Genomic DNA, 72,089 nt, shown 5'->3' on the forward strand with positions numbered 1-72,089 from the left:
CTGCAAAATTACAAAGAAAATGCAATTTTGTGCTTCAAAATGTCAATTTGTAAGAAACAAAATGCCATATTTCTTGATTCAATATTTATCAAGGAGGAGGGGGCTGTCTTTCACAGCAATATGGCTGGACCAAAAGCACCTCCTCTGTGGCCTGCTGGGAGCAGCCATAGTATTCAGGGATGTATTGTTGAGCGCACACCATCTTAGATGGAACAATGACAGGGGGCCTCGTTGCTCCTCGTTTCTCCGCAGCCATGCCAAGAAGGCATAGTGGGGGTAAGGTGGGTAGGTGCGATTGGTTGTAAATGGGAATGGTGGTCAATGGGAGCTGATGGAAGGTGACAGGGTGAAAGGTGAAGGAGTGGAGGTAATAGAAAGGGGAGAGCAAATGGGAAGGGAAGGTAGGTAGATTGATATTGCCACCCTTTTTTCTGCTTCTCTTTTGCTTCTCTGTACTGTTTTTTTATAGCTCAGTTATAGCATTATGTTGAAAAAAAGTACAAAACATTTATTTTATGGACATGATTAATTGGGATTAATCTGTCAGACTCTTGTTAAGGGTTCTGCATTATACAGCTTTCTTTTTTCATGCTTTGACAATAGTTTTCCTTATGGAGATGGGCAAGCATGTGGAAGATGAAGTGAGTAAGTAGTAGGGAGCTTATGGAAGGAACAAAGGAGCAAATGGACGAAGAGAGCAGAAGACTTAACAAGGGATACTGGAGAACTTGTGATATTGGAAGGGATGAACAGGTGGAAGGCAATAGCAGATTTCCCATTTGAGCAAATTGAGTAAACCTTGGCAAATCACTTTATGTCAGCAAAACCTGGTGAGGTGAACAGGCTGTTTCCAGCCAGGGTCATAGCCTTAAACACACAGTTGAAGTAGTAGAAAAAGACAAATGAAAAAAACATGTAACATTTGTTGCATTTGTGACAGCCATTAGCTACTCTCACCATAAGCTCCAAACCCATGCCCCACCTACCTGGGACCATGGGTTAGCCTTGCCCAACAATCATTTTGCCCTAAATCTGCCACACAGCATCTTTATCAGACATTGAAGTAGTCTTGCGGTTAAATGTGTCAACCCTGGCCCTAACAACCAGGGTTTGAATCCAGGCTTCTGCACCTTACAAAGCAGTCCAACAGACTAAACCAATTTTATGGCACAAATGTATTTCTCCAGATCCATGAAGATATTTTTTGCTGGATCACCGATCGGAGAAATCTGGCTTAATGGAAGCACTTTTTTAGGGTACTCCTACACCCACACATAATGGAAGTTGGGTCCCCTTCATCACAAACCGGGCTCACCCAGATATATATTCCTAGTTCACAGCAATAAGATGTGCATGGGACAGGGAAGTCCTAACTCTAGGACCTCATCTTTTCAGTAGTACTTTATATGATACAGTGATAACTGATGTTTCTATTTTCACCTCATTTGGCCAGCCTGGCCAACTTGTGCCGAGTATTAGCACCAGAGGTGCGTTAACACTTGGCGCAGGGTAACACAGCTTTACTGGAGAGGAACCTCATAACACAGTGTGTCATTACTTCACACTTTCCACCACACTAACAGGGTAATTCATAGAATTTCGCAGAAAAGTGTCGCAAGCGGCTGGCGCAGAGTGTCCGCGTGCGATTGTCTGCGCCAGGCGCGTGCGCCAAAACCGATTTCCGCGCACAGTGTATTCATGGATTTTAGGCTCCCAAACCAGCCGTGGCGCAGAGTATCGCAGCGACCCTGCAGCAGCGCCAGTAACGCCCCCAAGAACACCCTTGCGCAAGGAAAAGCCATCAAAATCGCTAAATCATCGCAAAGGGCTGCGCTAACCCTGGACCAGTTTACAGGGCTGCCAAACAAGGAACGCAAAGCGGGTAATGTTCATATCAGGGGTACGCGGGAAGTTTTACATGCAATTAGCCAGGGTACGTGTATGACAGGGGTACGCGTGAAGTTAAACACGCGATTAGCCAGGGTACGTGTATTACAGGGGTGCGCGGGAATAATCACACGCGATTAGGCTGGGTAGGTCCTCACAGGTGTTCCCTGTACACCCTCCACGGCCCCTGCAGGCAGCCCACGAAACAGGGAACTACCCTGCACACCTGCTCATGTCTCCCACCTCCCACCCTCCCCCAGCAGTGTGGGGCACCCTCCACCAGGCCCCCACTCATGTCTCCCACCCACCCCCCTCCAGAGCCACCATGGGCAGCCCCCACCAGGCTCCCACCCATCTCTACCACCCCCCCACCCCCCAGCCACCATGGGCAGCCCCAACCAGGCCCCCACTAATGTCTCCCACCCACCCCCACCCCCCAGCCACCATGGGCAGCCTCCACCAGGCCCCCAACCATGTCTCCCACCACCCCCACCCACCCTGCAGTGTGGGGCACCCTCCACCAGGCCCCCACCCATGTCTCCCACCACCCCCACCCCCCAGCCACCATGGGCATCCCCCACCAGGCCCCCACTCATGTCCCCTATCACCCCCACCCCCCAGCAGTGCAGGGGCAGCCTCCACCAGGCCCCCACTCATGTCTCCCACCACCCCCACCCCCCACCCCCCAGCCACCATGGGCAGCCTCCACCAGGCCCCCACTCATGTCCCCTATCACCTCCACCCCCCAGCCACCATGGGCAGCCCCCACCAGGCCCCTACTCATGTCTCCCACCCACCCCACCCCCCAGCCACCATGGGCAGCCTCCACCAGGCCCCCACTGATGTCTCCCACCCCCCCCACCCCCCCAGCAGTGTGGGGCACCCTCCACCAGGCCCCCACCCATGTCTCCCACCACCCCCACCCCCCAGCCACCATGGGCAGCCCCCACCAGGCCCCCACTCATGTCTCCCACCCACCCCCACCCCCCAGCCACCATGGGCAGCCCCACCAGGCCCCCACTCATGTCTCCCACCCACCCCCCCCAGCCACCATGGGCAGCCCCCACCAGGTTCCCACCCATGTCTAACACCACCCCACCCCCAGCCACCATGGGCAGCCCCCACCCGGCCCCCACTCATGTCCCCTATCACCCCCACCCCACAGCCACCATGGGCAGCCTCCACCAGGCCCCCACTCATGTCTCCAACCACCCCCACCCCCCCAGCAGTGTGGGGCACCCTCCACCAGGCCCCCACCCATGTCTCCCACCACCCCCACCCCCCAGCCACCATGGGCAGCCCTCACCAGGCCCCCACTCATGTCTCCCACCCACCCCACCCCCAGCCACCATGGGCAGCCCCCACCAGGCCCCCACTCATGTCCCCTATCACCCCCACCCCCCAGCCACCATGGGCAGCCCCCACCAGGCTCCCACCCATGTCTACCACCCCCCAGCCACCATGGGCAGCCCCCACCAGGCCACCACACATGTCTCCCACCACCCCCATCCCCCCAGCATTGTGGGGCACCCTCCACCAGGCCCCCACCCATGTCTCCCACAACCCCCACCCCCCAGCCACCATGGGCATCCCCCACCAGGCCCCCACTCATGTCCCCTATCACCCCCACCCCCCATCAGTGCAGGGGCAGCCTCCACCAGGCACCCACTCATGTCTCCCACCGCCCCCAGCCACCATGGGCAGCCTCCACCAGGCCCCCAGTCATGTCTCCCACCCACCCCCACCCCCCTGCCACCATGGGCAGCCCCCACCAGGCCCCCACTCATGTCGCCCACCCACCCCCACCCCCCAGCCACCATGGGCAGCCTCCACCAGGCCCCCACTCATGTCTCCCACCACCCCCACCCCCCCAGCAGTGTGGGGCACCCTCCACCAGGCCCCCACCCATGTCTCCCACCACCCCCACCCCCCAGCCACCATGTGCAGCCCCCACCAGGATCCCACCCATGTCTACCACCCCCCAGCCACCATGGGCAGCCTCCACCAGGCCTCCACTCATGTCTCCCACCACCTCCACCCCCCAGCAGTGTGGGGCACCCTCCACCAGGCCCCCACCCATGTCTCCCACCACCCCCAACCCCCAGCCACCATGGGCATCCCCCACCAGGCCCCCACTCATGTCCCCTATCACCCCCACCCCCCAGCAGTGCAGGGGCAGCTTCCACCAGGCCCCCACTCATGTCTCCCACCACCCCCACCCCCCAGCCACCATGGGCAGCCTCCACCAGGCCCCGACTCATGTCTCCCAACCACCCCCACCCCCCAGCCACCATGGGCAGCCCCCACCAGGCCCTCACTCATGTCTCCCACCCACCCCCACCCCCCAGCCACCATGGGCAGCCTCCACCAGGCCCCCACTCATGTCTTCCACCACCCCCACCCCCCCAGCAGTGTGGGGCAACCTCCACCAGGCCCCCACCCATGTCTCCCACCACCCCCACCCCCCAGCCACCATGGGCAGCCCCCACCAGGCCCCCACTCATGTCTCCCACCCACCCCCACCCCCCAGCCACCATGGGCAGCCCCCACCAGGCCCCCACTCATGTCTCCCACCCAGCCCCCCAGCCACCATGGGCAGCCCCCACCAGGCTCCCACCCATGTCTACCACCCCCCCACCCCCCAGCCACCATGGGCAGCCCCCAGCAGGCCCCCACTCATGTCCCCTATCACCCCCACCCCCCAGCCACCATGGGAAGCCCCCACCAGGCTCCCACCCATGTCTACCACCACCCCACCCCCCAGCAGTGCAGGGGCAGCCTCCACCAGGCCCCCACTCATGTCTCCCACCACCCTCACCCCCCAGCCACCATGGGCAGCCCCCACCAGGCCCCCACTCATGACTTCCACCCACCCCCCCAGCCACCATGGGCAGCCCCCACCAGGTTCCCACCCATGTCTACCACCCCCCCACCTCCCAGCCACCATGGGCAGCCCCCACGAGGCCCCCACTCATGTCCCCTATCACCCCCACCCCCCCAGCCACCATGGGCAGCCTCCACCAGGCCCCCACTCATGTCTCCCACCACCCCCACCCCCCCAGCAGTGTGGGGCACCCTCCACCAGTCCCCCACCCATGTCTCCCACCACCCCCACCCCCCAGCCACCATGGGCAGCCCCCACCAGGCCCCCACTCATGTCTCCCACCCACCCCCACCCCCCAGCCACCATGGGCAGCCCCCACCAGGCCCCCACTCATGTCCCCTATCACCCCAGCCACCATGGGAAGCCCCCACCAGGCTCCCACCCATGTCTACCACCACCCCCACCCCCCAGCAGTGCAGGGGCAGACTCCACCAGGCCCCCACTCATGTCTCCCACCACTCCCATCCCCCAGCCACCATGGGCAGCCTCCACCAGGCCCCCACTCATGTCCCCCTGCCCACAGGCCCTGACAATCCTCAAGCATGGGCCTCATGGCCAGCCACCACAGCCCAAAGACACAACCAAGTATTACATGCGCCCATGATACTACTCCAATGGAAACAATGTAAATCAACACATGTGTCTCACACACATACAATGGTTGCAAGTGAACCTGAAAACCCATATCATGACATGCATGAAAACAATGAGATGAAATCACACATTGAAGAATGAAACCATCCAAATAATGTATTAATAACAACAGTAATGGCAATCAAAATTAAACAAAATACACAAGTAAAAAAAAAAAAAAAATTAAGCTGCCTGTCCCTTTTCAAATTAAAATCAAAAATGTCTTCCAACGTTCAACTCCATAAAAAGGAAATGAAGGGAAAAAAGAAATAGAAAACCATTGCTTCATGGGAAAAAATATTCATAGTAAAAAAAATGTCCAAATCCAAAGTCCAACTATTACAAAGTATTCAGGGTCCATCATCCCAACAGAAGAAATGAAACCTACCAAAAACCAAAAAACCTATCTAAAATGGAACTATATACAAAAGGTGGAGCAGTTTCCGTCGACTCCAAATAAAAATAAACTATAAAGGAAACCTATCACTAAATAACTATATACAATGGCGGCAGGCCAGTCCAGCGGCTCACTTAGTGGTGTTCCGGGCCAGGGCATCATCGAACTCCTCGTCTATGTCCCGGAGGCGGTCCTGTTCCATGGCCCCGAGGGTCCGCAGGGACGCCGACATGTTCACCTCCAACTCCCTGCGGATTGCCTCGATGCACTCGGCCCGCCTCAGGGCCCTCCGCATGGAGTTCTCAGACCTGACCATCGTGAGCCCCCCCCCTTCTGCCCGCCGCCGCTCCGCATCTATGGCGTGGCCCAACCGCTGCCACACAGAAGACACTTCCCGTCCAGGGTCCTCCTGCCCTCCGGCCGATGCCTGCCCCTCCGATGTTGAAGGCCCCGAGCTATCGTGGCTCCCACCTACAGCCTCCTGCTGCTGCAGCTGCTGCTGTCCATGTGCCCTGTCCGATGGTGCCTGCACATCCTCCTCCAACTGGGGTGCAGTCATTGATGTGGCCACCCCTGCTGGACGTCCGACTCCCGACTGTGGCAGGGATCTGTTGTCCACCAGCCTGGTCGCACGGTTGGAGGCAGCTCCACAAGGCACCCAGGTGACACATGGGTGGGAAGATGGCATGGAGGACGACTGGGGCATAAGGGATTCCGTGGAGGAGGGGGTCGGAACAAGGTCCAGGAAACGGAGGAATCCAGCCCTGGTGAGCTGTCCCAGTGGGTCAACGCAGTCAATGAGCCATGCGAGAAGACGTGCAGACTCATCATGAAAAGACTGCAGGTCAGCTCGCATGGCCCGTTGACGCAACGCCACCCCACCCTGGACAGGCTCAACCTGGTGCAGGATAGCCACATCCGCAGGGAGAGGAAGGCCATGTGTTGTAAGCCAATCCCCTCCCTGAGAACAGGTCTGGAGGTAGGCATCCGCGCTGGTGCAAGATGATGCAGTGACAGGAGCAGGGACAGGATTGCACACAGGCACCTCCGCGGCAGCCTGTGCGGCCTCCTGTCCCAGATCCTGCACTGCACCACTAGCACCAGTGGAATCCCCACCTCCAGACCCCGCCTCTGTCGCTTGCACAGCCTCCTCCTCCTCCAAACCCCCCACCAACCTGGATGACTCCGTGCCATCTTCCTCCATTGGGCCCTGTGGGGTCCCAGCTGCCCCTTCTGCTGCCGAGGAGTCCAACTCCAACCTCTGCCTCTTGGACCTCCCCTCGGCAGCTGCGGCCAGGGCCACGGCACCGGACTCCTCACTCCCCGACGAGATCAGAACCTGGGAGGGGATCCGGGCCTTGTGTCTCCGGCTGGTGGTGCGACCCCTGCCGCTGTGCTCCACAGCACCTTCTCTGCAGACAGGGAGAAAGAAAACACAGGCATCAGGGCACTGTCCAATGGACTCATACAAACATGACAGTCATACATGAGTGGCATTGGTAAACCTCAGACATGGCATCACAATCCCCAACACACATGTCATTTCAACTTGCACACATGAGCCATACCACAGCCATATTGCAACAGCCAGCACCATCCATTCACATACAACAGCATGAGCAGCCAAAGGTCATCCACACATCACATGCAACATAGGGAGTACACTACACATGCACACACATCACCAAACTTGCATGCATGTGTACACCTCCGCCAACTGTCACAGTGTTATGATCGACATCCATGTCACACCTGACAATCATTCCTCCACATCCTGTGCCATGCAAGCCCACACACACACAAGCACCATCCATGTGTCACACATGAGACCCCTCGCATGTGTCACCCTCACGGCCCTGTACACCCCCCCTACTTGCCCACATAAAAATACATGTTCAACCTGCACACTCCTGGCACACCACACGCACAGCTTACAATCAGTATGTATGTACACTTACCGCTCGACTACAGACGGGTCTGCCTCTCAAGGACATGGACGTGGAGCGCTGGGAATATGCGTTCCAGGACCCTCATCTGATCTTCCGACAAGTGGCCCCGGCGCCCCTTAGCATCCGCTGCCTTCAGGAGGCGCCGGGCCTTGTTGAGGGTCCTGGACCTGAAGTCCTCCCAGCGCTTCCTGACACGTCCGTAGTCGCGGACTGCCACCTCCTCCGCGTTGATGGCAGTCACGATGTCCATCCAGATCCGAGTCCGTCCTTCCTTGTCTGCGCACAACCTTCCGAAGAGGGCATCATACTGGCCCCGGACATGCTCCACCAGGACACCAACTTTGGTGGCAGTGAAGCTGGTGCCCCTCTGCCTCCTTGGCCGGGGGTTGCCACTGGTGCCAGATGTTGCAGTGCCCGACATGGCAACCCCAGAGGCAGGAGTGGGTGGGCAACTGGGTCCTGGGGCTGGGCTGTGGGGCGATGGAAAAGCAGTCGGGAGTCTTCGGTTCCAGCAGGGGTGGTCACAGCAACAGCACCCCTGGCTGATGTGCAGGCAGCAAATGGCAGGGCACGTGGGCAGCAGGCAGTCAGGCAGCAGCAGATGGCAGGTGGGAGCGTGCTCAGGTCTCTGGGGGGCAGTAATTCGGCCTTCTGGGCAGGAGCGTGGTCTTCCGTGTGTGAACGCGTGGCCAGCTTGATACAGAGTGATTTTGCACGTGAAAATCCAGCACGTCTGCGTGTAATTCGAGGAAAGGCCCTTAGCGCGTAAGCGCGTCAGCACACGTCTGTACATTCATTGGCCCAAAGGCCACCAGCGTATGCGCGTCTATGAAGTCACGTGCACGTTGAATATGGCACACGTTTGAAATGTTGCGTGTTAAAAAAATGAAAGACACGTCCGAGTGTCAAAGCGTGTAATTGGTGGAAATGGCCTTAGCGCGTACACGCGGAAGTGACAAAGCGTGTAATTGGTGGAAATGGCCCTACACGCGGAAGTGACAAAGCGTGTAATTGGTGGAAATGGCCCTAGCGCGTACACGCGGAAGTGACGCTGGACGTGTGGGCCTGCATAAAAGGTACGTGTAGAACACCATTTCCTTGTACGTGCTTTTCGTGGAGAGCGAGTGGGTGAAATCTGTACTTCTTTTCGTTTCACACGCGATTTACTTCACGGCGTTTCAAGTTCGTACTCCCTGTTACCTCTGACAGCTTTTTCTCTTTTTTCTCTTTTTCTGGTTGTCCTGAGCCTGTTCCCTCAAACAGCGTTCCCTTCTACTATTGTCCTGTCTCCTCAGACAGCGTACAATTCTTCTTTTGGCGGGGGTGTTGCCAACGCGCACACGCGCTTCTTTTTCATGCTCTTTTTCCTGGCAGACGGTGAGTCACGCACGTATCTAACATCTGTGCTTGCCCCGTGTGTAGCCTACCCCTTCAGAGGTCATTCTAGGCTGCGTGTGACACGCATACATTCATTCTTGTGTTACTGGGTGCCACAGCGTAGTGCAGGTTTTTTTTTCCGCACACGTGGTCTAGGAGGGGTTGCGTGCATGTCATCTCCCTTTTTTGGGCTTCCTGTGCGTTGCGTGACCCGTCATCTTTCCCCAGGGGTCACATTCAGCCTTGCTAGAGCACTAGGGTACAATTACCATCTGGTACCCAACCCCTTTGACCCCCAATTGCCCAGGACAATAGTTTACAGCCACTCCCATACGCACATTAACATCAGTGCCATGGTTGGGAGGTGAGGAATCCGTAAGGGTGGCAAAGGTGGACGAGCCACAAGTGGTGGCCGTGGTGGATCCGGTAGGGGACGTGGTCGTTACTTGCAGGGTGACCTTGTCCCCCCATGTGTGGAGGACCAGTCAAGGGCACCCATAATACCCCCTCCACCCCCCCTGGTTGAGGCTGATGTGGCTGACACCATCCATGCTCAGCCCTTGTTGGACCAGCCCATTGTGGCACCAGACCTGGCTGACTCCATGGCTGACTTCCAGGTCAGCAGGCCTATGACACGTGAGCTGGTGCACGTTGATGTCATCAGGCCACGTGGATCAGGGGCTGCAAGGTCATCTGCTGCCCCAAGTAGGCAGGGTGGAGAGGCTGCAGGGGATCCAAGACCACACCTGCACAACGCCAGGCACATGGTAGACCGTTGCGGACATCGTAAGTGCCCTTGGAATCGTGAGGTGCACAGCCAATGATTGCTATAAGCGCTGTAATGACCTAAAGCGCAGGGCAAAGAATAAGCTGGCCTCAAGTCATGCCGCAACTCTAGTGACTGGAGGTGGGTCTCCAGTAGAAGACATGGAACTCACTCCACATGAGTCAGTCGCTGGGACCTACGTCACGGAGGAACAGATCCAAGGCGTGGGAGATCTGCCTGATTATGAGGCATTGTCCGGTGAGTGCACATGCATGTGTGTGTCATCCATGTGCATGGTGTGTGTGTGAGGGCTTCTGTTTGTGTGCCAGGTGAGGGTGTGTGCGCCTGAGTCATTTGGGTCACCCATGTGCTTCATGCAATACATTCTGCGCAGCAGCATTTGGCCATAGCAGTATCCCTTCTGCCAACAGTAGACATCTAGCCCAACAGCACGCCAGTTGCCCTTGAAGTGTCACCTTGCCACAACATTGTTGCTTATTTTTCTCTGTTCATTCAGGCAGATTGTTTGCATTCCACCACTTTTACTAGGCATTTCTCAGTCCTCTAGTCACATGTCTGACATGGCTATGGTAAAGTGGAGTGACTTTGTTACCTGGATATCATTTGTTTAGACATGTCCCTGTGCAATCGGACCATTTTGGACTGGCAGCTCCATGTGAAAAATCAGACCTGTTTGAATTAGAAAAGCTATTACATGAGGGAACTGGACTGAATGAATAAGTGCTGCCCTCCTCTACATCTTCACTCAATAGCAATGGTACATGCCATCTGTGTGATGGCATGTGTATTTCACCTGGCAATCACAGGCCAATGTGTGATGCCACTGCCAGGCAGCATGCAGAAAATGTGTTCATCTTCCATCTTGGTGTCATCAGTGTGTGCCATTTGCCTACCCTTCATACGCAGTGAGGGTGCATGCATGGGAGGGTTTTAGTCATGTGGGACATGTGTCAATCAAGTACTGGTTCTGTTGCTTCTCAGCCCTCATTGTGTGCCATGGTGCTAATGCATGTTTCCATTTGTTTACTTTTATGTCTTTGCAGGGGAAGACGCACCTGATACTGCTGGGGTTGTGGAGATGGTGCAGACCCAGGAGGGGTCTGAGGGCCGACCGACCACCAGTGAGGGACGTGGTGTGGTGGTGGGTGAGAACCCACAACTGCTGCAGGTCGTGCTCTCAAGGGGTGTCTCTGGCTGCACCTCCCCCGAGCTCTACTCAGGTGTTGATTCGGATGATGAGACCTACGTGCCGTCGCAGGTGAGTGTTCCTGGGAGGGATTCTGTTCTGTCCCACCCACCTGCACCAGGGTCAGAACCCTCAATGGGGATGTCAGTGTTGGCAGCTACGCCTTTGGTGGTTACGGATGCAGGGTCACACTCCGCGACATCTGATCCTGTTCCTGGGCCAGCAGATCAGAGGGGGAATGCAGTCCTGCAGCCTCAGGCAGTGCCGGCACAGCAAGGCGCAGTTCGCCTTGCCCCAGACAGGTGTGGTGCCCGCCGACGTGGTGGCCGTACGCCACCTGGCAATACCTCATGGGAGCAATCCATTTACGGTATGGCAACCCAACAGGCAGCATCATCAGAGATGATGGCTCAGGCTGTGGGATGTTTTTATCCATGCATCCAAGCCCTACCACCAAAACTGTGCATTACTGGCATTGAAAACATCATAATGGCCAGAGCTCCCCAGAAAATGCACAGGAAAATCCCATTTCGCCTATATTGTGAGCTCAGAGAGGCAATGCTGATTGCCAAAAGCAAACCCATAACTGTTGGGAATTCCTTTTTCTTGAATGTCAAATATGGCAAAATCATGGGCACAGAATTACTTTACTGCAGAAACACACCAATGCCATGTCCTGAACATGGACAATATACTCCATGTAATATCACTTGCTGAAATGAATCAATCTAAAAAAAATCCCAAGGATGGATGCAGTAACCACAAAATCCTGAGGGTGGCGCTAGCGGTCTAAACTCTGACAGGAGAGCTGTCTTGCAAAACTGTCTAGTGCAAAGAAAGGGGTCTTATTTCATTAAAAGTTCAAAGGGGTTGCCTGTCCTGAGAACTCTTGACACTTCAGAACTCAACACAAGAAGCCAGGAAATCACAGGGTTCTGTTAATTAAATGCAAAGTGGCTCCCTGGCCTCCTGATCTCAGCTTCCCAGAGACCACACAATGGCCCCTCTCCTCTGAAAGGAATATGTTGATTTTTACTGTTTCCTGTCAACAAAGGCCTGCCTGCCCAGAGGACACATGTGACTGAACCACACAAGTCTTGGAGGCGGACTCCAACACTCTGAGAACTGACTTGAAAGCAAAATATATATTTTACAAAAACACTGATAACTCTTTGTAATCAAATGACAGAAATGTATAACCTTGAGAGCCTTAATTTAGAAAATGTACCTTCAATTCAAGCCCAAACTCCAATTTGTGTGATGTTCTGGGGCAAAACCCCGCTAATTGTTAATATTACAGACACTGTGTTTAAGTTAGACAAATGAAAATTTACTGGAGGATGTATGGACAGGCCGTGTACATGTGTACAAATCTGGAGAAAAATCTGATGTTGCAAAACCACTAAAAAGGTGCAAATATTGCCATTTCTGAATGCAAGCCCCCAGGAAGAGCAAAGTTTGAACAGGGGATACCTCCTGTGATATGTGATGGGTGCATGTAATTTTAAACAAATGTTTACCTGTGCAAATATGTCTTTTTTTTATCAAATATAGATTGTGTGCAATTTGAAAGGGGAGTGTCCTCTCTGCAAGCCATAAAATGACATCGCTCTGACTCACAGTTCCTTCCCCAATCAAGTGAGAAATGGAAATTTGACCAATGGCAAGGGGAGAGGGGTAGAGTCTAGTGATGCTGCATACACACCCACATTCTAAACAGATAAAAGCAGATAGTGCACGCCAAATAGGGATTCAAATCCATTTGCAGCTGGAAGCTCTGCCGGAAATTCCATACTTTACCTCCATCAACATCCAGAGATCCAGACTTCAAATCCCTCAATCTCCAGAATCCAGAAGCAGTGCTGTACCCAGAGAGAGAGCAGAGCTGACCCAGGCCAATGTTAGCAGAACCAAAGAGCTAGACCGAAGTCCAGTCCAAAACCTGACCAGATCCGTGGCGAGGCCCAGCTATTTCAAAAATAGATTGTGAGTACCTAGCAGACTGTGCAGAACCAATCTCTTAGTTAAAATAATATAATTCAATCCTATTTTAATCTAAGTAGAACTGTCTCCTAACTGTCACCTGTCATTTGTAAAGCTGTCACTTGTCATTTTCTAGTTGCAAGCTGCACTTGTCTTTGTGAACTTTAAAATTTCAATCTGAAAAACGACCTTTATTTAATCGCTCATATCTCATATATCTAAAAATTCGTTTAACCTACCAATTACTCCTAGATCCTTGCTAAAGTGAGCCTGGACTAATATTAACTAGATACCACTCACCCTAAACCTCTTGAGGGAATTAAAAGCATTTTAGCATATTTTTTTTCTACATTACCAGCACATTTAAAAGCATTTGGGCCTGTGTTTTCAACTTCTGTAGTCTAAGTTGCTGGGTGAACTGAATTACATTTGAATTGCATTTCTGAGAATTGTGTGCCTTTCTTCCATTTCCCTGCATTGCATAAAAGGGGGGGGTGAATTGTCCAAGAAAGTGATTACATTGCCTTTTGCTGAAATCCTATCAAGTTATTTTCTGTACTGCATTTCATTCCACATTGCATCCATTTGAAACCATAAAAGTATTGTTGCTATCTTATCCATTTCATGTCAACTCCTTAGTGATTATCAAGAAGTGTGTTAGTGCCAGATTCTCCGTTGTTAATCTTTATCATATTAGATTAAGTGTGCTATTCAATTATTAATTTATTATAAAGTGTGATATATATATCTATATGGTTTAAATTCTCAAATAAACCTTTTAACTTGCAAAACAGAACTACTTCTTGGCTCAGTGGGGTCAGGAGGATTCCAACAGAGGGGTGTTATATAGGGGTAGTCATCCAGAACGCATGAACTGGACATAAAGATATATCAATAAGGGTTTTCATTCAGTATTCTAGACTAGGCGTTGACTTGGCTGTAGTGCTGAATTGAATCCTCTTACAAGGCCATGGATAGGGTTGCCACTTCCATTGTCCCCCCCGAAAGGCTGATGGAGCGACTACAGAAGGCAACCGACTCCATCTGCCAGTCACACAGGGAGGACATGTTGGCGTCCAACAGGGACAGGCGGGCGGCACTGGCGACTCTGCAGGAAGCCATCTCCATAGAGTCCCAGGGCCACAGGGAAGCCCTGAGGCTGGAACTCCTTCACCTCAGGACGACTCTTGTTGAGCTTGAGGCTTCAACAAACCGAAGGACAGAACAGCAGCTGGAGCGTCTCACCCGTACGCTCTCAGCTTAGATGCAGGCAACTAGGGCGGAGGTCCGGGCATCCTGTGAGTTGTTGCATGGGGACCTCCGCACACTCATCCTCCAGAACGGGACCCACCACACCCGCATGCTTGCAGCCATGGAGGAACAGACTAGGGCCTTGCGTGGGCTGCTTCCCATAGTGCCACCACCTCCGGATGCAGCTGCACAGGGTGATAATAGCGACAGCAGTGATACTCCCACAATAGGGTAGCCATGTGGGCCATGAGCCCATGGAGGTGTTTTTTTTTCGCAAGATCCACACAGGTGGGTTTTGGTGTGCACCCTGTCCTCGGACCTCCTGGGTGGCCTCCCCAACCCCCCCGGGCCCATTAATGGCCATTTTTGATTTTTTTTTTTTTGGGACATTGTGTTGCCTTGTGTGGCTCCCATGGGCATACGCTGCATTGTGGCTGGGCACATGCAGGCTTGTCAAGTATTTGATTCAGATGCTTGGGTTTTTGTCACACACACCCCTCCTGCTTCCCGTTTCCATGGGCTTGCAAAGGGTGTGCCCAAGTGACATTGACATACATGGTGACATTGGACTCCCACTACATGTGTCGGTAGTCTAGTCAATACTGTGTATACATTCCTAGTGCATATTGCTGTTGTGTTGTACACTGCATGTTGCATTGATGTGTAACTCATCATCCATGTCTACCTCCTAATTTGCAGGTCCTTTCCTCATGTCTACACAAGGCCCTCTACTTTGAAGATGGGGTCCATGTTGGCAGCAGTGCACCTACAACTCTACATGGCGGCAACACTGTACAGTTGGAAGTGGTGGGAGTGCAGGAATTTCCAGGTGGTGAGACTACTGATTCCTTACATTCGTAATGTCATGTTAATGGTAGTTTTGAGGGTCAGTAGCTGATAAGTGTTATTGCTAAATACCTGCTCAAGTGTGTTGTTGGTCCTGCATTACTGTGAGCATTTCAGGTGTCGCGAGTTTCAATTAGGGACACTGTACTTTGTGACACTTGTGTCATGTTGTGGGGATTACTTTGTTTACCTGCACATAGCATGACATGGCACGGTGTGTCGTGTGGCGGTGCTGGGGATGGGTTGGGTGACATGGCACTGTCCTCATGTTGCATTTTGCAAGTGGGTATTCATTTTAGCTGCATGAATGTGTTTTTTCACGAAACTGCATTGGTGGTGTCTGTGTAGGTAGGGATGCACACATTGTAACACTTCCAGGTGAACAATCTCAGGCTGATATGGTTTTGACGGTTGATTCTCCAGACATTCAGGATCAGTGTCAGGTTGAGTCATCATTGATTGTCAGATGGTATGTGTCAGAGCAGTGTGCACTCCACAGGGGTGTGATTTCTATGTGAAGTAATTAGCCACTAGCTGTGTACGGGCTGCCTCCCCCCGTGCCCTTTCCCCTCCCATGCGCAGCGGGCGTGCATGTGGTTGGGGATGTGGGGGCACCACCATGTCCACGGCCAGGCCCCGGCATGTTGCAACGTTGTGCAGGACACATGCTGCCACTATGATCCTGCACACTACTGGGGGAGCGTATAACAGCTGCCCGCCAGAACGGTCAAGGGAGCGAAAGCGTGACTTAAGCACTCCGAATGAGCGCTCCACTATGCCCCGGGTTGCAATGTGGGCTGTGTTATATCTTACCTCGGGTGGCGTGGTGGGGTTCCAAATTGGCGTCATCATGTGGGGGCTGAGAGGGTAGGCCGTGTCCCCTGTGGAGGTGGTGATGGGTATCATTGGTGGGGTTGTGACCTTGCTCAGTATCTGACATGCATGCATGTGCAGTGGCATTCATACTCACCAAGCAGCCATGTATCGCCATGCCGCCCAGCTTCTAGGCCCGGCTTAGGGTGGACATTCGGTAAATGAAGCTGTCGTGGGTGGACCCAGGATAGTTGGCATATACTGAGGTGATGATTCCCTTGGCATTACATACTACCTGCACGTTGATGGAATGCCAGTGCTTGCGGTTCCTATAGATGTGCTCAGATGCCCTGGGGGAACGTAGAGCCACATGGGTGCAGTCGATGGCACCTAGCACTTTGGGGAATCGTGCCACACTGTAAAAATCCAGGGCGGCAGCATGCCTTTCTGCAGGTGTTCTGGGCAGGTATATGTGCCTGTGGACTGATGGGCGTGCAGTGATGATGTTCAAGACCTGGTGTAGGCAACGTGACTGCGTGGCCTGTGACACCCCACCCACTATGGCACTTGTCTGCTGAAATGATCCAGTGGCTAAGAAGTGCAGTACATTGAGGAGCTTCTCCAGGGGGTTGAGTGCTTGGGAGCACATGGTGGGTGATGTGAGGTCATCCTCCCACTCACTCACCAGGTCCAGTATTATGTGTGGTGGAAACCTGTACCTCCCATACACCTGGTCATCAGGCATCCCGAAAAGGCTGGTTCTGGGTGTGAAAATTCTGGCCCTGACTATCCTCCTCCTCCTCCTTTGGTAGCCCACGGCCACTGCTGCTAGGAACGGTATATTCATCCTGGCGTCTGAGCTTGTTAGTTTTTTGCGCGCAAATTTATGCATCGCGGGTCAACGTATGCCTGCTTCCTACTGGCGTACGTGTTTCTTTGCGCGTGTTGTAGGCGAGCGTGTGAAACTTCCCGCGCACCCCTGAAATCCTGTACCCAGGCCAATAGCATGTGGAAATTTCCGGAATACACGTGCGCTGATGTACTCGCGTGTGTAAGTGCCCGTGCACCCCTGAAATACACGTACATAGGCCAATCACGTGTACGCGCACTTTTGTCCAATTACACGCGATGACACTCTGACGTGCAGTCTTTCCACGTGTGCTCTGTCATCACGTGCTATGAGGGAAACACCCATGCGGGTCACGTCACAGACGCGCTTACGCGCTGAGGCCCTTTGGTCCAATAGAATCGCGTATGTGTGCTGACACGCTTACGCGCTAAGGGCCTTTCCTCGAATTTCACGCTGACGTGCAGGATTTTCATGTGCCAAATCACTCCGTATCAAGCTGGCCACGCGAAAACACACGGAAGACCACGCTCCTGCCCAGAAGGCCGAATTACTGCCCCCCAGTGCCCGAGCAGCCTCCCACGTGCCATCTGCTGCTGCCTGCCTGCCTGCTTGCCTGCCTGCTGCCACCGTGCCCTGCCATTTGGTGCCTGCACATCAGCCATCTGCAGGGGTCCAGTTGCTGTGTCCACCCCTGCTGGAACAGAAGACTCCCAACTTGGATAACATCGCTCCACAGCCCAGCCCCAGGACCCAGTTGCCCACCCACTCCTGCCTCTGGGGTTGCCATGTCGGGCACTTCGACATCTGGCACCAGTGGCAACCCCAGGCCAGTTGGGCACCAGCTTCAATGCACAGATTCACTGATGCAGCCTAGTTACCCTTGTATCCGCTGTGCTTGGGGTGTATGGGGCCAGATGGATGTGACTGAGGTGAAGTGTGTGCATGTGATAGGCATGACCCATGATGCATGTGAGTTCCATATCATTGTATGTTTCAAGAGTCCATTGGACATGTATGGAAATGTCCATGGCATGCACCATGCCTGTTACTGTGTGTGTTTTGCCTGGACTGACCCATGTGTTGTGGAGGGACATGATGGAAGTGTACTTCGACAGTGGTACTCATCTGCTATTGCTTCCTGTCTAGGGGACCATTGTACAGTACCCTGATGCTTGTGTTCTATGTCTCCCTCTACGCAGCGGCTAGTGAAGAAGAGGGCGGAGACGGCACTGTGGAGCAAGGCGGCAGGGATGCCCCCACGGCTGCAGCGGAAGGGGTGGGTGAGCCCCCACAGGGGCCTGCTACGGCGGTAGACGGTGAGGAGCCATCCAGGTTGGTGGTTTCCACAGAGGAGGAGGAGGCCGCCACTGAGGCACACATGGGGCCTGGTGAGGGCATCCCTGCTGGTGCAAGTGGTGCAATCCAGGGGCAGGGGCAGGAGGCAGCACAGGTCACCGTGGAGGGGCCTGTGCATGTCGCTGTCCCTGACCCTGTGAGTGCACCACCATGCACCAGCAATGATGCCCCGTCCCAGGCCCGTCTGCAGGTAGAGGGTATGTCCATGTCACCTGACTCCCCTCCACCTGTGGACGAGGGGACCCGTGGCCGTATTGGAGAAGGTCCTGATTGGGGTCGCGATGCGCGCGGGTGCAATTCATGATGATGTGCATGCTTCCCGGGAGGAGCATGCACGTCATCACGAAGAGCACCGTGCCGACGTGGCCCAATTGGGATCTTCCATGTTCGGGGGTTTCCTGCATGTGTTGGCCAATCTGGCGGCACTCTCCTCCTCTGTGGAGGCTATACGCCGGTCATTCTCCTTGCCGTCTTCCGGCCCAGATGCCACCAGGGCCCCCTGTGGACCTGCCCTGACCAATGCAGCCAGCTCGGTGGGGATCCCATCCCTGCCACAGTCGGGAGTCGGAGGTCCAGCAGGGGTGGACACCACAGCAACTGTACCCCAGCAGATGGAGGATGTGCCGGCATCATCAGGCAGGGCACGTGCACGACAGCGTCGGTGGATTCCATCAGCCTGGATGCTGTCGTGCTGGCAGAGGGAGTTGCGTCGGAGGCAGCAGCAGAGTAAACGTGGGAGGCATCATGGCTTGGGGCCATCAACATCGGAGGGGCAGGCATCGGCCGGAGGGCAGGAGGACCCAGGACAGGAAGTGTCTTCCGTGTGGTTGCGGTTGGGCCAGCAGATAGGTGCGGAGCGGCGGCGGGCGGAAGAGGCGCGGCTCACGATGGTCAGGGCGGAGAACTCCAATCGGAGGGCCCTGAGGCGGGCTGACTGCCTCGAGGCAATCCGCAGGGGGTTGGAGGAGCAGATGACGTCGTCCCTGCAGACCCTCGGGCGATGGAACAGGACCGCCTCCGGGACATAGACGAGGAGTTTGATGATGCCCTGGCCCGGAACACCACAGAGTGAGCCGCTGGACTTGCCCGCCGCCTTTGTATATAGTTCTTTAGTTTTAGGTTTCCTTTGTTTCTTCTTATGATTTGGAGTCGACGGACACTGCTCCACTTTTTGTATATAGTTGCATTTTAGTTAGGGTTTTTTGTAGGTTTCCTTTGTTCAGTTGGGCTCATGGACCCTTGGATGTTTTGTACATAGTTCTTCATTGGATTGTTTTATTTTTTTATTTATTATTTATTCACCATGGAGCAATGGTCTTTGCATTTATTTTTCTCTCTCTGATTGATTTTATTTTTAATGTGACTTTGGACAACATTTTTTTGGATTTGGATTTGTAGTTTTGATTTTTTTGGACGGACATGCAGCTTATCTTTTTTTCATTGCCATTGTAGTTTGTTTCATTTCATTTGCATTCAATTTTTTTAATACAATTTTGTTTTCATACTTCACTGTGTGGTATCATCTCATTGGTTTCATGCATGTCATGTTGGGTGTTTTCCCATTCAATTGCAACCATTGTGTGTGACGGACATGGGTTCATTTGCTTTATGAACATTGGGGGTGTAACATGTAATTTCCATTTCCATGTGGGTGAATGGGTTACTTGGTAGGGCCTTTTGGCTGTGGAGGCTGACCATAACGCACATGATTGGGGATTGTGAGGACCTGGATGTAGGGGGACATGAGTGGGGGCCTGGTGGTGCTGCCCCTGCACTGCTGGGGGGTGGGGGTGATAGGGGCCATGAGTGGGGGCCTGGTGGAGGGTGCCCTGCACTGCTGGGCGGTGGGGGTGGTGGGAGACATGAGTGGGGGCCTGGTGGTGCTGCCCCTGCACTGCTGGGGGGTGGAGGTGATAGGGGCCATGAGTGGGGGCCTGGTGGAGGGTGCCCATGGATGCTGGGGGGTGGGGGTGCAGGGGGACATGAGCGGGGGCCTGGTGGAGGGTGCCCCTACACTGCTGGGGGGTGGGGGTGGTGGGAGACATGAGTTGGACATGAGTGGGGGCCTGGTGGAGGGTGCCCTGTACTGCTGGGGGGTGGGGGTGCAGGGGGACATGAGTGGGGGCCTGGTGGAGGGTGCCCCTGGATGCTGGGGGGTGGGGGTGCAGGGGGACATGAGTGGGGGCCTGGTGGAGGGTGCCCCTGGATGCTGGGGGGTGGGGGTGATAGGGGACATGAGTGGGGGCCTGGTGGAGGGTGCCCCTGGATGCTGGGCTGTGGGGGTGCAGGGGGACATGAGTTGGACATGAGTGGGGGCCTGGTGGAGGCTGCCCCTGGATGCTGGGGGGTGGGGGTGCAGGGGGACATGAGCGGGGGCCTGGTGGAGGGTGCCCCTGCACTGCTGGGGGGTGGGGGTGGTGGGAGACATGAGTTAGACATGAGTGGGGGCCTGGTGGAGGGTGCCCTGCAATGCTGGGGGGTGGGGGTGCAGGGGGACATGAGTGGGGGCCTGGTGGAGGGTGCCCCTGCACTGCTGGGGGGTGGGGGTGGTGGGAGACATGAGTGGGGGCCTGGTGGCGCTGCCCCTGCACTGCTGGGGGGTGGGGGTGATAGGGGCCATGAGTGGGGGCCTCGTGGAGGGTCCCCCTGGATGCTGGGGGGTGGGGGTGCAGGGGGACATGAGTGGGGGCCTGGTGGAGGGTGCCCCTGCACTGCTGGGGGGTGGGGGTGATAGGGGCCATGAGTGGGGGCCAGGTGGAGGGTGCCCCTGGATGCTGGGGGGTGGGGGTGATAGGGGCCATAAGTGGGGGCCTGGTGGTGCTGCCCCTGCACTGCTGGGGGGTGGGGGTGATAGGGGCCATGTGTGGGGGCCTGGTGGAGGGTCCCCCTGGATGCTGGGGGGTGGGGGTGCAGGGGGACATGAGTTGGACATGAGTGGGGGCCTGGTGGAGGGTGCCCTGCACTGCTGGGGGGTGGGGGTGATGGGAGACATGAGTGGGGGCCTGATGGAGGGTGCCCCTGGATGCTGGGGGGTGGGGGTGCAGGGGGACATGAGTGGGGGCCTGGTGGAGGGTGCCCCTGCACTGCTGGGGGTGGGGGTGGTGGGAGACATGAGTTGGACATGAGTGGGGGCCTGGTGGAGGGTGCCCTGCACTGCTGGGGGGTGGGGGTGCAGGGGGACATGAGTGGCGGCCTGGTGGAGGGTGCCCCTGGATGCTGGGGGTGGGGGTGCAGGGGGACATGATTGGGGGCCTGGTGGAGGGTGCCCTTGGATGCTGGGGGGTGGGGGTGATAGGGGACATGAGTGGGGGCTTGGTGGAGGGTGCCCCTGGATGCTGGGGGGTGGGGGTGCAGGGGGACATGAGTTGGACATGAGTGGGGGCCTGGTGGAGGGTGCCCTGCACTGCTGGGGGGTGGGGGTGATGGGAGACATGAGTGGGGGCCTGGTGGAGGGTGCCCCTGGATGCTGGGGGATGGGGGTGATAGGGGACATGAGTGGGGGCCTTGTGGAGGGTGCCCCACACTGCTGGGGGGTGGGGGTGCTGGGTGACATGAGCAGGTGTGCAGGGTAGTCCCCTGTGGTGTCGGCTGCCTGCAGGGGCCGTGGAGGCTGTACAGGGAATACCTGGGAGCACACAGCCAAATCACGTGTAGAATTTCCCGCGTACCCCTGAAATACACGTACTCAGCCATATCGCGTGTGAAAATTCCCGCGCACGTACGCGGCCAAATCGCGTGTGGGACTTCCCGCGCACCCCTGAAATCCACGTACCATGCCAAATCGCGTGTGGGACTTCCCGCGCACCCCTGAAATCCACGTACCCTGCCAAATCGTGTGTGAGACTTCCCGCGCACCCCTGAGATCCACGTACCCAGCCAAGTCACGTGTGGAAATTCCCGCGCACGTACCCGGCTAAATCGCGTGTGGAACTTCCCGCGCACCCCTGAAATCCACGTACCCTGCCAAATCGCGGTTGAGACTTCCCGCGCACCCCTGAGATCCACGTACCCAGCCAAATCGCATGTGGAAATTCCCGCGCACGTACCCGGCCAAATCGCATGTGGAACTTCCCACGCACCCCTGAAATCCACGTACCCTGCCAAATCGCGTGTGAAAGTTCCCGCGCACCCCGGAATACACGCACACGTTATTTTTCAGTCAGCGGGTGTCCATGTTTGTTGGTACCCCTTTGCACGTCATTTGTCCTGGAGAGCCACAGTATAGAACATTCATCATAGCTGTATATAGGTGCTATTTGTTGGCGCACCTTTTGGCGCACATTTATTACAGGCGCAGAGACGCTACCGCCTGCTTTCTTGTGGCAGTCGTGTTTGTGCCTGTGCGCTGGTTTGACCGTGCGCTTTTTTGCCCTATTCGATTCCATGAATACGTGTTGTAGGCGAGCGTGTGGGCGTTCCGCGCACTTGCACCCTGTACTTCCCCTGTGACGCCCACATTTTGGCAAGTTGTTCCCCATTCCGAGTGTTACACCCCGTGTTCCGCCTACTTTTGTTGTGTGCGCGGCGCTATGTGCGATTTTCGCTGTGGCCTGTGCGATATTCGCTGTGACCTGGCGCACGCCGTTAGATGGCCTGTGCGCCAATGTGCGCCGCGCACTTTTTTAGCGCACATCCGATGGTTTTCTCGCACACGGCCTTCCATGAATCGATGTGCGCTGCTTTTCGTGCGATTTTCGCACTTGCATTGCGATTTTCGCTATTCCACTGCGAATCGCACGTTTTTGGCCACTTGCGCCACGCTAATTATTCCATGAATCGGCCTGCCAGTCACTGCTAATAATGTTTGCCACCTGGAAGATTTGGCTGCCGGGTGCCAGCTTGTTTGATGCTTCTGCTCAAGTTGTTTCGTAATACAGTGAATGTTCAGCAAACAGGCTAGGCCAGTCCTGTCCATGCCTGAGTTGAGCGAGGCAAAAACACATGTCATCCTTATGTGAACTTGCAAGGGACAGGAAAATGCATGGTGCCACTAGGCAGTTCTCTGTGATGGGTGCTGCCATGGCCCATGTTGGTGTTGCAATAATTGCAAGTAATGCACTGAGGCAGCAGCAACTACAAGTAGCACATCAACACTGCCTACCAGCACATTGAAAACCCAAAAAGTGGTCCTTCGTTTGATTGCACCAGGCACACCAGTGCAGTCATTACAAAGGCTGCTTGCCATAAGAACACAGTCAGACACACATGGAAATGGACACAATCATTCATGCTGCAGCATGCTTAAACTGTTGCAGATTTGGAGGATGTGCTTGAGGATTGGGATGGCCCATTGCCTTCCATCATATTGGGGCTGGGCTAAACATGAATCTTTAGTTTTTCTTTTTTTAAAGTTATCTATTTAATTTTGTTTGTAACATATATTCTTATATTTGATAACACAATATATAACAAGCATAAAGAATGAGATGAAACTTATAATTCATGGTACATTTAGTTCCTAATTGTTATGAGATATGGATGGAACACATATAAAGTTAACAACTGATATTTTCTCAAATCTTCATCGAAGTTCAATATAATTACATAATTTAATAAATATGTAGCTACACCAAACATCAAAGCCCAAGAAACTATCAAAATAAACTATTTTTCTTTTCTGATATTCCATGTGAGTAACTGGTTGTATCAGTGCCTAGATGCCCTTGGGCTTAGCACACTTTATACATGAATAAATAAATAAGTAAATAAATAAATATGCAATACATCTTTCACTAAAATAATGAAGTCTTAGTAATTAATCATTCTAAATATTTAAACCAACCACTGAACAAAAACAGGCATTAATGCCGGCATTACTGGCTGTGTAAATAAAGGGAAACAATACTTTGCAATAAGGCAAGGAAAAAGGTACAAAGTGTCTCTGCAGCCATCCTGTTGATAATACAGTACGGCAATTCTTACTTCCTTTCGTCAGGTTTCTTCTACCAGGCGCACAAAAGTCGAATTTATTCAATAGACAATTGAGCCTCTACTAAGCGCATGCCACGTGTTATCTTTCGACTAGGCTACAGTAGCTACAGATTGCATTCAACATATTTTTCTAAAAGCAATGGAAGCACCTCTTAATTTTGCTCCATCATATTAGAAAAGCTCTCAAATACCAGGGACAAGCAGGCAGAGGATTATTTTCCAAACTGTTTGAAATATAGAAATGTTTTTTTTAAACTGCATTCACTCTGTTTACCAATGCCCCATAGCACACTATAAGTTAATGTTTGAAAATAAATCTCATTTTAAAAATGTATTTGAATATTTCAATGCAGTGATTAGCACTGTGACAAAGATGTCAAATTCTGATTCTCTATTATTTTTGTATTTGTTTAGAGACACCATGTATTCTAATGGAAATGCACAGCCATCTTGCCCATGAATATGGAATGGGGAACCTGACAACCATCAGATGCTGGTAAAATAGAATTTTCTGCATTTGGTTCACAAACCCCAGCACTTTGGGGTGGCCAAAAAGACACAACGGATGTAGCGGTCCGATGATGGGGGCAAATGTTTCCTGATACAGAAAGCCCCAGCGGTTTGGGGGCCAACAAGCCTAAAGGATGTGGGGGCCCCCAGGATGAGACCCTATGGTTTTTGCACTGTACCAGCGATGAGACTTGACAACTGGTACTGATGGAATGTCTCAGCAAGTGGATGGGGCTTTTGGACTCCTCAGTTAGCTGCGAGGAACTGTGGGGGCAACGACGCCCATTGTTTCACCATTGAAGGGGAGGAGCAACAGGGGCAAGACATTTAGGAGGACTTCAACTTTGGAATGCTATAGGGGGTGATATTGTTTCAAACGTGGGACATGGATTTGAATTGTCTCCCCATTGTCTTTGGAGGATAGCTCAAGGGCAACGTGCTCGCCTTGGAAGCAAGATGACAAAGAGCAACACAGGTTTGATCCCTGGGTCCACGCTTAGAAACCTCTGAGTATTAAACACATTATAAATAACCTATCATATCATATCAATCCCCACAACTGGCAATACAGGATGTGTTGGCGAATATTACAATTTTTAAATTGTGTAGGATTGTTTTGCAGGTCTGGGAATGGACCCCCATACACCATGAATATTGCGCTTAAAAGGTATGCCATGTGTCATACACACTGTATGCAGGATTTTATACAGTGTTTAAAGTCCTATTATTGAAGAAAATATACAAAGTTAGAGCATGTTTTTGGGTAGTCACTAACTGTGTGTATTTATATAGCATTCACTCTTGCAGTTTTGCTCACTGTGTGAAACAGGTTATTTTACCAGCACAGCTGTGTTTGCTTTATCAGCTGCAAAAGGATGAAAGGCTGAGTCAGCGGGGGTCTAAAACCTGTCATGAAGCAAGCCCATAGATACCTGTAGATGGTGCATTAACCCGTAGGTATTTGGCATTATGGATTCTAGGCTGCAACATCCGTTTGTGTGTGTGCTGGCAGGGCCTTCCAGCTGCAGCAAGAATTAATCTACCTCTAGAAAACGTCCACACTGACATGTCTCACGTCCAAAATGATATTGTTTGGCTTTACAACTGCTCACAGCCTCTTTATACAACCCTGCAACAACAGTTTAAGCACCTTTGTTTTGTAGAGGTATGTCTGACTTTCTCAACAACTATTGTTTACTACTGCTGTGCATGGTGAATATGATCATCATGGGTGATTTGATGACCGAGGGTGGCTAGAGTGCTGAAATAGAAAAAGCCTTTACTCAGTATTCCCATCACTGCAATCTAAGCATTTGTTATATTGTGTAAAACCTGTTCAACAAGGGCAAGAGCAACAGATCTATGATGCTTAATGCTGGTTTTATAGTGTAATTGTGATAAACAACTAGCCATGATAGCTTGACAGATGTATCCATCGAAAACACATTTCTTCATGGAGGCTTTTTGAAAACACGACCAGTAATCTAAACAGATATCTGTTGGATAATTTAAAAACAACCACTCTAGAGGATTATAGATTACACAACGACATATCCCCATTGGGTCTACCCGCTGTTTACACTCCTATAAAGGCATCTAAAACACCCTTAATACGCATACAGAGAAAAATTGTGCTGCTCAAAATGCTTGTATACACCACCCCTCAAAATCACAAGGCCATGCCCTTTGACAATCTGGTGGCTGCTATGTTGGAGATTGCCCAGAACACTCCCCCCTAACACAGCGTCAAGTGTTTTGAAAAAGAAAAAGGGCATCATCAAGAAAATGGGCAATGAGCGGATATCGCTACGGGCTAAAAGAATAATGGTCTCCCAGGCTGGTGAATTTATCGGATCTCTCATAGGCATAGCCCTAACTCTAATCACCAGTTGCTCTGGGGTCAGTGATGGAGTACACACATAAAATGCATTTGGAGGACAAGCACCAGCTAGAAAATCTGTCTGCCCCCACATCCCCAGCATATTGGGATATATGGAAGGTCACCACCATGCATCTCGAATCTTCATGTATAACCTTTTCCCTTTCCTTCCTGTAAATGGACCATTCCTGGACAATTCCTCGGTAGGTGCTTAGGGCATGTATTGCTGGCATACCCACCTTGAAATGTTTTCCTTGCATGTCTATGTTTACACGGACATCCTTTTATCTGTAGAGTATCCATTAAATCTCAAAGAGTATGTTTCTTTGTGCATTGATCTTGAGAACACTATTGAAAACCCTGCATGCTAGCAGTGAGTGCATAGCAGTTAGGTTTCTTTCAAACTCTTTCTCTCAGTGCAAAGGTTCACGCTCCTCAAGAGGTTGAAATGACCCACTGATTTGTTGTCAGGTCTTAGATAGAAGGCCAATAGGGTGTAGCTGAGGGAATACTTGTTGCGTGTGATTGCAACCAGTGCATCACGCATGTGCTTTCCTGTGATAGCCACCAGGCCCATGTATTCCCTGATTATGTTTGGAAATCCAAAGATAGGCGCATATGCTTTAGCAGGGACCAGGACACCGTCCTTATGCAGTTGTGCATAGTTCATGTTAGAGTGTTTGAAGACAAAGGGGGTTTGATCATATGTGCCAGTGATCGCTACTGTTTCAAAAATTCTCATGATGATTATTTTTGGGAGCTGCCCCATGAACAGGTTGTCGTGACTGGTACCCTGGATGCCGGTAGGAATGCAGAAGACTTTAAGGGTGAACCTCTCCACTGGGTACTTTAGGTTAGATATTTGCATTGCCTCTGCATGAGCTAATCCAATGGTCAGAAAGACGCTCACACGTTTAACAAATAAACTTGCTTATATAATAACTAGCTTGTATGTTCAGCATCCCCGCTCATGAGGCAGAAAGTGTTGATGCTTCTGGATAGTTTCACTTTAACGCTGATGCCGTTGATCAATAATATAATCTGGAAGAAATGGTCCACGTGCAGACGCCTAATAAATCGAATGCTCTACTGTTCCTGGCGCAGCAGGCCCTCTCCGTGAAGCCCAAATGTCTGTCATCTATAGCAATGGCATCGAAATGCCCTCTGTTGTCGCGGTAAAAGAGGCCTGCTGAGAGCCTACCCAGGGTATCATGGCCATAATTTAATATATAGGCCCAATATTATCACTCTGAGTTATCATTTGATCGCCCAACTTTACGTCCACCTGGTTGAACATGGTGGCTATTGGATATGCGATCATGGCCACTCGTGCGATAGCCACAATGTCGGTCCCATCCACCTTTGTTATTTTACAGGTTAGATGCAGCAGCGTGTCGTGCATATCCAAATATATGTCTGGCAACCCCGATAGAAATAATTCTATGTGATCTAGCAGCGATAGAGCTACCAGAGGCGAGACCTCCATGAACAAACTGTCATCAATGCTAGTCTGGGTTGGGGGTACACTGAAGAGACAGAGTTTCGATTTCAAACACTCCTTGGAGATTATGTGTAAGAAGGCCATTGTTCTTGAAAATATATCGCTGCGCTTATGTCTTTTAGGGATAACAAACTTCTCCTTCTTACCCTGCTGTCGGTGCTGGGCCATCAAGCTGCTTTTCTTTGTGGGGTTTGACAGGCCTCACAGATGGGACGCTGACCTCTTCCTCTTAACTCTCTTACATGGTCTATAAATGAAGTCTGATCTGTCCTGGCCTTCCCTGCAATATTGGTTGCCACCGTTTCCACTTGTGGTTTAGCTAATTTGAAGGCACTGTGTAAGAAGGGCATTGCGCATCTGAAGAGACTTCTAAAGAAAGTACCGAGCCACGCTGTACACGTTATGGGGCTCACGCTAAATATGGCTGATTGCTGTAGCCAGTCTGGTTCTGGTAATATTACATATAGGCCCTAGGGTCCCCATTGTTATTCACCACGGCCATCATAACGCTGTTTTATTGGTCTTTCAGGCAGAGAGTTCTGCAGTGCAGTAAGCTTTTCCGATATTCAAATGACACAAACTGTCCTTGATCATCTCTTATCGGTATGCTGATGGTGTCAAAATGGTTTTTACACAGAGGGACGTTATCGGGGTTGTTTGTATTGAATGTTCACAATATTGTTGTTGTCACCCCTAATCTTCACCATTATAAGTAGCGTGGCATAGCTATCTCCCACTCTTTGCTACTCCACAATATCGCTTTAAAAACCCCTTTTAATATCAGAACAGGCATTGTTCTGCGGATCGTCTTCACTTCTAACGTGTTGCACGGTTCCCAGTATTTTACACAGTTGCCCCATTGATGAAAACCTGACAGATGTGTCTGGGCCCTGCAGAAATATGTTCCAATGGTGTGGGTCTAGCTATGACGTCGTATCACCATACTCTGGTGTGATTGATAGAGCTTTGTTGATGACTATGACAAGTTCCTGTATAATCTGGTAATACCCCGCTGTAAACCGCCCTGGTGAGGGCAACTGAAGGTTTATTTGTTTTATGTTGTACATGTCTTCCCCTTTGCCTAAAGTATTCCAAAAGTGGACATATTGAACTTCATTGAGTGCCACAGACCATTGTCCCTCCCAATTTATGGGTTTGGCCAGCTTCACAGTGAAGTTGGATATGTTGTTCCCTGGGGATGTTTCAACTGAAGCTTTGCTAGGGATAATAATATAAAAAAGTGTAGACTACATGCCACTCACATTATACACCCGTGGCATCTAATGATTTTGCATCCACTCAACTGATGAATTTGTCAGGCCACCCCAACCATTTGACTAAATATTGCTTCCTAGCTCCATGACCTTTACTCTTTATGACTTTTTCTATTCTATAAACTTGTTGTTGGTCTTTAATGACTTTTTGGATCTCCTCCCTGTAAAAAGCACCTTAAACAGCCTCCCCCGAATATCAATTATTGTATATATATGTATAAATACCCTCCCACATCACTCCATTTATGATAAAGATCTTGTTGCTGTAGTTCTGCTCATACACCTGATGTGAAAGGATTGTCCTGATACTATACCTCCTAGCAATCACCCTCCCCAGACAAGGCACGAGATCCTTCACCATGGCCTAGCCTGAGGCCTCTTGCTACACCCGGCTCTCGTGGCAGGCCCACACCCTGCCTTGGCTCAGCAGGCCATGACCTAATGCTGCCCTCGGGACCCGCGAGACACCAGCTCCCCGTACCTTTCCCGTGCTTTGTACAAAGGAGTATTCCGGTGTTTACGCCAAAGTTGCGGACTGATCTTGTGACACAATGTACCGTGCATATAACTGCCAGGTTCGTTCACAGATTTCTGCTTCCTAGTATTACCAAATGTCTGCAAACGTCATGTAAACTTGTCAGGCTATATGAGGTGAGCTCTGACCGAACACAGGGAGAGCTCTCAGACACCTGCCCCTTGTCATTCTGTATTACTGTATACTGCTGTTTGTCTTTCTCTAATAATAACTTGGTTTACATCTCCTGACTCTTTATAGCTACATCAGATGATGCCGAGACTGCGCAGATTTGATGGCACTGATTTGATGGTCTGTAAGCATGCTAGGTGTTGCAGGACAGATGTAAGGAACCATTGTATTCCTCCGACCTCTGCTGATGGGTGCACCAATCTTTTTTCTTTTTCTATATTTGCACTGTCTCCATGCCATTTTATCTTGCTGTTAGCGGTATTCACATGCCGTGGTTGTGTTCATGTCCTTCTTGTTACCCCTCTCACCACAGGTTTTATGTTGTAACGAATGTGCCTGTCTATGAAATAATATTGTCAGTTATGGTGGTTTCAGTATGTGCCTAAATGTCATTCTCTACAGTTTCATAATTTGCATTGTCCTGATGCACATTGTCATTTTCTGGGTTTCCTGGAGTTAGTGCAGAGACTGCACTCCGGGAGGCTGCCCACAGTTAGATTAGCTTTCACAGGCTTATCCTGTAGGAAACTGTCAGAATAGTGCCCCCTCCAAGAGACCAGTAGGGTGCAGAGTACATGCAGAATGATCCACAGGTAATGCTCACGTATTACCAGGCACAACATTTTGAAAGTAAAATCCACACTGTAGCTCTTATATAGCGCCTAGAGCAGGGGTGCACAACTGATTTTGACAGAGGGCCGAAAGTACCTTACATGATGGCTATAGTGGGCCAAAAAGTAAATGTGGGTGGGGCGGTAGGCGCGGTGGGGCGTGGTGTGGCAGGAGGCTTTTTCAACCCCCTATTTTTATTAAACACTATGCCCCATAGCCCCCACCCCTCAAGCAAACACTATGCCCCATGGCTCCCACCCCAAAACAATATGCCCCATGACACCCACCCCTCATGCAAACACTATGCCCCATGGCCCCCACCCCTCATGCAAACACTATGCCCCAAGACACCCACCCCTCAAGCAAACACTATGCCCCATGGCTCCCACCCCTCAACCAAACACTATGCCCCATGACACCCACCCATCATGCAAACACTATGCCCCAAGACACCCACCCCTCATGCAAACACTATTCCACAAGACACCCACCCCTCATGCAAACACTATGCCCCAAGACACCCACCCCTCATGCAAACACTATGCCCCAAGACACCCACCCCTCAAGCAAACACTATGCCCCATGGCTCCCACCCATCATGCAAACACTATGCCCCAAGACACCCACCCCTCATGCAAACACTATGCCCCATGACACCCACCCCTCATGCAAACACAATGCCCCAAGACACCCACCCCTCATGCAAACACAATGCCCCAAGACACCCACCCCTCATGCAAACACTATGCCCCAAGGCACCCACCCCTCATGCAAACACTATGCCCCAAGACACCCACCCCTCAAGCAAACACTATGCCCCATGGCTCCCACCCCTCAACCAAACACTATGCCCCATGACACCCACCCCTCATGCAAACACTATGCCCCATGGCCCCCACCCATCATGCAAACACTATGCCCCAAGACACCCACCCCTCATGCAAACACTATGCCCCAAGACACCCACCCCTCATGCAAACACTATGCCCCAAGACACCCACCCCTCAAGCAAACACTATGCCCCATGGCCCCCACCCATCATGCAAACACTATGCCCCAAGACACCCACCCCTCATGCAAACACTATGCCTCAAGACACCCACCCCTCATGCAAACACTATGCCCCATGACACCCACCCCTCATCCAAACACAATGCCCCAAGACACCCACCCCTCATGCAAACACAATGCCCCAAGACACCCACCCCTCATGCAAACACTATGCCCCAAGGCACCCACCCCTCATGCAAACAATATGCCCCAAGACACCCACCGCTCAAGCAAACACTATGCCACATGGCCCCGACCCCTCATGCAAACACTATGCCCCAAGACACCCACCCCTCAACCAAACACTATGCCCCATGGCCCCGACCCCTCATGCAAACACTATGCCCCAAGACACCCACCCCTCAACCAAACACTATGCCCCATAACACCCACCCCTCATGCAAACACTATGCCCCATACTCATACAGACCCCAACCCCCCCACCCCTGCATACAAACTAACAAGTATACACCATGCACCCATACAGACCCGAACCCCACCCCCCCAACTCAGCACACAAACCCACAAGCATACACCATGCACCCATACAGACCCGAACCCCCCACCCCCAACTCAGCACACAAACCCACAAGCATACACCATACACCCATACAAACTCGAGCCCCCCCCAACTCAGCACACAAACTCGCAAGGATGCACGCATACAGACTCGGACCCCCCACATCTCAACATACACTGAACGTGCACACAACAACAACAAACATTCAGGCAGACCCGACCCCACCCCCCCCAATCCCCCCACCCCCACCCTCCCAGCATCTCAACATACACTGCACTTGCACACAAACACATTCAGGCAGACCCGACACACACCCCACACCCACATCTCAACTTGCACTTTCACACAACAACAAACATTCAGGCAGACCCGACACACACCCCCCGTCCGCATCTCAACACACACTGCACTTGCACACAAACACATTCAGGCAGACCCGACACACACCCCCTCTCCGCATCTCAACATACACTGAACTTGCACACAAACACATTCAGGCAGACCCGACACACACCCCACACCCGCATCTCAACATGCACTTTCACACAACAACAAACATTCAGGCAGACCCGACACACACCCCCCGCCCGCATCTCAACACACACTGCACTTGCACACAAACACATTCAGGCAGACCCGACACACACCCCCTCTCCGCATCTCAACATACACTGAACTTGCACACAAACACATTCAGGCGGACCTGACACACACCCCCCCTCCACATCTCAACATACACTGAACTTGCACACAAACACATTCAGGCAGACCCGACACACACCACACCCCCGAATCTCAACATACACTGCACTTGCACACAAACACATTCAGGCAGATCTGACACACCCCACCCCCGCATCTCAACATACACTGCACTTGCACACAAACACATTCAAGCAGACCCGACACACACCCCACCCCCGCATCTCAACATACACTGCACTTGCACACAAACACATTCAGGCAGACCCGACACACCCCACCCCTGCATCTCAACATACACTGCACTTGCACACAAACACATTCAAGCAGACCCGACACACACCCCACCCCCGCATCTCAACATACACTGCAGACATACAAATACAAACACACCCATAGACACCCGACACCCCCCCACCTCCGCATCTCAACATACAATGCAGACATACAAATACAAACACACCCATACACACCCGACACACACCCCCACCTCCGCATCTCAACATACATACAAAAACAAAAAAACACAGGACGGAGCCGAGACAGACACACACACAAACATACAGCCCCCCCACCATGTACTTACCCAGACGTCCTGGAACGCTGGCGAGGCTTCTGGCACTGCCCAGATCGTTTTGGGTTGGGTGTACCTCTACATCTGTGCACCCCGGTGCACAGATGTAGAAGTATACCCAACCCAAAACGATTTTTAGAAATGGAGGGACAGATGCAAAACAAGAGCCTCTTGCTTTGCATCCGTCCCTCCATTTTTAAACATTTTTTTTCTCCGGCTTTTACCCGGGCCGCCAGAGAGAGACAGTATGGATGGAACCAAGGGCCATCCATACTGCCCCTCTTCTGTGCGGCCCGTGGGGGGGTGGGGATTGCTCAGCCCCGACTTCATTCTGCCGGGAGTGTGGGGGGGAGGAGGGCCCCGGAGCCCCCCCTACTCTGCACCCCTGCCAGGGCAGATTAGGTCACTGAGCCAGAGCTTCCCTGGCAGCATACACACACACACTGCGTGACTCACGGCCCGGCAAGGAAAACAAAGACTTTCTTAATGGAGGGCGACCTTTGCTGCTTGCGGGCCGCCTTCCATTAGGAAAGTCTTCAACCCTGCCGGGCCGCATCCAGCAGCATCACGGGCCGCACTTGGCCCACGGGCCGTATGTTGTGCACCCATGGCCTAGAGGTGCCTTCCACGATACTTATCACTGCATTCAAGCTGAGCTGCAACCACTTTCCCTTTTTTTCCTCTGCCAGGCCCTGCAGAGCAAGGCGTTGGCTAGTTCCTCTTTTTCGCTCTACAGTTCAACTAGTAGCAGTCAGCACTGGCACATACTTCCTTTGCTGTGTTTAGAGTTTAGATTGTTGGTGCATAAATGTCACTGCTCCATAGTTTTGATAGCTCTGTCACCTGCCTCGTGTCCAATTGTCATTACATGTACAGTACTGCATCTGTTCATTTTGTGTCAGCTGTTTTATCTGCGATGTCTGAAGATAAGGTGCTGAATGAAAAGCGCTGCAATTTTGGTACTACATTTACCATGGCTTTTGTCATCTGGTTGTGTGATCTTGTGCATTGCAGCCAGTGGCCCCTGGGTGCCATCCCAGGGTCCATGGCTTAAGTAAGGCTTCAGTGCTTAAAGGCACATGTCATGCCTATGCCCCAAGCTGCAGCGTGAGCCCTGGATGTGGTTGTCTTTGTAAATATTACAATTGATTTTAACATCAGTTTTTGGGTGTTGTCTCAGGAACAGAGGTTACTGTGTTTTGTCACATGGCCTCCAAGTTGGCTAAAGCACTCAGTTGCTTTTGTCCGTCGCCTTATCAAGACACTGCTGTTGTAGAATTGTTGCACAAAATGTGGTCTGTCGTTTTTTGGTCGCTCGTGAAGTTGTGGTTTTAAATACTGTCTGTGACTTGTCATTGCCTCTCTCGCCAAGGTGTTTAAGTGGTATGCTATTACCACATGCTGCCTCCATTCACACCAGACACTCTCACCTAGTGCAGCTAGTGTTTATATATGTGGTATATGACAGGTTTGGCCTCAATGTATTTTCTTTGCCTCCCTCATTTGCTACAACCACACTAATATCCCTATATAGCTACACACTTTGCATACCATTTGAAGGTGCAACAATTTCATTCACCCAATGCCTCCCACCTGGCCCTACGCACCACCCAGGACTCAGTCCCATTCCAGTAACTTCCCACCACAACCTAACTTCACTCTCTGTTCCCACAACGGACCTGGCTGCCACGTCATCCTACAGGTGCAGGTCTGACTCAATCTAGAAAAAAAATATATATTTATATATATGTTGATGGCTTCATGTCGGAATCATTTTCACTGACACCAAACCCTCACCTCACTAGAAGGGACATTGACTTGGCACACTCTTGCTTTACTGACCCACCTTCCTTGTTTAATATTAAAACCTAGTAAACTGTCCATCGCGCATGACACCATAGCGCTTAGAAAAGTCTATGAGTGTCAGAGGCTACTGAGATGGCTACTTCCCTTTTCTGGGGTGCGCGGCTGTTCACTGGTGGCCACTTCCCTATTTCCGCGCCCTAGCCGCCACTTCCTGTAGTGCTCAAGGGCATCTGTAGCCAGAGTTTGGCAGTAACACAAGCCAGAGAAGGGATAACGTGGAGAGAATAGATGTAAGCCTTTGTGATTGTGGTTTTATGTATTGAGCTGCAGCTGTGTATTTTTTTTTCCTTTTGTTGCAAAATATGAAAAGCTGACTACCACCCCTTTGTGTCATCGAGGGAGTGAAAGTGGCAGCGTTAGCTCTGCAGGGAATGGTCATGCCTTTCATGCGTTGAAATATCTCTGTTGTTTATGTCAGCTATTTTCTCTTAGAGGTTCTGCAACGGCACGCAGTCAAGGTGCTATTGTGAGGCATAGGGTTTATGTAGATTTGCTGAAAATACTAATGTCATTGTTTACTCTCTTGAAGTGGGGTTTATGTGGTTAAAATCACCCTTGCCACTGCCTCCCCACACGTTGTAGTGGTATCCCATTACCACTTAAAGTCTCCATTTACACACACATTGTAGTGGTATGCCATTACCAGCGGACGTCGCCATTTACGCCAGAGCTCTTTAAAATTTGACCTGCAGGCCTGCCTAAGGGGTTACTACCCCATCATTGCCGAACACGCCTTGTATACCTAGTTTTTCTTGTAGGTATGTCCTAGATATTTGTGATGTGTTGATCATTATCTACCTGTTGTGAATGACCGGATGAGTTTTACTACCTACCGGTATTTATTGATTTTTCTTCCTTCTGTACTAATTAAAAGAATTCTACTGCAATACAAGTGGTCCCAGCCAAGTGCCCCCACCCACCGTACCTCACTCAGTGACGGTACAACATCTGCCATCAACTCCGGCAGCTCCTGCCCTCTTGACCACACAAACTTCCTCCACCTCAGTTGATGCCCTCTCCATCCACCTCGTCCTCGCCTCACTTTACCAGAAGAGCTGCCAAACAGCCATTGCTGGTTTCCTCAATGCCAAATGCAGCCTCCATTTATCAGAGATGGCACTGCCTAGAACCCCAGTGTTCACCTGTCTTCGTCCTCAGCAGATCCGGAGTCACCCCTTGCTAATGATGCCATGTGTCTCCTTACTAAACAAGATATTAAACTTGAACACTATTCCATGGATGAGCACCTCACGCTTCACACCATGGATGTTGCAGCAGCTGCCCAAGGAGACACTGCCCTCTTACCCATGTGCACGCACCTGCCCTCAACATGATGTTGCTAAATTCTGATATTGGAATACACACTCTATGGTGCTCCACTTACATTGAAAAAGCACCACAAGGTGCCCAACACTTCTATGACAAATTCAAAAGACAAGAGTAAGATGGTGTCTCCCGCCTACTGGCCTTAAAGCATGCTCATCGAACTGCCTTAGGCAACCGGGGATGCCCAGGTTTCTCACACGAGCAATGCATTCAACAACCCCCTCCTTTTGCTCACCCAGCAACCTCAACAGGGGCCACTGTTTTGCAGATATTGTAAGAAGACTGCCTCTTCATCCAGCCGGACCCATCAAACTCACAGACCATGGCAATATGGTCCCACTGCTCCCAGAAATTATTTCATCATTCTCCCTGGCAATTCCAATGTTAATCCACCGCCCCTGCTGCCACCTCCTCCTTCTCCTCCTCAGATGCGTCCAAATGGGGTTTACCAGGATATGCTTATATCCTACGGACCACAATGACGTTGTTAAAGGGACTTTGCTGTGCTGGCGGCTGCTGCTTTGCTCATGCTGGACCAGGCCTATCCTCATCTCCAGTGTAACATTCAGGGACAAAAAGTACACTGTTTGGTTGATACCTTTGCCTGCCGCTCTACACTAAGGGCAGTGGATTATCCTCATGTCAATGTCTCTGATCAAATGATCAATGCTTTTGAAATGTCTGGGACAATGATCCCACAGCCAGTGTCAAACAACTTATCTGTTTCAATTGGTCCCATTTCTAACCAACATGCTTTTCTCCTTAGCCCATGTTCACCTGCTAAATTGTCGGGATTGATTTAATTGTGCAAAATGAATTGTATCATTTATTGCTCCATGGAGGGTATTTACCTAGAGGTTCCACAGTCTAAACAGACTGAATGTTTATTCCTCCTACAACAGTTTTCCCTCCCACCAACCCCTCCAGAGTGTACTGTCTCATTCAATCAGTCCTTGACCAAGGTGTTTTACTCTACGCCACAAGCCTGTTCAAATATCCCCATACTCCCTCTGGCCAAAGAAGGGACAGGCAAGTAGCGTTTCACACATGACTTAAGAGCTCTTAATAAGGCTGTCGTCCCTTCTCATCCAGTTGTACCAGATCCTATCACTATACTCTGATGCCTCCCTCCCGAGGCCACCTTCTTTACGTGCAAGTTGTTGCATGTACACAGTGCCTCGGGCATATCAGCCACACATAAATTACACAAGAGGGGCGCAAGGACACAAACGTGTTTTATTTATTTTTTTGTTAATTATTTTGAAACATATATAGCGTGCTGAACCCAAAGAAAACTGGGTGCTTTCTTAAGAGCAGAAGTGTTAGAGTACAGTTGTTGCACAGAATGTAAATACACGACAGACATAATGCATGGTATTAACATTGCTGAGAGGACATATAATATAGAATATTTACAGAATGACAGTATTTAATAGTTGTGTATTGTGTGGTGTGATGGTGTGTGTTAGTTACCCAACCTAAGAGTGAAGGGGTGCGTTTTGAGAAGTCTGCAGAAAATCCAGTGGGAGAGGCATGAGTTCCAGAGTTCCATAGGGTTTTGGTTGTCGGGTGAAGCTTATTAGACTCCTTACCCATCATATAATTGTGGCACAAAGCGCAAAATGTCCTATTGTCGCTGGATCCCACTATGGTGAACATCAGCTGCCAGAGAGCATTATGTATGGATTTTGTGTGTTTTTAACCAGTTTTTTAAAATTTGGTGAGAATGTTGGCAATTTTGATACGTTTCGTACCATCAATTAATGCAACGTCTTTCTCTACATTTCTAATATTACATTTCATTTAATGCCTTTTGGAATCAATCACTGCATCATAAACCACGTCCGAAGACTTCCTATTAGGATGTATCTTGCTCTTGTGTAGGTCACAAGAAAACTTCACGGTCATCTAATGACTCAAGCCCCTTCCCTAATAGAGCTGCACTCCGTACCACCCTGTTACCCTGAAAGTTCACTCTTGCAGAACCAGGCATGAGTTCACACTCATCACTCACAGATTCTTCTAATGACAATTTTAAAATACAATGTCACTATACCTAGTTTCAATGAATACAAGGTCTGATACATATCTGAGGAGCCCCCAAGAAACAAATATTTTTATCAATCCGTGTTTTAGCCACACCATTGCTCAATATAAAACGTGGAGCCACTTCCACATGACCATCTGCCATCAGCATTGTTTTCTGTCACAATTAACGAAGAGTGATGATACCTCCTGTGTTGCATGCCTCTTTCAATGCTCTATCCCTGACACCAGGAGACAGCTCTACTCCTTTTTTGGGAATGAGCAATGATTGTTGGATTCTTGATTATGCCTCCAGTGTTGCGCCCATGCAAAAGTTGCTTTCAGATGCATTGCCCGATAAACTAACGTGATACCCAGAGTCCATCACTGCATTCACCACAATTAAAACTGACCTCTCTATCGCCCCTGCCCTAGCCCTTCCGGATTATTCCAAATCCTTCACCATGTTCTGTGATGAGAAAAAAGGGTATGCCTTAGGTGTACTCACACAGGAGCATGGGGAACTAAAATGCCCAGTTGCCTACGGCCGCTCTCAGTTAGACCCTCTCCACCACCAATATCACCTTCATCAGATGTGCCCCTCTAAATCCTGCCTCCTTTTTACCGCTTCTCAGGATAGTCACCCGCATGATTGACTTGCGGCATTTAACATAGTTTCTTATCCATGGCCCAACCTCAAAGATGTGCCCCTCCCCAATGTACCACCTTCAACACAAAGACGCGTTCTAGTTCCTGTCAGTAAGATCAGTACAGGGTGCTGAACTCATTGCCCTCACCAGGGTCTGCACGATTGCCACACAATGCTCAGCCACAATATACACGGATTCCGGTCATGCCTTTGGTATCTCTCATTATTATGGAACACTCTGGAAACAGAGAGGTTATCTCACTGCCCAAGATACCCCTATCCTCAATGCACCCTATGACCAGTTGAGTTGGTCATTGTCAAATGTAAGGCCTATACCCGGCATTCAGACAGCATCTCCCAGGGAAATGCTTTGGCAGACCAGTATACCAAAAACACGTCCCTCAATTGCCCTCAGGCTCTTGAGTATGTGCTACTGTTTCCCATCTTATTTGAGGACCTCCTAGCATCCCTTTCTGGATTGGTAGCCATCCAAGAGGTGGCCCCCTAGAACAAGAAACAGAGCTGGGAAACTAAAGGTTGTGTGTGTTGCTCTGATCGCCTAAGGTGTAATAGCAGAGGCCGGTTAGTGCCCCCCTATGAATTGCTGCGATACTTGGCAAGGGTTTTTCACTCTGTGTTGAATTTAAGTAAGGGGAAAACTACCGCAATGTTTCAAAAGATACTGGTTCGCTCCCAAGTTCCCAACCAGTGCACAGAAGTACTGCACCCACAGCACGACTTGTCTTACATACAGCCCAGGAAAAGCCTGTCAAAACAACTCGCTGGACATATGACATGCCCCCCTCAGATACTTCGTGAATTTGCAAATTGACCTGATATCAAATGAAAAATGTGCCTCCTTTGAAAATGTCCTGGTTGTCATCGACATATTCTCCAGATGGACTGAGGCCTACGTCTGTAAATATGCTGATTAGATCACTGCAGCTAAGAGACTACATAAGGAGTTGATCCCCCGGTGTGGCCGGCCAGTATCCATAAACTCTGCCAGTGCCAGGGGCATTCATTTCACAGGCCAGACTGTCCAAAACATTTGCAAGACCCTACGTATCCTTCAAAAGTTCCACTGCTCGAAATGGGTACCTGACAAACTGCCTTGCCATGTAACAGGCCTAGGCTGGCCAGATGCTCTCCCTCTCATTTTGACGGACATTAGAAATGCTGGTAACAGAATGCCTGGCCTGTCAACACAAGAGATTGTAATAGGCAGACACATGGGGATGCCAGTGACTGCCCCACTAGCTCCAGAAGTATGTAATCTTCAACTGAATAATGATGATGTTGTGTTATATTGTAAAAAAACAAATGCTCACTGTCAGTTCTCACTCCAGCAAATACAAGAAGAACTTCCTCATTCACCGGTAGTATCGTGCCACAGCCTTCTGCCTGGAGACTGTGTGGTCCTGAAGATTCATCTCCAAAAGTAGTCCTACCAGGTCCTGCTGACAACCCACACCGCAGACTGTTGCAGAGGACTCGACACCTGGGTCCACGACTCTGTAAAGAAAGCGCCACCGGCTGACGAAAAGCCTCAGCCAAAAGACAAAGACAAGTCACTTTGTCACCAGTGACGCCAGAAAGACCGGCCCAGCTGCAAACCACAGTGGACAAGGACAAAGACACCCCATTGCAGCTGCCCACCGGGGGCACAGAGGACAGACTCTGTGGAGCACCCCATACTGCACTAATAGACTACGACACTTCGATGCCAGTACAGAGGTATAACTTATGGAGTAATGCCACCAGCACCACTGCCGCTGGCAGGTAGAGTGCAGCGACGTCCTGCTACACCTGCCATCTGCCTTCTGCAGTTGGCCCAATGCTCTCAAAACCTTTCTTGCTCCACCTGCCTTCTGCTGGTGGCCCAACGGTCTCAAAATGTGTTTCTTCTTCATGCAGACATAATAAAGCTGCTCACCTGGAATGTAGGCACCAGGGCCCACCAGTACCAGAGGTCTGGGGGGGGCAGCTGAGTGAGCCTAGCACCTCAGCAATTGCCTTTGCTCCTTCTCCTGCATCACAGACCATCTCCACCTGACCCATGTGAGATGCCAGGGTCTTTGCCTCCTAGCTGGTCTGGATACCTGCTCTTTGCATCCTCTGCCTTATTTATTGGGCAGCCTATTCTCTTGCTGAGCTGCCAGCCCACAAACATTTTCAGCACACCGACCATCTACCTTTCTGCTCCATGCCTGATCAAGCATCTACCCTGCTGACTTCCGACACTTTGCCGCCTGCTATCTCCAGCTTCCCAGGTCCAGGGATCACCGAAATTGCTTTGAACCTTTGGGCGTAAGGCCCCATTCTTCGTAGGGCTGGACAGCACAAGTAGGAATATTTTTGCCACTGCATGCCCACTGCATAAATGATGTTTCTTTGATCACATGCCTATCGTGTTACCCCTGCTGACTGTTTTTCTGGGACAACTGCCCAGCACTTCAGTATTCATATCCCCAGTTACCAATACGTTCCTCACATTTCTCAAGGACATGGATGCCTCAGATTGTTATGTCTGCGCACACACCCCAACACACGCTAGCAAAAGAATTCCTTTCACCCCAGTGTTATTTCGTGAATTTGACTTCCCTTAGTTGTCCCCCATTACAGTACACACTAGCAAGTTTACACTGCTACACCGCCTTCTCCAATACCATCCCTCCAAAAAGGACAACCTGCATCCTGTGGTCTTTACCCTGTCACAGGGATGACCAAATGGGGGGTTGATGTGGCAGGATTGTCCTGATATTATACCGCCTAGCAATCACCATCCCCTGCAAGGCCCCAGATCCTTTACCATGGACTAGCCTGAGGCCTCTTGCTACACCTGGCTCTCCTGGCATGCCCACACCCTGCCTTGGCTCAACCGGCCACAACCTAATGCTGCCCTCGGGACCCCCAGAGACCAGCTTTATGTACCCTCCCCTAGCTGTGTCCAAATACCACCTTATAAAGAGTATTCCAGTGTTTACACCAAAGGTGCGTACTGATCCACTGACACAATGTACTGTGCATATAACTGCCAAGTTATTTCACAAATGTCTGCTTCCTAGCATTACCAAATGTCTACAAACGTCCTGGAGACTTGCCAGGGTATATAAGATGAGCTCTGGCCATACACCAGGAGAGTTCTCCGACACCTGTCCCTTGTCACTCTGTATTACTGTATACTGCTGTTTGTCTTTCTCTAAAAATAACTTGGGTTACAACTCAGCTGTTTCCTGACTTTATGGCTACATCACCCATTTGTAAATATGGCCTTGTGTTTCAGGATTTGCACATGATCCCCCTTTTTGAGGGGCATGTGTGTCTCCCTTTTAAATGTCTTTCCCTGTTTTTTCTAGACCACCAAGGAATTCTGGGGTGTTACAGCAGCAGGGGTGGTTTTAAAAGATCTATGGTGGATGTTATACACATTTATAAATGCGGGTAACACCTCCACATACCTATGGATGATTTTAGCCATGAAAAAAATGCCACAACCATGTTTTAAAGGTGTGTATAAAACATTCTACAATAGAAGCTTTAACTTCAGGGTGTGTTATGAAGTGAGGTACCCCATGTTGCTTTAGAAGACTGTGTAGCAGTTTATCTAAAAACTCCTTACTGACATCCGTCTGTAGTTTAATCAGGGGCGCCCCCAAGGGGTGGCCAAGGGGGGCCATGGCCACCCTTATAAAAATGCTGGCCTCCCCACCGGCCACCCTGTGAAATTTGAAAATAAAAAATGTTTTTTCTTTTTTCTTCGCACTGAACTGTGCATTGAAAATAGCATGCCCAGCAGTTCAGTGCGAACAAAAAAAGTATTTTATTTTTTTGCTTTTTCTTTTTTGCTGCGGTTTGCCGAAGCCCGCCACCCACAGTGGACGGACATGGAAATAAATACAGCCTGAGCCTGGAGGCGCGCATTTCTGCTTTGGCAATTGGCTCGTGCTTCCCAGGCTGTATTTATTTCCAGGTTTCCAAAGTTCTGGTTGCATGTAGGTTGTTGTGCCATCTGCGCAGCACATACTGTGTTGTTTCACACCATGACCAGGCTGGCAACCCGAAGCTGCATCTGGAAACTCACAGGGACTGTAACTAGCCAGGTGCTTTTCGATGCATAGACACATTGCTGTAATTCTCGAAGTCAAGCATAATGCAAACAGCCCTATTTTGGACAGCTGGAAGCTCGCCTTCTTGGAGATGTTTAGGAACATAGCAAAGCAGTATAAAACACAAGATAAAGGGACTGCCTGTAACTAGAATGTTCGATGCTGCCTACTTAACATCTGACATGGTGTATAGACAGACAGTGGGAGGATTTCACCAATCTCTGTACCTATGGTTGCAATGGCAGAAGCGTATCAAAAAGTAACCCTCCATGGCTAACCTGCTATACTGACTTGGGTGCGGTCACCAATGGAAGCAGAAAGAGAACTACTTAGCTGGCACCCTGATCTCTGTTCATAATAACAGTGCATCCAGGGCATTGCCGCCTCAATAATCCCCATCGCCCAGTCAAGGAGACTACTGTATGTATGCCACTGTGTGAAATGCTAATTATGTTGCGGATGACCTCTACCCCTAAAACATACTCATGTCCTATGCACATCCATAATGTAAGCTTCAGAACCATTACCTCTGAGTCAATAACTTCAGCTGTGAAATGAAACATTGATATGAGCTTATAGTTTATGGGCCCTCAGGATGGATCTAAATTGTGTTTCTTTAATGATGGTAGGACTAGGCTTTCTTTCACAAGTTGTTGATAACTAAGCATTATTGCTCACAGCTACACAGGCTATTATGAGCCCAGAAGCCATGCAGGTCCATGGCAGTAAAGCTATTAGCAACTGGCCGCAGTGCCAGGTGCTAAGCTGAAGTGCCAGTTTGGGGGCAAAGTTAACATGCTGCCAATATTTTTGGATTGGTGGCACTGCAAAAGGAGATGGAGACCTGTGCTGCCCTGCGGCGCCGAGAGATTTATTTCCACCACACTTCACAGAGCTGAGGTAAGCAGAGTGTGTCTGTGTGGCACCCTGACCTTTTGTTACTTTATTGGATGATATATGTCCAACTGAGCCAGACTGCCGAGCCTTTTTTTCCCACAATAGAATCATAACGTAGTCAGTTGGGAATCTTTCCATTTATGGTTGTCAGCAGCCCTGTTTCTTGGCCCGGGCGCACAACAGACCAGATGGCAACTCAATGTCACTTGGCACCTTGATTAGGAAAGTGGAGTTCATTGTGTGTCACCATGCAGACAGTAGTCCATGGAAAATCAATGCAGTGATGTGTGCAGCAATAATTTGTTTGCTGTACAAGTCACCACCCTGACCCTATTGGTTAATGGTGTCAATGTGGTGCTCCCTTATGCAACAGTACATATACCTGTTTTTGTCTGATGTGCCTAATGTCCATATAGGAGCACACCAGACTGTTTTGTGTATGTGACTCTGACGAGCATGCCATACTGTCCCCACACTTAAACAAGAAGCAAAAGAGCCCTTGTATGGTGTACCCCATTTGAGTGGCTGATGTTGCAGCCATTTTATACTCACATCCAAAAACGTAAGCTGTCCAAATGAGCATGTATGGTTCAAGGTACAAACATTTTAATGTTAGGGTGAGTATTGTGAACCCTGATGTCAGCAACAAGACATCCATCAGTTATGCATTTAGAGATTCACACATACAATCCTTTTATCACAGAGTTGTTTATCAAATGTAGAGATCTCTGATCACTGTTATAGTCCTGAAAGGCTCTGTGATTTAATGCAAAGTATACAGGAATCCTCATTGGTGCTATTTGTCCCCTTTCCCACTCTCAGAGAGGTATTTTGAAAGAGCACAATAAGAGTGTACCAGACTGTCAATCTTGGAGTTATAACCTTCTATCAGAAAATAATTCATATGGCTAGTATTGCCCCTTGCAAAAAATACAAGTGAGGTGATACGAACACAACACCTGCAACACAGGGCCAGGTCAGTGGGCCTTCAGACCCCTATAGGCTGTTCACACCGCAGTGTGCCAGTACGGACAGTTTAAAACTGCATTCAGGCAAGGCCTTCCCTAAGAGCAGGTGACAGAAAAACCATTTACTTGGGCAGCAACAGCTGTGTTTTCACATTAGAATTCTTCTGTAAAGTACTTGAATTACAATGTAATGAGACCAGCTTCATTTATATAGCATTATTTATTCATATTGAGGAGGGGTTTTGTCGCACAGCAGAGGTGTAGTTTGGGAGTGACGTGTGCCAGTCAGTGGGGTGGGGGCGCATTCTGAGGTTTCGCCTTGGGCACCAAGTTTGCTAGAAACGACCCTGGCTGTCAGGCGAGGTGTCTCTTGAATGTGCAGATGAAACGTGGCTCCCGTGTAAATGACTAGGGTATTTTCTATAATTTTTGCAGCTAGGCTGTAGCAGTTCTGTTTTTTTTTCAAAATTACTTTTATTGATTGTTTTCAAAGCGTATGTAACTGCACCTCTCTTGAACAGTGCTCAAAAATTAATCTCGGCAAAAGTATCAGTTTGGGTAACATTTAAAATTTAACTTGATTTTAACTCCCACCTCCCTCCCTTATTCCCCCCTTGCCCCGCAATGGAGACGAGACAGGCCGTGAGTTTTGGTCCTTGGGTCACGGGCAAGTTGTTCAATGAGTGTACTTGGGGTTCGGGCTATTCATTCATTCCTTTGTAGGCTTCGAGGAAGGGAGCCCATTCCCTTTCCCTGCTAGGGGATATATTGTGCATGGCCCCCGTAATGTTTTCCATTGCGTAGAGTTCTCTGGCTTTTCTGGCCCATGTTTTCTCTGTCGGAAGGTCCTTCTCTTTCCAGCCTATGGTGATACAGACCCTGGCGGCCAGCAGGAGGAAGTGAGTCATATGCAGGACTTTACCCTGCGCCCTTCTTGTTCCTCAAGTCTGAATAACACCAGCTTTGGGTCCCTGACCCTGGTAATCACTTCTATTTTCCTTATCCAGGCCAGAACTTCACTCCAATACGTTTGAGATTTGAGACAAGCCCACCACATATGCCAGTAATCGGCAGGGCTTCCACACTCCCTCCAGCACAAGGGGCTAGCATGACTAAACATCTTTGAGAGTCTGAGGGGGTCGTACTGCCACCAGTGCCTTCAGACCATGCAGTTTATATTGCGTTGAGATAGATATTTGTTGCACCATTTCACACATCTTTGACCACAGTTGGTCTGATAGTGGGGGACCTAGATCTTTTTCCCATCTCTTTTTTAGATTCTCCAGGTTGTTTTCCTGTTCCACTATCATGGATACGAATAGACGGGAGGTGAGGCCTTTACTCGAGTGGGTGTCGCTAAGTATCCGTTCAAAATTGGTGAGGTCTCTTTGAAGCTCATCTTTCCACTCACTCTGATTTCGTGAGCATACCTTTCAGTTGCAGGTATTTGAACACATCAAAGGATCTCATATGCAGTCCTGCCTCCAGGTCCTGGATTGACATGCATCCATCTCGCTTTAGGATTTGCCCCACTCTTTCTAAGCCCGCTTCATATGATTCCTGATACCGGTACTGTTCATGAATTCTGTCTCTGATGGGTGGAGCCCAGATACAGCTCAATGAGGCTAGGCCAGGTTGTAAGACTTTCGATCTCTTTTTTGTTCCACCATAGTTTCAAAAGGGGTCCCATCAGAAAGTGCTGCAATATACTATTAGGGAAAGACTTCTTAGGGGCCCATAGCCACTCACCCAGAGACACCGGTCTAAGTGGGTAGTTCTCAATGGCCAGCCACTGCTTAGCAGTTCTGTTTTTAATATTAAAGACCCGTACTTGAGAGACCTGATGGGGTAGAAAGTATCATACCTGTTACTCTTTTCTAACAGATTTGCAATTCTTAGTTTTTGACACATGGTGAAACTGTGACCAAAAAAAAAGGCCATGGAACATGAAAAAAAGGTGGACCACATTTGTCAATGACAGTTTGGGCCTTTTTTGCATCTATCTTAGATGCGTAATAGAGTACAGATGCTAGCGGTCAATGGTCGAAGTGTACCCAAAGAAGCCCCCACTGTCCACAAACATCATTACCACGCCCCCTCCTATGTGCAGTTATGTGTTTGTATTTGTATTTTTTTTATTTATAAAGCGCCTTACACCAAGGCGCTGTACAGTGGAACAACTTAATACATAAAAACATAAACAATATAATGGTGGAAGCAAAATTACAATATGAATCATTCAACAAAACAGTGAAAAGAACAATTAACTGAAGGGGAAAGGGGAAATGGGGGAGTGGGACTGGGTTGAGGGGGAGGGGTGATGATGAGTTGGAGGAGGGAAAGGGAAGGGAGAGAGAGGGGAGGTGGGAGAGGGGAGAAAGATAGTCAAGGGGAAAGAATAAGGAGGGAGGGGATGCAGAGGGAGGAGGGGGTTTCAAGGAGGAGAATAGAGGAGGAGAGATTTAAGGAAAGTGCGGAATGAGGAGAAGGTCGAGGTGGAGCGGATTGCGAGAGGAAGGGAGTTCCAGTGCAGAGGCGCTAGGAGTTGGAAGGAGCGGAAACTGGAGGAGGCACAGGGGGATGGAGGTACAGTGAGAAGGAAAAGGTCAGCGGATCGAAGAGAATGGGAGGGGGGGTAGAAAGAGAGAAGGGAGGAGAGATAAGGAGAGATTTGTGTGCCACCCCAAGATTTCCTATGGCCTCACCAGGCCACCCCTATAAAAATATTCTGGGGGCGCCACTGAGTTTAATTGGTACTTAGATGCTGTTAAATATACATTTAAAAGCCATTACTACACCAGGAACAGTCTTGTCTTTTTAAAGCCTCAACATAGGTGTATTTTGATAGGATGTGGTTAATGGCTATAATATATCGAAAACCATTGTTGTCTCGCTGGAACTGGCTCATAGCCATAATATATGCCTGCCATTGTTGATCGATATGAGATACCATGGTCATTCATCGTTTAAAATGTTTTCAGGACAGCTTGTGCAGCATGCAGGCCTCCTGTTCCACAAGCCATGTCTCAACAGCACCCCTTGACACATTTTCACGTTCAGTTTGCAGTTTACGACACAGGATTTCAACCCCTCCGTAACTACCAGCACCCCCTTCATCATAATATATTTTCAATAGCTTTACATCGGCCATGTTCACTGCATAACCACTGAACATAAAGACACAACTAGTTTTATAAACATCAGATTTGTATTTACATTTAAAACATCCATTTTGATTCAAATTGTATTTACACTCAATAGTTTGGATTTGTCAGCTACAAGTTCTACAGTATGCGCAATTACTCATAGACACAATTCAATTTAACTGCTTCAATTAGCATTCATGTCGACGTTCCAATGTGCATACATTTTCTATTTCCTTTGAGTAAGCATAAATCCATGTAAAATATATATAGTCTCAATCTTTGTAGGTCAGTTTATGAGTGACCATGCCTGTTGCTCTGTCGTACTGATTTAGATATACTTGTATACCCCTCCACTGCTTTTTCAATGGTGCTTGGAACACACAAAGGACACATCCATCTAAACAGCTCCATTTTCAAAAGGGGATTTTCCACTGCTTCTATAGTCCACAGCGTTTTAGTCATGCATTGTTCAGTCCCTTTCCCAAACTATAGCCGACTTAGCAGTTGTATCAGTGGCATCCTGTCAACAAGGTGTTTAGGGCTCCACACGTTAAGCATTTTACAACACGCTTCATCTGCATAGCATATTTCCAAACATCCGTGAGCATCCTGTTCAGTATCTGCAATTTTATGCCTGTGGCACCATCTATAAAAGTGGTGCTTTAAGCACGCTTCCGCCACTATGGCTGTAAAACCGTGAATAGCCAGAATATGAACCCGGGGGAGACCTGATGTGCCTGTATTGTCTTTACTGATCTCGATTAGCGAGGTACATTCCTTACAAAGTCTATTATGGCAATCCCCCTGGTTTTCAAATTCATCTGAACAGCAAACAAAATAAATATTGACATTGGGACTCATTCCAACTTTGGAGGTAACCACGCCGCTATTTGCAGCATGGCTGCCTCCAAAATCATTCCGACTCCGGCCTGGTGAATGGAGTAATTACCGGTCCATTCCGAGATCAGAGGGACTGCTAATTCCCCATTCACCAGGGCCATTCCCCATTCCCATTTGAGCCCCCACAGGGCTCAACGGGAAGGGGGAAGGTGGCAATAATGGTACCGTCTCATTACCGGTGACCGTTAACCCTTACCACCCTACTCGGAATGAGGCCCAATGTGTCTAAAACTTATTACAGTGCAAATAAAAACTTTCATGTAACAACCATAGCGGAAACGCTTGAGATCCTTTCATCAATAGGTCACATAGTCCCACACCATATTGGACATGTTCAGTTCCAACAAATTACACAAGTGGTATCTTCACATTGACCAAACAGTCTTCTGGATAAAAAACGTAATTGTGTCCTTTAATCGTCATAGCGCCACACAAGCATCAGCCTCTCTGTCAGTGAGCTGGTGTGAATAGTGATCCCTCCCATGCCCATCTGTTATTGTCCAGTGATCGATGAATGACTGCACTACATGGCGTGCAATGCATGCTTTGCTGTTCCTCATATGCAATGTGGAATTCCAATTGGACGATATTGCTGTTTTCATTTGGAGAACAGCTGCAACAGCACAGCATATGTCTTATAGCGCAAAACCAGCTGAAAAGCAAGTGAGTATTTTGGGGAAATTAAATCATTTAATTTACCTGCTGTAAATGGCTGATAAAATATGACACCAGAAGATGGCAGACAAGGGTGAAGTCAGATAGATTTGTGCTCTGGACAACCCTTCCACTAGCGAGGACATTGGAGCCCTTATCAGCTGCCACAAAGCCCTGTCCTAACTGTTGTGGGCTAACACACTGTGACCCCACGTGCTCTACCTTCTGCCAGTGGTCTGCTCTCCTGTGGCCTTTGCTGCCATGCTACAGACTTACATACACAACATTTCCAGCGTGCCATGGCTTTACCACTCGTTCACCTTTCCGTGTTAAAGTGGACGTTTGATTTCCACCTGCCTAGATTAGTGCACCCCATTGCAGTAACAACATAGTTATACAATTTATTACAGCTCTGCGAGATAAGTTTTGACTGTGAATTTGCCAGCAGTGATTGACTATAACTCTATGACTCTGAAAAGCAGGTATGCATCTCAAGAGGTCCCCAGATAACATAACTATTAAGCAAAGTATGTGACTTGATATGTGACATATTGAATGACTTTGTGACGTCAGCCTGGTACATTGATGAGTCAATGCTGACAAGCCAGCATCTACTACACCCCGCTGGCTCTTGGGGATAGCTGTCATCAGCAGTGAGTATGCAGCAGCAGCAATATGTTCTGGGTTGATGCCATTCGCTGGTGGCCAGTGTGCTGATTCTGCTGTTCTGTGGAATGATACTTCAGAACATGGAAATATAATGTTATTGCTGAGCCATCCTCATGCTGCTGTACACACCATTAATTTACAGTGCAATCACGCATGTTCCAGTGCATACACTTGTGCTACTGTACATACAATAGCTCACCAATTATCAGCACCATGCAGGGACACTAGTCCTTTTTCAGTTTCCCGGGATGGAAAACTACTTGTCACCTAGCAACCCCTCATCAGGCCCAACGCAGCTATCACACTGCTTCCCCAGCATCACTACTGCACGCCACTATGTGCCATCCAAATTTTGCATGAGGTAAGCAAACGCACAGTGGCCGTCTGATTTCAATTCATTCAACCACATTTGCACTATGCAGCACAATGCATTGGAATACCACATATACTTATTCCCTCTTCACAATGTATACAGTGGATATCACGCAACACTTATCGTTTGCATAGAACACTACTGGGGTCAGCCCATTGGCCAGTGCGCACCAGACTTATAAGGTAACTCCTCGCAATTTGATGAACTGCAATTATATGAAAATGTTATTATCTTAAAGGATCGTTTGAGTGGTGTGCATAACGATGCACATGCTTCATTTCCTTTGCAGGCTACTGATTCAGGTAGAAGCCATTCCACCAGAAGCCCAACAGGCATCCATTCACACCTTGCTCAAAGTCATAATTACCCTACTAGTGCGTATGTTTCTCTTTATTAATCCGGAACGGCTCACCATAAGGAGCTTGAACTGCTCTTGGCCACCCCCACCCTCCCCTTCTTCTCTCTTCTTTCTACCCTGTCACACCTGAGGAGGTCACTAGACATGTCCGGTCTATGAAAGCCTCCTCCAAACAGGTGGACCAATGTCCCTCCAAAACGATCAAGGACAACATTGACTCTCGCCCCAGCCTTGGCCGACCTCTGCGACCTCTCTTTCGCCACTGGAGTTTTCCCCACTGCTCTTAAGCACTCTCTTGTGCACCCTTTCCTCAAAAAACCTTCTGCTGACCCTTCGATTCCAGCAAACTATCTCCCAATCTCTATCACTCCTTTCCTGAGTAAACTCCTGGAAACATTGGCTATTTCTCAGCTTACCCTCCACAAAGAATCTGCTGGTTGCTTCCATGACCACCAGTCTGGCTTTAGAGCATTCAGAGGCACGGAAACTGCTCTTCTGAACACCAGTGAAGATCTGCTCTCAAATCTTGATTCTAACTCTCCCTCTGTCCTCATTCTACTTGACCTGTCCTCTGCCTTCGATACAGTGAATCACAATGCCCTGATCACACGTCTCTGTGATAACCTGGGCATCACTGATCAAGCCCTGGCATGGCTAACCTTCTTTCTCTATGACTGCCCATCCTAGGTGGAATTGGGATCCTTTCTCTCCCCTATCATTCTCTCTACATGTGGTGTCCCCATGGGATCTAACCTATCCCCTTGGTTTTTCAATGGCTGCATGCCCCCCCGGCCCGTATGATAGCCACCTTCACTGCCAACTTTCAGTGTTACAGGGATCACACACAGCTCTCCTTCAGGCTACCATCGACCTCTTCATATTTCTCACCAATACCTGACTGTCTGTTCACAATTCAGTCATGGTGTGCCGCAAACGACCTCTGCCTCAATGCCAGTAAAACAGAGATGATCCTCATTGGGACCCCTTCTCCTGCCTTCCCTCTTATTCTCTGGCCAGACTACCTTGGACCTGCACCTCCACCTATCAAAGAGGCCAAAAATTTGGGGGTGATCTTCGACTCCACTCTCTCCTTCTGATCTCACATTGCAGACATCTCTAAAAAGTCCCACTACCAACTGCACCTTCTCAGAGGTATTCTACCTTTTCTCATTTTCCACCAGAGGCTCAACATCTCCAGAGCCCTGGTCCTCTCTAGGCTGGACTACTGCAACAGCCTCTTTCTCAACCTTCCCTCTTCCCTCAGTCTTGGGAGGATAGCTCAGCAGCAACGTGCTCACCTTGGAAGAAAGACGACACGGAGCAACACAGGTTCGATCCCTGGGTCTGGGCTTAGAAACCTCTGGGTATTAAGTGCGCTATAAGTAACCTATCATATCATATCTTACCCCCCCGTCCTATCCAACTAATCCAGAACAGAACTATTAGACTTATTCTTGGCCTCAGGCCCGGGGACTGCATCTCTCTGGTGCTGAAATTCCTTCACTGGCTCCCTGTGGCTGCAAGGATTAAGTTCAAGACCCTTGGCATTGTCCACAATGCTTTATGGGGCCTGGGCCCACTCTATCTGCAAAGCTCTCTTCCTAAATACTCTCCTTCCCGAGCCCCCTGCTTGTCTTCTGCCAACTCTCTGCAGGTGAGCCACTTCTCCAAGCAGAGACTTGGGGGGAGATCTTTATCCACAGCGTCCCTGCCTCTCTATGTCTTGAGCCTGATTTCCTTAACTTCCAGAAACTCCTCAAGACTTTCTTCTTTGCCTCCTCCTTCTCTCTCCCTCTCCCCTGCTAACCACCTCTCTCTGCTCTCTTGCTCTCTCTCCTCCACATCTGCTCAGTTTCACTGACTGGCTGCCTGGTGTACCTTCAGAGCCTCACAGGACCCAAGCTTCCCCAACAGCCTCCTGAACTTGCCCCCCCGGGGTCTTGCACTTGCCACAACTTACTGCACTTTGGTTACAACCCATGAGAGTGGTATCTCTCTGCACTTAACCCATGTTCTGACAGGAGCGGGCACACTTGATCCCAATTTCCCCTCACCCCACGCACTTCCTGTTCTGTGCACCTGGTTAATCTGAATATACTATGCTTAGTAAGATGGCTTGCCTTGTCTTCCTAATGTCTTTCCCACCCATGCATGTTTGCGCTTTGAAACACTTGTGTATAAGCACATAATAAATAAACAATCAATCAATCAATCAATGCACTTTGGAAATGGTTCAGGAACAAATCCCTTACAGTGTGATTTGTCGCACACAGGTTGGAAAATAATCAACAATTGAGGTATGGGGCTGTTAGCAGTGAACCCCTTCATGTTTGGTATTTACTTCACCAACAAAGCACATTACATGCATGAACCTAAGACTCAAGGTGCACTGACACAGCCACCGGCAACGGTCTCCCGGTCATTGACATAAGAGCACCTGTATTAACAGACCTCTCTTATGGCTTCTGCCTAACTGCATATGGGAGTTATCACTCCCAAGGATCCACCAGCAACATTGATTAATAGATAAATAGCAATCAATGTAATGTTCACTTGAACACTTTGTTTCATGAATATGACCATGTTACTGCATTGAGCACAATTTGTTTTTTAACATTGTAATTAACAGCAGACCATGTTGTTTTCTCTCTGCCTCTCTCGTCATGTTTCTGTTAGTTCTTGGTTCATGTGACCACACGTCAAATGAATTTTGAACTTGTAAAATGTGTCTATAATTGCCTTTAAAATTGCATACTTATGCTTTGACAAATAGATACAGCCGTGAGGAAGAGCAGACACTTGAAACACATGTCGGCTGGGATCACCAATGTTGCCATTTCAGTTGTTAGGGCTCACCCTATCAAGCCACTCATTGTTATCATTATATTAACCTGTGTACTCATACTCTTACCAATGTATTGATTACGTTGAAAAGTTGATTATGTTGCAAAGTATCTGCATCTTATTGGTTTCAACACAGACACTAAATGCAGTGCTACCCCAGAGAATGTCATTTCTTATTCTTGGTTGGTGCGACAGAGTGCCTGCACTTTACTTAACTGTACATACAATAGCTACTAAGTATAAGATAGTGTTAATCTTCAGCATTGCGTTACGATATCCGTTAGTCTCCAACATTGGGTCACCAGACATATATTCATAAATTGCTCAAAAGTGTTGTGTTTGGAATTTAGCTCAAAACAATGGATCAGGTGCAGAGATGAATCCCTGGGAGAGGGGGCCAGGGGTAGAATGTGTAGTGATTGGGGAAACAGACTTATCTATGGTCTGTGCATAGTCATCTGTTCTTTGAATTGATATTTCAAGTCCCAAGTGGATAGGTGGTAAATTCTATAGCCTTGGGGCATAGCAGGAGGAAATTGAATGTATTCCTTACACAATATAAGAATTGGTGACAAGGCAGGCACTCTGAAAAAGCAAAGATACACAGCCTCCCTGAAGATTGATGGAGTCATAAAAATGTGTGTTTGGAGGAGAAGCTAATGCAGGAAAACTTGACTGGCAACAGAGCGCCTGCCTTGTCAACAATTCTTGAACATTGTTCCAGGAGTCCCGGGCTCAAAAGGCAGCAGCAGCAGGGCCATCATGCCTTACAATGGAGAGCCACAACCATGGCTTTCCCCCTCCCCCCCATCAAGGGGAAGATTTGTGCTATGGAGGGAGTTTTTTCCAGCCACCTGCAAGAAAAATTAAGTGAAAAAAATACAAGTACCAGAATCCTTAGAGTCAATTAATTTGCCACACCTGAAAAATAAATGAAGACACGCCTGAAAAAGCAAAGAAACAGCCTCCTTGAAGATTGATGGAGTCATGAAAATGTGCGTTTGGAGGAGAAGCTAATGCAGAAAAACTTGACTGGCAACAGAGCGCCTGCCTTGTCACCAATTCTTAAACACTGTTCCAGGAGTCCCAGGCTCAAAAGGCAGCAGCAGCAGGGCCTTCATGCCTTACAATGGAGAGCCACAACAATGGCTTTCCCCCTCCCCCCCATCAAGGGGAAGATTTGTGCTATGGAGGGAGTTGTTTCCAGCCACCTGCAAGAAAAATGAAGTGGAAAAAATACAAGTACCAGAATCCTTAGAGTCAATTAACTTGCCACACCTGAAAAAGAAATGAAGACACGCCTGAAACAGCAAAGAAACACAGCCTCCCTGAAGATTGGTGGAGTCATGAAAACGTGCATTTGGAGGAGAAGCTAATGCAGGAATACTTGACTGGCAACAGAGCGCCTGCCTTGTCACCAGTTCTTAAACCCTTACACAATATGGTATCTATTTTTTGCAGAGATCATCCTACATCCCATTCCTGATGAAGGGCCCCTATGCCCGAAATGCGTAGTATGTACATGAGGAGCAGAGGACCTTATTGATCTTTGTCAGTGCCAAATGCCCCTTGTAGGAGACAGTAGTGTTATTTACTTGTGTATTATTCATATGTTTAAGTGACTTTGTCTATCTACTTATGTGGGATGACCATTGTATAAACATGCACAAATCATTTTGATTGTCTAACTTGTGTGTCAATTATTCATTGTACTCTGTCTCTATTAAGTCATGTTGAATTCATGATTGATACATAATGATTTTGTTTCATTAAATCCATTCTAATTTGTGAAAAACTCCACTCATTCTATTTACAAAAACTGACATTATCATCCTACAGTGTTTTTCTTACAGTTGTCCCCAGATTCGGGTGGACCCCTCCTTTCTGTTATTACCCTCCTTGTGAATTGTGGCAATTCGAGAGTGCACCTCTACACCATTTGTTTCCCATAGCAGGAGGATGCCTGTTCCTTGATTTCTCCTTTTTGCAGGTCTTTACGATGGAGATGGCTTGGCTTCCAGTCCTACATTAGCACCCAAAATATTTGTGTTTTTCTGCCTGTTGGGAGAGAACATTGGCAGGTATGGCCTTGTATGTGATAGTTGCTATTATACGTGTTTTAGGAGAAACTCAATGGCATAGAAAACGTGTATGGTACCAGAGTAATTTGAGAAACTGTAGTACAGAGGCTAATGTACCTAATCTAGGACAGACTGACCAGTAACGTAGGACCATTAAAAGAATAGTTACATGACCACTCAAACACAGCGTCACCTATTGGAACTTTGGAGTCCTGAGCATCGGGCTATCCGTCCCAACTTTCCTGCATTATATTTTTTCACATTTGTGTAGGTATTTTCCAGTGGCCACAGAAGAAATTGCTTTCATGTTTGGAAAGTGAGATGCTACTTAAAATTTTGATTACTTTTGCTTTGCACAGTAACAGTACCATGCATTTGTTTCCTGTCTACTAAGTGATCCAAGTTTCCAAGAGGAGAAGTGTTGTGTATTGTGTTACCTGCCTTGGTCCTGCATGAATGCTTGCATGAGAGAATTCCTGATGGAATGTTATGCCTGTGGAATGTTATGGTGTGAGTGCCCCTGTAAACTCCATGAATGTCAGTTGAAATGAAGCAGCCTGTGAGAGAGGAGGCTGGTGGATGTCTCCTGTGCACCTTCCTACTTACTTACCTTTGGACTTACCTGATCTATATACCTTGTCACTGGAACTTAGTAAAGAAGTTCACTTTCCTTACCTGCAGTATCAGACTTTCATTTCACCACGCAACAATGGCGATGAGCTGGCTTGAGGGAAGGACCAGGATCCTGCAGCTGTCGAGAGTGAGCAGTGCCTAGAAGGAAGGAAGAAAGGAACAAAGGAAGCATTGAGACCAAGGAGGGGTCATCCATCAGCCACCTGCCCCCAAAGGCGAGCTGCCCCCTGTCCCATAGCCCAACAGCAGTTGCAATGGCAGGAAGGGGGCAGCTGGGGGTGGGAGTTGACTACTAGCACCAGCAGTAAGTATCAGTGGGGCCACATTTAAGTATTTTGGTCACAGGGAGTTACAAAGAGTTGTAGCAGTTCCCAGTGGGGCCACCATAAAGATTTGGCCACTGGTTCACAGCGGGCCACCTTAAAACAATTGGGCCACTGGTGCTGCAATTCCTAGTGGGGCCACCTTGCAGTTATCTGGCAACTGGGGTGGTGTTTCTGGGTGGGGCCAACTTCAAGTATTTTGGGCCCCTGGAAAAGGAGTTTCAGACAGTTGAAGCAATTCCCAGGGGGCCACCTTGGGACATATGGCCACTGAAGGAGGATCAGAGTGACAGCCCTTGAAGTATGTGATATATTTGGATAGTGGGGCCACCTTTAAGAATTTGGGCTGTCGAGCGATCATAGTGAGGAGCTATTGATATTGCTGTGAAAAGAGAGACTAAGGGTGCCACAACTCCAACGGCATATCAGCCGAACCCGCCGGGAGAAATCCACAGGCTGCGGTGAGATGAGGGACATAGGTACACCCGCCGGGAGCAATCCTCATGCTGCGGTGAGCAGTAGCACATTGGCACTCCTGCCGGGGTGTCTGTGGGCTGCGGTGAGCAGTGGCATTGTAGTGACAGTGACCGTACCTACCTTGGGTCTTTGGTAGTCTCTGGGGGTTCCCGAGTGCATCCTGCTTGGGGTGCCGCATTGTGTAGAGAGGGAGCTCATTTTCCATTGACACTCTGTCAAGAATGATGACATCGGCCACAAATCAAATGACCGCAATGCCTCCACGTTCCCCGCGTGTCACAGAGGTCCTTTACTCTGATGGACTGCGCATTGGTCTGCTAGGGAAAGGAGGGTCAGCACCGATAGCGGCATGCTGGAACAGGATTACATTGCGGATACCACAAAAAAGGGCTCATTGTTAGAGAAAAGAGGGAGATTAGAAGAAGAACATTGGTTGGGTGCTGCGCAAGAAGCAGCAATGGTGTAAGAGAGGAAACCAGTAATGGAGGTGGGCACGCTGCACTCCCATGGATGTTCAAGGTACTGTGACAGGGGCTCTGCGCTTTGCTAAGATTGCATGTCAGCAAGGGATAAGCTATACGCTGACTGGGATGAGAGCTGGTGACACTATCATTCTTGTGGCATTTTGTTTGGAGAACAGAGCAGCACCTCTTTGGAGGAACTGGATCCTGATTTTCTGGTCTTTTTCCAGGAACCTTCTGTTTATAACAGAGAATACTGACTTGGTTATTGTGTGTGTGATGGGAGACCTGTGATATGTCTTGGGTCCTGGCTGGTTGTGTTTGGCTCAGTTGTGGTTAAAGAGTTTTGGTGTGGTTGATGTGGCCTTTGCTTAGAACAGTTACAATGTTGTTGATCATTGGTTGTGACAGCAGTGCATTTAATTATGATGCATGCACTAACGCTTCCTTCCACAGGACCAGCGTGTACTTTATGGACTTTTTCACGAAATGTTTAGTGTTTCAATATTTGGTTTTCAATGTATCACCTTGTCTGTGGCTGAGGGTGATGTGCATTGGTAGAATGGTCGAAGTTTTTGCCCTGTAACATTTTTTGGGGGTTTGGAACCTGGCACACGTTTTATAGAGGTGTTTGCCACCCGTGCCCCAAGTATTGGGGTTTGGAACCCGGCACATGTTTTAAAGTGGTGTTCTGCCATCCATGCCACTGTATTGGGGTTTGCAACCTGGCATACATTTATAGGGGTGTTATGCCACCCGTGCCACTAATATTAGGGTGTTGGACACTGCACTTGAGGAGGTTTCTTGCCTGTGCCTCTGGGAGTTGGATGTCGGTACCTTAGGGGGTGTTCCTCTCCACCTGTTGTGCATGGTAGTGGGTGCCTGTGCTCTGTCCATTTTGAGCTTTGATTATTTGTTCTGGTTTAGAATACTAGAATATGAAAGGTCTGTTTTGTTTCAGTGTACCTTAGTTGTTGGCAGCAGGATGAATGAGGGTGCTGCTTCGGGAGTGCATGGCATAGTAGAGTTAGAGCTGGTTCCTTGGTTTGAGTGTCTGTTGTTAGGCCAGCGACAGACTAAGAGGGTTTTGTATGGTTGTTTGACTTCATTGTAGGTCATTGAAGGGACGAGGTAGGTGGGAGCATGTCTCCTTGTTCTTCGGAATGGAATGGGATTTGGATTGGAGTTTTGGAGTTTGAAGTGGAGGTGGACAGAGTGTTGTTGGTTTCATACTTTGTTCACATGACCCGTGTATTTTCACTTGCACTTATTCCTGTACCTTTATCTTGGTTTCTGTGATGTGGAAGATGGGTTGTGTCTTGTGTTCCTTGCCTTGGTCCTGCATGAATGCTTGCCTGAGAGAAAACCTGATGGAATGTTATGCCTGTGGAATGTTGTGGTGTGAGTGCCCCTATAAGCTCCATGAATGTCAGTTGGAGTGAAGCAGCCTGTGAGAGAGAAGGCTCGTAGATGTCTCCTGTGTACCTTTCTATTTACTTACCCTTGGCATTACCTGATGTATATAACTTGGCACTGGAACTTAGTAAAGAAGTGCAATTCCCTTAACTGCAATATTCGACTTTCATTTCACCCAGCAACAAGAATTTCTTTAAAATATGAGAACGATTAGCAGATTTGACTTGTGAAACTTAGGAATTGCTTTTAAACACCTGTAACTGCGGTGTGCCTTTCTATCAAGGACGTACATATTGCAGACGATATTGGCAAGGAAATTGTGAGCAAGATAAAACAGGGAGATGATATTGGAGAGAAGGCACCCAGAAATCAAGACACCCATGTGCTACCACATATGGATGGGCAGGATAGATATTTGTAATAACATTAAATATCATCTGGAGCACTCAGAAGCCCCTACGGTTACAAGGAAAATGAGCAAGCATCACACGCACAATTGACTGCAAAGCTACTATCTGAGCTAAGCCCCCGTACATGAGGAACAATGACAGGGGGTGTGAGCTGGCAACTGAAATACCATTACATAAGGACATTTTATGAACATTCTCACAAAGACAAGACAACTCACTGACGCTGCCAGGGATGCTCACCCTTGCTCATACAACAGTGATCCAGAAATGCTAAAACAGCAGGGGAGGATAACTTAATGCAAAAATACAGATGTATTTCCCTGCTATTTGTCCAGTGTCTCTAGTCAGGGTGGTTACACACTGATCTCCATCCTCGGACGCCTCTCCACACACAAGAATCGAAAAACAAAAGCTGACTGGGGACTTTAGCATCGGTTTTCCTACAGGACAGCAATGGATTCCATGGGTGCTGAAGTGTTCATTTTCCTTGGCTAAATATGCAGAGGTTTACAGACATACGTATCAGTAAGTCGGCATTCGTGGTTTCACACAGCTCACCTAGTCAGATAAGTGCACTCTTCGAGGCGTGTTTGACGAGTGCTGTTCTGCTGTGGGAGTCTCTGGATGTTTGTTTCAGGTACAAAGAAGTCATTATTGGACACAATTGGAATTATTGTCATCATTTATTCTCTTTGCTCACCCTCAGCTCTGCCCACTTACACTTACGCCTTTAAAATCTGGCAGGTGTGCGCTTATGCGTGCGCACTTCGAGGAGTGCTTGACGAGTGCCGTTCTGCTGTGCGGCATCTCGGCAACAAGGTAGGCAGTCCAAGCCTTTACCCCTAAATTCAAAATTCACTCTCTATACCAACTTTTTCATTTAATTCTTTCCACCCCCTACCAGACCTTTCACGGCATGCCCAGCCTAAAGACAGCCATGCCTACACATGCAAGAAAACTTTGCAAAACTTCTTTCCCTGTAAACACAGCAGCTTCCATTCCTCCAAAGGCAATGACTTCCCGGTGTAAGAGCCTCCTGGGCTCTAAATCCTTCTCTCCTGACATCAGATACTACTGGCGAATGGTATCTCAAAACTGCCTTTCCCTTCAGCATCAACAACCTTAAACACTTTCCTCCTATTTGGTGTCAGACATGTTGCCAAACCAATGTTTTACATCACAAGACCTTCGCACAATCAACTTTGGCCAAACTATGAGCGACAGGACTAGTAGCGCCCACTTGGAGTCTCCAACACCTATTGATGCTAATCAGCTAAGCACACCAATGGACAGTTCGTCCTTAGTAGAACAACAGAACTCACCAATAGCGCCTGCCTCCCAACTTGTAATCAGCCACACTACTCTATTTACAGAAGCAATTATCCACACTTCTAACCAAGTATTCCAGTTGCAGCTATATTTGCAAATACTACAAACTGTGACTAACCGAGAATCTCAATTCCCACTCACATCCCAGACTTCGAAGCCACAGCAATTATCTGTTTTGCCTATCCAAAGTGACTCTGACATGCAGATATGATCACAGCATATAGGAATATTTGACCTAGAGACCCAACAAGGAAATCTTGTTCAGGAGCATCCATTCAGTCTCTCTGCTTCTCCTATTCTATGCCAGAATTTGGCAACCTCATCCTTGAATTACTCCTCTAGCTCTGCTCCATCATATGCTAGACCTACTCCGAGACCCTCTTTAGGCATGCACCCAGCCTCTACCTCTGTTATCGAAAATATGCTTATAGCCCTTAACAATGGTCTCACAGCACTAATAAAACTATTTGAGACATTAGCTATTAAAGCGACTAATAAAACTACCACAATTGAAACATTGGGATACAAATTTGCCACATTGCAACAGTCCCTTACCCCTATCAGGTCCATTCCATCTTTGGGCCCATCTGAAGAATGATCTATCTCCGATGAGACTATGGCAACAAGAGACCCATTGTCTAACAAAATTCCACAGCAGGAAAACCAGGAGACACCTCTTTACCCTGCTGCAGACTATCACACTGCTGTCAATATTCCCGATCTTGAAGTGCTCTCCCCTCTTCTGCAGCAAAACATTCCATCGAGTCTGCCCCCAGACAGTGGGAGCCATGCAGAATCACTATGCAAGGTGTTAAAAAAAAAGAAAATTCCAATCCAAACAAAAAAAAAAAGCAAAAATCAATCTGCACCTTCCAAATCATCCATAAACTCCTCCAAGAAATTGATCAATACTCTCACCCTCCCTCACAAAATCACAATTAAAAAATTCAAAATCATTGAAGGTGAAAATAATGTTGAACCTGCAACCAAATCAAAAACGAAAAAAAGAAAACGACTAAGCCGTCTCCTGAGTCTGTAATCGAGGACCAATCCCTCCTGATACCTCATCATGCACCTGCCCCACCAGAAAATATAACATCCTCAATTCAGGACATAGATCCGATATATCTATCAATGTATTGCATTTCTTCTCATTCTTCGCATTCCTCATGCACATCACCTTTGAAGCCATCAACTTTAGCCAGTTTTCTCAATGATTGCAGGTCCTTGGAGAGACTGGAGTCTATTTCTCCAGATAGGATCTCAAGTTCACAAACAAGAATTTAACACCCTGGACCAACAGAGAATGCATACCCTTCATAAATTAAAAGAACACACCCCATCCTAATGCGGGAGCGTAATTTGAAATCAATGTTGCAAAGTCACATCCCTGCAGAAAATGGCAATAGATTCAACACTTCATACATTAAAACTGCTCAACAATTCAACAAAATAAAGATCACCTCATGGCAGTTGGAGCAACAAAAGCATTACTCCACATCAAAGTCAAGCAGATCTAAGCTATCCGAATTGCACATGCTTAAGAATGAAAGACAGACAACATCATGACCAATACCCAAATAGAACAACCATTTTTACAACGCTTAAAACAATTCCATTCCTGAAAACCATTCAATCAAAAGATGTAGAATACATTCAGTACACCAACTATGTGTACTAACATGTTGATGAAGTAAACCTCATCATACCTTCTCAGCTAGTAAGACAAATATTATGGGATGCCAAAGACCAACCCAGAAATCATGGATTTTCAGTAGAGATTCATAAATACCATCACACGTCAGATCACAGAACCCATTTAAGGTACAGCACAACATATCGTGAAGAAAATGGTTGGGACCCCTTTGAACCTTTAAACATCCTGTGCCATGGCACCCAAGGCAAACGTGCAAGAGAAGTGGCATTCAAAGATCACACCACCAGGCCCTGAATCACAGATCGGTTGTGGTTCCAAGACACCATACAAGATAATAAAGACCCACTTATCGCTAGTGCCCAGACAAAGCATCAATTGATAAACTCACTATTGCAGTATGGAACACAAGGGGCTTCAAACATTTATTCTCACAAGAGAATTTCAGCGTATCACCCTCATTTGACATTGTTCCCTTACAAGAAACGTGGCTCCTCGCTCAGCCTCTCTGGTCAGGTTATTCCATTGCTTGGATCCCTGCTTTAAAAGCCCCCAATGGTCGTCCCATCGCTGGCCAGCTCACCACCTCTAGAATCGACACAAGGCTATCACCTCTTTCATGGACCTCCCTGCATCCTTTTATTCAGCTGACAATACTAGGCTACACTGGAAACTGCACCTCATGCACCAAAGACTCTGCCTTGCTAAATCTCTATTGGAATCCCACAGGAATCTCAGATGACAACTTTATAACAGCAGTCGAATCCACCTTAGATTTAACTATGGCTGATGAAACCATCAACATGATAGGTGATCTGAACATCAAATGCCTGCACGTCCCTCATCATTTTCTTTCTAAGAGATGGCTAGACTTAATGGACAACAGAGGATTCATTATGTTTAATGGAGCTCTTAAATGAGACATCCCTCCATAGACCACTTGGAAGAGGAATGCATAATCAGCCATAATGGATTACATTTTCATTACCAGATATTCTTTACCTGTCATGGATTATTTTCAAGTTCTTCTGTTCCAAAACAGCCACCATAACCTTCTAGTCTTGACTTTGTTTCAAACCACCAAGTCACAAAACAAATACTACCTACCTAATGCCCACCCAAAAGGAGGCAGGAAAATGACATGGGCAGAATACAAATTACAATATCTTACTACTTGTTTAACCAATGTTGGTCATCTATCCAAAAATCAAGTTCCTGAGCCATACAACACATTTTTGAACATGTTTATAGAACACTCTAACAGAGGGTCTCATCCCTCCTTCACACATAAACACATCTATGATGAAGAAGTCAGGAACATGAAAACCATTTGTAGAAAGGAGTGGAAACAAGCAGTGCAAGGATCTTCAGTTGACAAAGCTCTTCTGCTAAGAAAGATTAATACAAAATACAAACATTGGTAAAGAATGCAATTAGCAAGAAAGATAACATTAGATAGAGAAGCCATGCTCTCTGCCCTTACTTCCAAAGCGAGTGCTCAGATTTGGCGGTGCTTCTGAAAATAACTAACTCAGTCAGTGAACAAACTTGGATCACACACTATACTGCCCTGTTTGCTGTATAACCCCCCTTCCCCTTTAAGCTTTTCTCAAACCTCATCTCATGATTTGAGACTTTTAACTTTCGATTATGATAACATCATGCTAGCAATTCAAAACCTAAGTACCTCCAGGCCACCTGGCCCAGATGATCTCTCAAACCGCTTGATAAAATCTCATCCCAACTACTGGGCGACTATATTACTACTCATTTTCCAGCAGATCTTGCTTGCTTGAAGGTGTCATTCCCGCCTCATGGAAACAATCAATCATCATTCCCATCTTTAAAAAGGGAGAAAGGTATACACTGTCACATTACAGGTCAATAGATCTCCTGGACTTCCCAGGTAAGATCTTTGCCCAGATAATCCTGAAACATCTTTGGAAATGGCTTCAAACCACTTCCCAATTAGATATTCATCAATCCCAGGCTTGGGAACCTCAGTTAATTTATTCATCTTGTTTGCAATAAAAAAACTGATATTTAGCTCTGGCCAACCAATTTATTTAGCTTTTATAGATTTCAAACAGGCTTTTTCATTCAGTACAAAGAACACTCCTGTGGAATAAACTAAGAGTGTCCCTCCTATATTTTAAACTCAATAATTTAACTTTATTCTTACACTTCAATACAAGTAAAACTGAAACAAGAAGGTTTCATCTCCAACTCTATTCCACATTTTTGCACTCTCAAACAGGGATGTACTTCGGCTTCTGTCTTCTTTAACTTTTTCATCAATGATGTGGGCCTTTATATGAACACGTCCTCTCATTCCCTCCGCAAACTGGCACAACCCCCATATCATGGCTGCTATATGCTGACGATTTAGTAATCCTGGACAAAATACCAATAGGTTTGCAAAGGAGATTAACTGCCCTTGAAGCCTATTCAACAGCCGACTCACTGTCAATTAACACCAGCAAATCCAATATTCTCGTCATCTCGAAAAATAAATAAAATAAAGAAAAAAAACTTTCCAGTGGCTCATAAATACCTGCCCTCTGGTTATTCTACAAAAAATACAAGTATCTTGGCTTGAATATGAATTTATATGCTCACGACATACCCTATAAACTTGAGACAAGACACAAGATGGAAGTCATGTATTCCCAAGCCATTATACTTCAACATACATATGGAAAATTCTCATTCAATCATATTGTTAATTTGTATATACAGAAGGTAGTCCCATATGTCACTTATGGCCCCAATGCCAAACTTCCAGATTCCGTCCAAAGTGGGACCAGTTAGAAGGTCTTTACTGGAAAAAGGCTCTTTCCTTACCCTCAAACACTCCAATTCAAGTCATACAATATGAATTGGGCTTGATATCTTTAAAATCCACCATACATTGGCACACTTTATCCCTGTACAGAAAATGAATTCTTTCTTCATTGGTTCCGCACAGCTTACTACCGGTCATCGCTAAGACCCTTGTAGACCAATCCGGTCGGTCTTGAAATACATGGAAAGTACACTGCCTTGTAATAATTATTCTACGATTGGCAAACGACCTGGGCAAAGAGTAACACATTGTTTAAAAAGGAAACTTTGTAATCAAACCTCTTCATCAGATTCCCAAATATCTTCAAACTTTTCCGGTCCCAAATTACCGTAACAAATGTATAAGACTACGCTTTAATTTATGGTTGACCAATGAAGCCCTCTATGACCGCCGCCAAATCCACAAGGGTCAAAGGGCTTGTAGATTCTGCCACAATTCCATGGAAGTGGAAACACTAAAACACCTCATTTTTGTGTGTCCAAGACTTGCAAAAACCAAGAAAGGCATTTTTCTATAAACATTTTGCAAATTTTAGAATACTTAGGACAGATGATATGTGGAACCTAAGTTTTAATGGTCAATACATCTCATTACAAATAGCAACGATACATTATTTATCACACCTTGGAATCTCACCTTGAGTTTCCTTGAAATCTGTCATATTTAATTCATACAGTTTAGGATAGCCTGAATTACAATAACACAAAACAATACCGCATGATCCAATCAATTTATTCTCACCTCTAAAGGCTATCATTTTCCAAACGAATTCACACATTCTTAAACCAGTTTTGATCACAACCCTTATAACACATCATTCCACATGATGCAATCATTTTTATGAACTGATCTTGGAAATACCTCTGATGAGTTTTTTAAAAGCAACTGTTATCCTGTTCTTGCATGCACAGGTTCTAAGTGTGTTTTTATAAGCACATTTTACTATGTTTTCATATTGAAAGGTTGATATTTCAATCATATCAATAAAAACAAGAAAATGCAAAAAAGCACTTAATAGGATCAAGTAGGACTGATGCTTACAAGAAAAAGAGGAAAACATAGACCTTCATACGGATGTAGGGAAGCCAATAAAACATGCACGCCACTTAATCAAAACAAGGAACCAGGAGAGAAGAGCAGGCCCTAGAGGAAATTTAGGAGTAAGAGCATATAAAACACCAAAACAAACGCAATACATTCTTCATCGCCATCCAGGGAAGGAAAAGAGCAGAGGGATCCAAGAACAAACCCCCATTGTCTCTCCAACTCCACTCATAAAAAGGAAACCAGAACTAGAAAAGGGACAACTCTGAAACTGGGGAACTTCAGTGAATAGGGAACTTCAGAACACAGAACGATCAAAGGTATATAACACAATCACACTGGGGTATTGTCTTAAGACTTCATAAGTGCTGAAACAAGTGTCAATCCAGTCCCAGTAAAAGAGGCAAATGTGTTTTGCACAAGCACCCATGTGGAGTCCTCATTTGAAAAATGTTGAAATACACTCCTGCTGCTTTTGGTTTATTTTCCAGTATTGTCTGCATTTTTCTTTACTCTTCATTGCGTTCTTTGGTTTTTTGGCAACTTGTGTTTCGATGATGCTATTTGGGGGGTTATTCTGTGTCCACAATGCCTACCGATGTTAGGCGTTGTTGCCTTGACAATGTTTGTTATTATGGCATTCAGGTACTTTGCAGCTGAACATGTGGTCTGGTCTCAGTATTTCCGTGTTTGTTTTATTGTTGTTTCTGATAATATTTATTAGGTAATATGGCTGGCTCCCAAGATGGGCTACTTTCATTAAAAACATTTTTTTAAAAATAAACCTTTGCAATAAAAACTGTATATGATCATACATGTTTGTTAAGCGCACTGGGAGTTGACACGACCACCATATCATTTTTGGATACACTTCTGATACATTTTTGTATTGAGAGTAGATTTGTATATGTTTACAAGTGTATTGTATACAATAACATGTGCATGTAAGTAATAACTACTACAGTGTCAGACTTTTTTGCACAGGTATATATTGATTCATTCTTAACTTGAATAATTGCAGATTTATCCATGTGACAAAATCCTTTGATTATGTTAATCATGGCCCACCTCGTGTTTTGGGATGGTATGAGATTGTGTGGTTTCATTCCTCTGGTTGTTTTGTATGGGGTTCTCTTCTGCGCCCCCTATTTGGTTTGGTTGGAGGTTTGGTGTGTTTCTATATGTTTGCCTCCCAGATTGTCTTCAGGTGCACCTTGTTTGCCATCATCATGGAATAATGATTTGGGCTGGTTTAAAGTCCTGTGGTGACCCTTGCCTAGTAATGTTATAGTTAATCACAGAGCTTCAATTAATCCCTTTGTGTTTTTAAGTCCAGAAAAAAAAAAACTTCAAAAATGAATTGGCAGGAATTCAAAGACTTCCTTAGATTGCAAAGGCCCTCATTACGACCCTGGCGGAAAGTAACTGACCTGACCGCCATAGCGTAAATAGCGTTTCCGCCATTGCACGACGGAGTAAAGTGCGGCTAATTCGGACCCATCGGGCACGAGCACTACGCCATGGCGGAAGTGCAAAGTCCGCGATGGCGGAAATGTCCCCAAAACGCCCCTCACCACCATCGTACGGCGCCCTAGGTGCAATTCCGCCACCCATCATAGCGGTCACCGTAATGAGCGGCAATCGGAAAATACGGTGACCGTAAATATACGGAAACGGAAGTAAAAACATGGTCCCGGAACGGGAAACAGCACGCCGTACACCTATAAAATCAGAATTCCCACACAACCATTAAAAATACTACCCTGAGACACATCCCAACCTGTCATCCACCCTAGTGAAAACAATAAAAATGGGAAAAGTAGCGAAAAAAGCGTGCGACCGCAAGCGGCAGGTCCACTTCTCCCGTGAGGAACTCACCGTGCTCACAGAGACCCTCCAGGAGAATGCTGCCGTCGTCTTCTCGACGCAAATGACCAGGATGGCACTTGCGAACAAGAAGGCCATATGGGCCCTGGTGGCACAGCGGGTAAGTGCGGTGGGTACCGCACCCCGCAACCCACAGCAATGCAGAAAGCGATGGGACGACTTGCGGATACGCGTACGGAGCATACTATCCGCCAACCGTAACATTGCCACAGCCACCGGGGGAGGATCGGAATCACCCATCAAGTTGACCCCCTGGGAAGAAATCTGTGCCTCCACCATTGGAATGGAGAGTATAGAGGGAGTCGGAGGGATGGAGAAAGGAGTGCAGACATCCGAAGAATCAGGTAGGTGGGCCAAATAAAACAATGCTAAATCCACAATGTCCAATCATGTGAAGTACCATGTGTCCACATAGTGCAACAGAAACACATGTCCAGGAGAACGTCCACATACATTGGCCTGATAGCGCACTTTAAAAGTCACATTAAATACATAAATAATTAAAAAACTAAAAACACCCTCTACACGTGCAGCAGGCACACCCTAACTGCAGGCTGCAAAACAACTGCATCCTCAATCCACACAAAAATGAAACCACCTCCAAGGCCCTCACCCAAATCACCCTCAGGTACCACCCCAATGCATGTGATACATTGCCATTCCAATTTCCACAGACCCATTAATAATGCTCGCCCTCCTTTACTCCACCACAGGGTCCGATTCAAACGACGAGCTCCAGGACACCCCTACCAGCACACCTGCAAAGAGGGCCAAGACCAACGGCCAAAGACCCTCCACCTCAGCTGCACGGATCAAGACACGGCAGCAGCACAAATCAAGTGGCAGCACACAGGAGGGCACTTCAACAGGCACCCCAGCAGCCAGCATGCCCACAACAGCACCACCACAGGTCCCCCCAATGGATGCCACAGAAGGCACTGCTTCTGGTGGCAGCAGCACCATAGGTGACACTGCATTAATGGCAGCATGCTCCGACACAGAAAACAGTGATGTGCATTGGTAGAATGGTCGAAGTTTTTGCCCTGTAACATTTTTTGGGGGTTTGGAACCTGGCACACGTTTTATAGAGGTGTTTGCCACCCGTGCCCCAAGTATTGGGGTTTGGAACCCGGCACATGTTTTAAAGTGGTGTTCTGCCATCCATGCCACTGTATTGGGGTTTGCAACCTGGCATACATTTATAGGGGTGTTATGCCACCCGTGCCACTAATATTAGGGTGTTGGACACTGCACTTGAGGAGGTTTCTTGCCTGTGCCTCTGGGAGTTGGATGTCGGTACCTTAGGGGGTGTTCCTCTCCACCTGTTGTGCATGGTAGTGGGTGCCTGTGCTCTGTCCATTTTGAGCTTTGATTATTTGTTCTGGTTTAGAATACTAGAATATGAAAGGTCTGTTTTGTTTCAGTGTACCTTAGTTGTTGGCAGCAGGATGAATGAGGGTGCTGCTTCGGGAGTGCATGGCATAGTAGAGTTAGAGCTGGTTCCTTGGTTTGAGTGTCTGTTGTTAGGCCAGCGACAGACTAAGAGGGTTTTGTATGGTTGTTTGACTTCATTGTAGGTCATTGAAGGGACGAGGTAGGTGGGAGCATGTCTCCTTGTTCTTCGGAATGGAATGGGATTTGGATTGGAGTTTTGGAGTTTGAAGTGGAGGTGGACAGAGTGTTGTTGGTTTCATACTTTGTTCACATGACCCGTGTATTTTCACTTGCACTTATTCCTGTACCTTTATCTTGGTTTCTGTGATGTGGAAGATGGGTTGTGTCTTGTGTTCCTTGCCTTGGTCCTGCATGAATGCTTGCCTGAGAGAAAACCTGATGGAATGTTATGCCTGTGGAATGTTGTGGTGTGAGTGCCCCTATAAGCTCCATGAATGTCAGTTGGAGTGAAGCAGCCTGTGAGAGAGAAGGCTCGTAGATGTCTCCTGTGTACCTTTCTATTTACTTACCCTTGGCATTACCTGATGTATATAACTTGGCACTGGAACTTAGTAAAGAAGTGCAATTCCCTTAACTGCAATATTCGACTTTCATTTCACCCAGCAACAAGAATTTCTTTAAAATATGAGAACGATTAGCAGATTTGACTTGTGAAACTTAGGAATTGCTTTTAAACACCTGTAACTGCGGTGTGCCTTTCTATCAAGGACGTACATATTGCAGACGATATTGGCAAGGAAATTGTGAGCAAGATAAAACAGGGAGATGATATTGGAGAGAAGGCACCCAGAAATCAAGACACCCATGTGCTACCACATATGGATGGGCAGGATAGATATTTGTAATAACATTAAATATCATCTGGAGCACTCAGAAGCCCCTACGGTTACAAGGAAAATGAGCAAGCATCACACGCACAATTGACTGCAAAGCTACTATCTGAGCTAAGCCCCCGTACATGAGGAACAATGACAGGGGGTGTGAGCTGGCAACTGAAATACCATTACATAAGGACATTTTATGAACATTCTCACAAAGACAAGACAACTCACTGACGCTGCCAGGGATGCTCACCCTTGCTCATACAACAGTGATCCAGAAATGCTAAAACAGCAGGGGAGGATAACTTAATGCAAAAATACAGATGTGTTTCCCTGCTATTTGTCCAGTGTCTCTAGTCAGGGTGGTTACACACTGATCTCCATCCTCGGACGCCTCTCCACACACAAGAATCGAAAAACAAAAGCTGACTGGGGACTTTAGCATCGGTTTTCCTACAGGACAGCAATGGATTCCATGGGTGCTGAAGTGTTCATTTTCCTTGGCTAAATATGCAGAGGTTTACAGACATACGTATCAGTAAGTCGGCATTCGTGGTTTCACACAGCTCACCTAGTCAGATAAGTGCACTCTTCGAGGCGTGTTTGACGAGTGCTGTTCTGCTGTGGGAGTCTCTGGATGTTTGTTTCAGGTACAAAGAAGTCATTATTGGACACAATTGGAATTATTGTCATCATTTATTCTCTTTGCTCACCCTCAGCTCTGCCCACTTACACTTACGCCTTTAAAATCTGGCAGGTGTGCGCTTATGCGTGCGCACTTCGAGGAGTGCTTGACGAGTGCCGTTCTGCTGTGCGGCATCTCGGGAACAAGGTAGGCAGTCCAAGCCTTTACCCCTAAATTCAAAATTCACTCTCTATACCAACTTTTTCATTTAATTCTTTCCACCCCCTACCAGACCTTTCACGGCATGCCCAGCCTAAAGACAGCCATGCCTACACATGCAAGAAAACTTTGCAAAACTTCTTTCCCTGTAAACACAGCAGCTTCCA

Source organism: Ambystoma mexicanum, chromosome 6q (genome assembly GCF_040938575.1).
Source record: "Ambystoma mexicanum isolate Mex_15411 chromosome 6q, UKY_AmexF1_1, whole genome shotgun sequence".
Lineage (NCBI taxonomy): Eukaryota > Metazoa > Chordata > Amphibia > Caudata > Ambystomatidae > Ambystoma > Ambystoma mexicanum.